The 70,849-nt window shown below is 48.9% G+C and overlaps 2 protein-coding genes and 1 pseudogene across 3 annotated transcripts; 1 reads left to right on the top strand and 2 right to left on the bottom strand.

The window, feature by feature from the left end:
* The first annotated feature begins 12,883 nt into the window (after positions 1–12,883).
* On the top strand, positions 12,884–13,650 carry LOC123369088 (annotated as a pseudogene).
* Positions 13,651–23,638: 9,988 nt separating this feature from the next.
* On the bottom strand, positions 23,639–26,144 carry LOC123370501 (mas-related G-protein coupled receptor member H-like). Its single transcript, XM_045017122.1, has 2 exons — positions 25,983–26,144; positions 23,639–24,674 (listed from the first exon to the last, which is right to left on the bottom strand). The coding sequence occupies exons 1-2, from the start codon at positions 26,142–26,144 to the stop codon at positions 23,664–23,666; spliced, it is 1,173 nt and encodes a 390-aa protein (XP_044873057.1). The 3' UTR covers positions 23,639–23,663.
* A 28,541-nt stretch (positions 26,145–54,685) lies between these two features.
* Positions 54,686–62,599, bottom strand: LOC123369887 (mas-related G-protein coupled receptor member H-like). Of its 2 annotated transcripts, none has more exons than XM_045015932.1 (2): positions 61,978–62,037; positions 54,686–56,173 (listed from the first exon to the last, which is right to left on the bottom strand). In XM_045015932.1, exon 2 carries the CDS (start codon positions 56,165–56,167, stop codon positions 55,163–55,165), a length of 1,005 nt encoding a protein of 334 aa, XP_044871867.1. In that variant the 5' UTR covers positions 56,168–56,173; positions 61,978–62,037; the 3' UTR covers positions 54,686–55,162. The 2 variants fall into 2 exon arrangements, with proteins under 2 accessions (XP_044871867.1, XP_044871866.1); XM_045015931.1 differs by lacking the exon at positions 61,978–62,037 and adding an exon at positions 62,369–62,599 and having other exon boundaries at positions 54,688–56,173.
* Positions 62,600–70,849: the final 8,250 nt, after the last annotated feature.

Raw genomic sequence — 70,849 nt, 5'->3', positions numbered from 1 at the left:
GATGAATGCAAAAAAAGGGGGGAGGGCGGGAAGGGAACATGGGGATCACAAAAATCCTCTGTGACGGAGGAGTGCAAGGGGTTGGTAAGCAGCTCAGAAGCTGCTGCATGCCTTCCCTGTCAGAGCCCTAATGCCTATTTCTGAAAGAAGACCCCGGCTGCCTGTAACTGCTCCTGTCCCTACTGCTTTCCTCATTTTGAGGGAGGTCCTGATTGCTGTCAGGATCTGTCACTTTAAGGGTAACGGACTGAGAACAAGTACAGGAAATCCAATGAGCTCTGCTTTGTGCGGGAAAAAAAAAAAAGAGACGTGGAGACAGGGCCCTCCATGCGAACCCCCAACAGACCCTACCCACCTCTGTCCAATTGTCTCTCTCATGCGGGGGACTGTGCCCCCCCCGCCTTGCTCCTGTGTGCTGCCTACTTTCAGGGGCCACACAAGAATGATGTTTTATAAGTACATGTGTTATTTTGCATTTAAAATAGGTTCACAGTATGAAATGTAAAATAAGTAAATAACACGTGTTTTTATTATGTTTTGATTTTATATACAATACTGTAAACCTTTTTTATATTTTAAATGCAAAATAACACACATACTTATAAAACAATATCATTCTTGTGTTTTTATTTTAAGTACAAAATAAATATGTATTATAAATGTAAAAGTATGTAACTAGTAATTTGATATGGCAGCGGGTGGCGCCTATTTTTATGTGTTCGCTTCCCCTGATGTTAGAACCTGGCTACGCCATTGTGGTCACCCTGGCCCTTGCTAAGTGTACAGCTTCCACTATTGTTAAAGAGCTCTTCTGAAAGCATTTGGTCAGTTCTGCTAATTCATATAAGACATCATTTCACACAGTTAGTGATACGGTAATTATTGTCAGAGAGCATAGTCGGGAAGTACTTTGCTGTCGGGTTATTGTTTTCTGAGGTTTCATGTTCAAGTATCTAAGAAGGGTCTCGTAATTACACATCAAAGCACTTACAGTGAAATATCTCGATAGCCACCTCACTTCATTTAGAGGTTTAAACAATAGTCTCATTTTCTGTGACATTTGCCATTTCCTCAAATTGTCCTCTTCAGACTGAGGATCTGCAGAAGACTGTATAAATGGTCTTCAAAAGTGTCTCTATTGTCTTCATCATTGGTACTTTGTTCCAGGCATTGACTAATCCCAGATCTTCTCGATGGGTTACCTAGGGAGGTGGTGGAATCTCCTTCCTTAGACGTTTTTAAGGTCAGGCTTGACAAAGCCCTGGCTGGGATGATTTAGTTGGGGATTGGTCCTGCTTTGAGCAGGGGGTTGGACTAGATGACCTCCAGGTCCCTTCCCACCCTGATATTCTATGGTTCTGTGACGGAGGAGTGCAAGGGGTTGGTAAGCAGCTCAGAAGCTGCTGCATGCCTTCCCTGTCAGAGCCCTAATGCCTATTTCTGAAAGAAGACCCCGGCTGCCTGTAACTGCTCCTGTCCCTACTGCTTTCCTCATTTTGAGGGAGGTCCTGATTGCTGTCAGGCTCTGTCACTTTAAGGGTAACGGACTGAGAAGAAGTACAGGAAATCCAATGAGCTCTGCTTTGTGAGGGGAAAAAAAAAGAGATGTGGAGACAGGGCCGTCCTTAGAGAAAGCACCCCTCATCAGCTCCCCTAAATTCCCTGTAAGGTATGTGGCTTGACAGCTGCCCAGCAGCAGTTCAGCTGTCCCTCCCGCCACTGCCCTGCTGCTCCTGCCCTGCCCTCTGCCCTGGAGCTGTTCCCGGGAGCTTCCTGCTTGCTGGGGGAGGGGGTGCTGATGTCAGGATGTCCCCCTGCTCCTGCCCCCCAAGCTCTGTACCCCCGCTCCACAAAGCGGAGGAGAGGGACAGAAAGGAGGGAGCTGGCTGGAAGCTGTTGCTTCCTCTCTGAATGGGCGGATCTTCATAAAAGGGGAATATACTTGAAGTGGTGTCAGCGTACTTAAAGGGGCAATGCACATCTCTCTCTCTCTCTCACTCATGCCCGCACCCCCCAGCACTTTGGAAAGGCAGCACCTGTGCAGCCGTGCATGTGCTGTCACGAGGAGGGAGTGGTGCGCTCCAGCTAGATAGTGTGGGCTCATCATCATGTTCAGTTTTTGCAGGGAAGTGTTTGCAGCTACTTCCCTGCATCTATTGTGTTTCCTCCCTTCTGCCTCAGTCCATGATGCCTTGTAGAGTGTGATGCTACATTAACAACAGCGTCTTAACCCTTGAGGGCTCAGCTGAGTGCTAGTTCATCATTTAGCAGCAAAGCATCCCCTGGGAAATATCCCACCCTCTTACTCCACCACCTCAACCAAGCTTCAAAATCATTCATTGCTGTGTACAATATTAAACGGGTTGTTTAAAACTTATACAGTGTATGTATATAATGTCTTTTGTCTGGTGAAAAGAATTTCTCTGGAACATAACCCCCCCACTTACATTAATTCTTATGGGGAAATTGGATTCGCTTAACAACGTTTCGCGTAAGGTCTCATTTTTCAGGAACATAACTACAACATTAAGTGAGGAGTTACTGTACCCTGAAGTTTGTCAGAGATTTATTTGCAGTAAGGGCAAGTCAGCTGCCCTGCTGAATACAACATTAATTATTATGGAATAAATGATGCAGCTCTTCTCTGTTTTACATTTTCTTAATCAGTATTTCTAAGATGATTTTTATATTTTAAATGCACTCTTCAGCCTTCATAAAGTAATCATTCCAGATTTCTATGTATTTAACTCACAGAAATAAAGACATTATTTTAAATGAATCAGTCAGAGGTTTACTGTGTTCATCACAATGTTCATTACTTTTAGAAAAAGGCAACACTAATTTACTTTGTGTAATCTCCATAACAGACATGTTTATGAAATTTACCAACTTTAAAAAATATGTTTCCAAAGATTTTAGGCATAACAAAGGATTTTCTATCTTACGAAGGTACTGATTTTGCTGGAGAGTTCTTTTAAAACTAGTTCATCAAATAGTCAGAAGTAAAGAGACGGAAACTTGTTTGTCCAGCTATCTGGAAGGAAAGGGGTGTTGTCCCTTTAAGGGCTAGCCTCTCTTCAACAGGGGGGTGAAGAAAGAAAGGGATGGACAGAAAGACTTTGGAAACAAGTTTTTTGTACTAAAGTAATTAAAATTAAGATGTGTATTTTAGATAAGAGTTTTTTTGAAGGATTTATTTAAAAAAAAACCTATATGTCTGAAGATCCAAGCATTTAAGGCTAAAGATGAATACTCAGATAGTGGATCTAAAAATCTATGCAAGGATTTTTTAGAGATGTGATTTTATAATCTTCAGCAGGAGTCAGTGCCTATGCCCAGGGGTGCCTAAGGATGGCCCTGCATGGAGACAGTGAGGAAGAAGGCAGGAACCCAAATACATGGCTAGGAATGTCAGGAGCAGAAGAAACCAGCATTTCTAAGGGTTTATGTGATTGAAGCAGAAAGTTATGCAGTAAGGCGTATTCAGGAAGGTTGATTCAGCAAAACACGTCTCTCCCCGAGTCCCTGGACCCTGCAGCCCAACTGGGGCTAGGGGAGAGGCATCTCTCCCTGGCCACTGCAGCCCTGCATGCCCAAACCCCCCGCCCCACCTCACCCCACAGCCCCCCACCTAGCTCTATTCCCCCTCCCACCACCTTACCTTCTTATATGTACATCCTCTCCATGGTCAGGCACCTAATTAGTGGAGCCTCACTTGCATGGCTCCACTAATTAGGTGCACGGCCCTTGATGCCCTCTTGCGTGGCCGCTCAGGCAACACGCCTTAGCGGGAATGCAGCAAGAAAGTCTTGTTTGTGCTGGCTGTGAACCAGCTCCCCAATTCCACCAGTCTCTGGCAACACAAGCACTGCCTTACAGGCTTCCCTGACTCTGCGCAGGTGGTTGATAGGCAGACACCGTCCTCCGAGTGTCCCTCTGCTCAGCCCATGTTCCACTGAACACTCCCAGAATTCTTAGATCTGCTATTTACCAAGGAATAGGCTACACCAGCTTGTCAGATTCAATTCAGGATCCCCACTCAGCATTTAGATATAGTGATATAGTGAAAACAAGAGTAAGTTTATTATCAAAGAACAGAGATTCAAGTGATAGCAAATAAGAATTTTATTAACAAAATCATGACCTGCTTTCTAGAGACTAAATTTAGCTTACAAAAGACATTCCCCAGTCTCCCATAGCTTAATCCACATCCACAGGATGATTTAGTTGGGATTGAATGAATTAGTTGGGGATTGGTCCTGTGTTGAGCAGGGGGTTGGACCAGATGACCTCCTAAGGTCCCTTCCAACTGTGATATTCTATGATTCTCTGATTTTTCCCAGCATTTTCAACCAAGCGGGTTGAGATCCCACTTTCATAATATCAAGCCTGCTGGCAGCTTATCTTCACTGACAGAAGGAAGACAGGGTGTCTCTTTGCCTCTTCAAATGTGCCAGAATAGACCTGTGGTGTTTACCTGAAAATAGGCTTCCCACCCTACTGTTAATTCCTTTCTGAAGTTTCTTCAGTTCTTCATTAGCATTTAACTCAGCATGCTACTACTCTTCTATTGTATGGCACACAATGGTCCACCAGTGAGATAGGTGTCTCCCATCCCCCATCTGGAGAAGTTCTCAAGGTATGTCACCTTTGAGTGACCTGTCTTTAACTACAGACCCAGAGAACATAATTTTGAGTAGATATACGTTACTCCTCACATATTTTCTATACATACATCTCACAATGGTTATGACGACCAATGTGACACAAGCTTTTAGCAGATGATCCCTTTTGGTGAACCAGTGGGATCCCTGTGCCCCATATACCCTCTGCCTGTTGGCATCAAGAGGTCCTTGGGTCACATGGGTGGAGGTGTCACATCCACATGGACTTGCTGTCCAGGTGCAATTTGTTGTTTCCACTCTTTTGTTGGCCCTCCTGAGTTCTCTGGAGACATTTTGTATGTGTGACTCTTCTGTGTCCATGGAATAGCTGCAAACACTGCTGATGGGGCTGACACCATCTCACCCTTTAGGGCAGCTACTAATGCCACATTAGTTAGGAACTTGGCTGTGGTTGCTGGGCATCACCCGAGGAGCAAAAACTCCTTTACACATTTATTGAACACACCCACACATCCCAGGGGATGGGGAAGGGGAGACAATTGAAAGAGTTAAAAATTCAAATATTTAGTAACCCCTCATTTACCCATTTCCCTTGGAGAGAGGCCCTGGGCTGCTAGCCTGTGCAGCAGAGCTATCTGGTCATGCCCAGCCCCTGTAGTATGGTCTTGTGGGCTGAAGTGAAGGCTGTACATTCAGCTCATCTTCTGCATTCTCCTGCAGATGCCCCATCATCTGGATGTGGTTCTTTATGGAATATGGAAGAGGTTCAGCACATGGGGACATTCTGAATGAGGGGCCTTCACTGGAGCAGAGTCACTGGGCAGAGGTCTCTGTTCCCACTGATACTCGTGTGACCTTCTTTTGTCAAGTGATGTTGCAATTATTTTCTCTTTGTTTGAGCCAATTTGCTTTTGTTCTTGTTCAGTTGCAGGGTCCTGTCATGACACCTGTCTATAACTCTTCTGAGCCTTTCATCCTGTTCTCATCTGGAATTCCCTCACACCAGGTTGTCGTCTACGTAACATTCAGCACCTTGGATCATGCTTCAGTACCCTTCAGGAGCTGCACAGATGTCAGAAGGAAATCCGGTGAACCTGTATCTGCCAAATGGTGTGCTGAACATACAGAGTCCAGAACTTTGGTCATCCAGCTGTATTTGCCTAAATCCATTAGTGGCCTCTATGACAGTGAAAGTTGCAGCTTTTGCCAACTTGTTGGTGATTTCATCTCCTCTTGGCAATTGAAAATGTTCCGTTCATATCCCTTTATTCATATTGCTTGGATCCAAGCATATTCTTATTTCATCTCGACCTGGTTTGTCTAAGGTTACTACAGAATTGACCCATTATCCAGTGGCTCTCACTCTTCAGGGCAAGGGGAGGTTTGAAGACTCCAGGACTGCAGGACAAAGGGATGAAAATGATCCTTTCCCAATCCACCTCTATCCATCCATGTAAGCAGCCACAAAAATCATCCCATCTCCTCCACTACCTCCCACCCAACGTAATGGGCGCATATCAAGAGTTTAGCATCCAACACATTCACACCCCAGCCCTGCTAACCCATATCCCAGAGGAAGCCTGGCTGTGATTGGGACCTTGCAATGTGGTGGCACCCACCTTTTGCAAGCACCCCATTGTTCAGGTGTGTGTCTGTGTCTTTCAGTCTGTGGTGACCCCTTCTGGAAGTTTTACTGGCTGTTTCTAGTGACTCAGCTCTCTGGCCAAGTCACAGTCTGTACAGAACTCAAACAGACAGGCATTAGACCAACAGAGTCTTTAGGTGCTCTTGGCCCTAGTAGGAGACTGTGTCCCAGGGCTTCCACCCTGGAGACTCTTCGCTCACTCTGGTCTGTTCGCTCACTCTGGTCTCTTCTATCCGCCTGAGCCTCTTAACAATTCAGATCCCCTTCACTGTCCAATTGCAGGCCACTTCCCCAGTGGCTTATGGAGGGGACCCAGGTCTGCCCACTACTCTGGGTCCCTGCCCAGGGACCCTAAGAATAGCAGCCATGTGCTGCCATGTCCCTTTAACTAAACTGCTTTCAGTTCCCTGTGTCACTTCCCCGTGGCCCCAGCCTTTATCAGTGCTTCACCCTTACCTCAGGGCTCTTCTATGTTCAGTCCCAACAGCCAACCATGAGCTCTTCCTCACTCCTCCATCCCTGCCAGCACTGAGCTGTCCATGGTGCTGCAGACTTCAGTCTGCTAGGAGCACCAGCTTCACTCCTCAGGCCCTGAGCAGCAACTGACTCTGGTCTGCACTGCAGCGCCTTTATACTAGCCTGCAACCCCCTGATTGGCTGCATCCCCCTCAGCCTCTCTATGTAGCTTGGAGGACTCCTCTACTACTCTTTTCCTGGGACGGATGTGGCAGGACACTGAGGCCTCCATCAGGGGGCCTCTGGGCAGAGTCGCCCAGAGGATTCAGGGGGCCTGGAGCAAAGGAATTTCAGGGGCCTCTTCCCTAAAAAAAAGTTGCAATACTAGAGAATACTATATTCTCGTGGGGGCCCCTGTGGAGCCCGGGGCCTGGGGCAAATTGCCCCACTTGATCCCCCTCTGGGCGGCCCTGCCTCTGGGCCTATTCCACCCCATCACAGACCTCCACCACTAATACTTGTCCTACACAAACACCCTCGCACCATTATAATGTTGGCCTCCACCCTCTTGACATTATTACCTCCCTAAAATAAAGTAAACCCTAGATTAGATTAGATCAGAGATTAGTTGGTAGAGCAACAGGGTGGCAAAGAGACTAGAGGTGAGTTTAGAGATTAAATAAAGGAATGAGAGATCCGAGTAGAAATTAGATTAGATTAGATTAGTTATTGAAAAAGAAGGACAGATGGATGGTTTAGACCTAAGGTTGGAAAAACAGGAAGATGGATTAGAGATTGGGATGAAGGGATGGGTGGGGTAGACACTAGGATGTGTAGACAGAAAATAGCTTGATAAGAGAGAGAGAGAGATCGTATGGGGATAGTGTGACATAGGGTACAATCCAGACTAGTGGGGGGCTGGGTGCACTGCAACCTTGGGTGCCTTACAATGCTTCATGGCTAGAAGTGTTGAGTACCCTCAACTCCCAGTGAAGCCAATGGATGCTCAGCACATTTGGAAACAAAACCAGGATCCCCCATCTCAAGAACAGAGAGGGGCAAGGCAGAGGCTGAGGCTCTCAGGACTGATCCCAAATGAAGCCTTCTGTAAGGACTTTCAGTGTTGTCAAATTGGAATGTTCAAAAATCATGAGTCAGTCTTCAAAAACTGATTGGATTGAAAATCATGAGATTTGGGAAAAAATCCCATTGGCGTTTTTAATTTGACTGCTGGTTTGGGATCCTTCCGTGGCTTTGTTTTCCAGATTTTCTCCACAACCACAAGAGCAAGAAACAGGTTACCATGAAGGAAAGTTGAGCTTGTCATGATGTCACAGGACTCCAGGATCTGGGGATTTGGCAAGACTGGAGCTACCCTGTGAGACTTGGCAAGGCTAGGGATTCCCTGTTGGCTGCAGAGTTCAGACCCTTTGAAGGGTCTTTGGGGAAATGCCTGTCAGTCTATGGCTCCACCCCCTCCATTTGAATTTTGGTGGCAGTGGGAGAGAAGCAGTGACAAGAGTTCCCTTCTCCCCACAGAGAGGCAGGCGAGGTAGTGGAGGGGTCCCTCTCTTTGAGTGTGTTTGTGGTGCCAGGCTCCTTGCACGCTCCTCCCACCAGTCTCCCACCATGGTGTTACCAAGACCCCCAGAACAGTGGATCTTAGAGTTAACACCTCATTGAGATGTGTTGGGCATTTCCCCCTCATCACAAAATGACTGTCTCAGGCTCTTTGTCAACCCAGGCAGCCATCCCTGCATCAGTTAATCTCATGGCAGGTCCTGCTCCTTACAGTCTCATGGCTTGTCTACACAGGAATTCTCTGAAAAGTTAATTCAAATTCATTTTGAAAGTGAATTAATTAAACCACATTCAATTCCTGTATGGACACTTTATTCATAATTAAAGTGCCCTTAATTCAGTTTAGTTTAATTCACTTTGGAATTAAGGCAGGCCTCACTGCCTCTTTTAGGCCTGGTCTACACTAGGAATTTATGTCGAATTTAGCAGCGTTAATTCGACTTAACCGTGCACCCGTCCACACCAGGAAGCTAATTAGTTCGACCTAGAGGGCTCTTTAGTTCGAATTCTGTACTCCTCCCCGACGAGGGGAGTAGCGCTAGGCTATGTGTGGACGGAAATCGACCTTAGTTGCTCCGGGAGCTATCCCACAGTGCACCACTCTGTTGATGCTCTGGACAGCAGTCCAAGCTTGGATGTTCTGACCAGCCACACAGGAAATGCCCAGGGAAAATTTGATACGCTCCGGCGCCTTGTGGATGTTCTGCAGGACCGCAGGCAGGAGGACAGAGCCCCCCTGCACTGTATCTGCAACCGCCCTCCCCCGCCACAAAGTCCCAAACCCCCCTCAACCAAAGTAACAAGATGGAGGGGCGACAGAGGCCGTGAAAACTGTCACTGCACCCCTGCAGAGTGCACAAATACAAGAAGGCTCTCATTCCCTAAATGTTGAGAAGTCCTTCCCTTCCTGGCTCACCGAAGCCCCAATCCCAGTTTCATCCCCTAACTGTGTAGTTGATTATTAAAAGTAGTTTGCTGTTAATTACTATTTCCGTCAAGTTTTTCTACAGAAGACTGTCTGTGAAGGGGGAGGGGAAGGGGGTTGTTAATTGCATAGGACAGTCACTTTACCAGGGTACGGACACGGGGGCAGGATCAACAGCAGGTCACACACACAGTGCAGTCAGTAGGCACCCTGGTCGGTCTGGGAGGTGTTTTCCATGTTCTGTGTGGGTGGGGGGTACGTGACTTTGTGGCATGGGAGGGCGGTTACAGAACTTATGCAGCAGTCCTTGTCCCGGACCACAGAGCCACGCAGCAGGGGAATCTGTAACCGTCCTCTCCCGCCACAAAGTCACGTAGCCCCCGCACACAGAGTCCCGAAAAGGAGGGATGGCAGGCTCCGTTGAAACAACCAGTCCGGCACTGCAGACCGCTCTAGGAGCAGGAGCCTATCATTCCTCGAGTGTAGAAGCGGTGTTAACATCACTGCACACCCTACCCACCACAGTCTGCGTCCCTGTTTCAACCCTTTAACGCAAATTCATTAATAAAGAAAATTTTGTTAATTAACAATGTTCCATTAACTTTATTTTTAAACGTGTGTTGGAAGGGGGGAAACGTGGTGAACGGGGTATGTAACCGCAGAAGAAAGTCAACAGTAACTGAAGCAGGGGCAGGTTCAGCTTCTCTGTAAAGAAACTGAACAGTCACAGGTTACCCTGCTCCCTGAGGAACCTAGCTTTCAAAGCGCTTCCCGCTGGGCTCTTCTAATTGCACGGCTGTCTGGCTGAGCGTAATCAGCAGCCAGGCGATTTGCCTCAACCTCCCATCCCGCCATAAAGGTCTCCCCCTCGCTCTCACAGAGATTGTGGAGCACACAGCAAGCTGCAATAACAATGGGGATATTGGTTTCGCTGAGATCCGAGCGAGTCAGTAAGCTTCTCCATCTCCCCATGAGACGTCCGAAAGCACGTTGAATGATGACAGTTACCCAAGATCACCCTTGACACATTTTCCCCCCCAGCATGCATTGTGGGGAAATCCCAGAATTCAAATGGGCAGCGGGGACTGCGGGAACTGTGGGATAGCTTCCCACAGTGCACCGCTTCCAATGTCGACGCTTGCCCCGTTAGTGTGGACTCACAAAGTCGAATTAGTGTCCTTAGTGTGGACACACAAATTCGACTTTGTAAGGTCGATTCCACAAATTCAAATTAAGTTAAATCGAACTAATCTGGTAGTGTAGACATACCCTTACACTGAGGCCACTTGCATTTTCTTGCACGTTTAATTAGGTACCCTAAAATGATGTCTGCAAGCTTGCAAATACTGCAGGAATGTCACATAGTACTTGGATGACAGCCTTGTAATATTTTTGTTAGCAGAAGTACAAATACTCCAACCCAGCCAAGTAAATAGAGATAATAAAGGACTGTCAATACATCCAGCCCATGACTGTCCATATACTCACATCATCCCTTGTGGAGACCCCGAACGTGGCAAGATAGGCACTCTACAAGTGGTCGTACTGTTCCCGGCGTGCCAAGATCCCAGCAGCTTAGCTTGTGCTTAGCCCTGACTGTGGACTAGGGTTCTGTGACTACCATGAATATTCATGAAGATGTCCCCTGTCTATTTCTAAACTTCCTTACGCTGATAATTCCGGGGTTCTCTCTTCTCGTAGGCTAGTATATGAATTATCGTAAGCTTATTAGGATATACATCATTTGGTTACCATGGCACTTCTGTGGTTGAACATCTGCTGATGTTCTTATCCTAAATTATCTACACTAGTGTCAACTGACATTATGCGGTGACCTGTCAGCAGTTTAGTCAGCTTTGTTTATCACAGCATTATATCTTGTGACTTAGGGTCATTTGATTATTTATTTATGGTAAGACCTTATGCTAAGCTTCCTGCATTACAGCTTTATTTTAGACCTATATCCTACCTCATACCTATGTGTTGCCTAGCCAATACCTATACCTGTAGGCTACAGACCTAAGACAAGAATGCTGGCAAAGAGTTTCTTGTCATTATTATGGGAGAAAAGCTGTCATTGGTTCAAGAAGTCCATCAGTGTGTGGAAGCCAGAAAATATTAACAAGGATTTGAAGAGATCTTAATGAATGTTAGTTAGTTAGCATGAGTTAGGCTAGCTGTGACCCTAATGACGTGAGATTTGTAGAAGCAAGATAATGTAAGACAGAGTGAACTGTGTGAAAGTTATTACGACCTTGCAATGTGCAGTCTTGCTTTTTTCTAGTAGTGAGACAAATAAGATAGCAGAAAGACTTATGTATAAACAAATGCAAATGTTTTCTCTTTACTGTCTCCATGATTGCTAGTTATTGTCTGTAATAAAGGTATAAATGCTTGTTGCGATTGTTTACTAATTGAGAGAGACCTGTCCGGGACAAGGGGCAACCCTGTTTCCTAGGACACTCCCTCCCTCTATTGTAATTACTAGAGAAAGAATAAAGTATTTAATTTTGCTGCACCCAAACAGAAAGCGAGAACTGAGTTTTTCTCCGACAATTTGGGGGCTCGTCTGGGATGGCAACGCCCACGGATACACAGACGGCTACTACGGATCGTTCCCCTTCGAACCCCATGGCGCCACAATAGAGGTAAGAGACCTTTTGAAATCTCTATTGGGGTGTTGGAGGAGGACTGTCTGTGGGAACGTCTGTCTCTGTTGGGCTCACGCCATCTTGAACTTATTGACTGTGCAGCAGGATCAAATGCAGAGTGGTATTGGGGAGAGGCCCCAATAAGGTTAGTTTATAGCAGTACTGGGAACTGCTGAGTTGGCCAACAAGGTAATGCATAAGGTAATGCATAAGGTAATGCATAGGTAAATGCATTAGAATGCACCGGTGCTGAGGGGTTTTTACCCCCTCAAGAGGGGTTGTCATACCGCCTCATGGTATTGGTCCAGACCAGGTAAAGATGCATCGTGGTTAAAAAAAAATAAATAAATTAAAAAGAGATAAAAAAGGGTTAAAAAGAGAAAAAGAGGCCTTGGTGTGTGTGTGTGTGTGTGCACCAGTGTGAGTGATCGTTATCGGAAGACGCCCAGAGTACCCTGTGAAGCAGAAGCTCATGATCAGGACTGCTCTAAAGCAAGCCCGGTAACTAGTGGATCTTTAGGAGATCCGACCCACGGTGGGCTGACTCAGCCTGGCATAGTCCGGCGAGGAAGCTGCCTGGGTCTAGGAGTGTGTGAACCCATCTTCCCTCCCCTTTCCCTTCTGTGTGGGCTACTGACAATCTGATCGTCTCACTGGATGCAATTAGAGTAAGCGGCGCCGTCTCCCAGAGACTAGCCGACGCTCTTTGCTGAAGGGAGGTGTAGGAGAGTCGTAGTCTTCCTTGTGAGTCTCTCCTGTGTGAGTACCCTGTAGGGAGAGATCCTTAGATTGTGATCCGCTAGCGCGGACAGGGCACCCCCTCAGTTTGTGTGATTGGAACATGGGGGAGGGACAGTCTAAACTTTCCACCTTACCCCCTAAGGGTACCCCAGCATATTACATGTACGTTCATCCTGCTGGGCCTTTCCAGCTGGCCCATGGTGCAGGCCATGCTCCTGGCTCTGTTCCTTGCTTCCTACCTGGTCACCCACCTGGCAACATGGTGATCATTGGGCTGATCCGTCTCAATTTGCACCTCCACACCCATAAGTACTTCTTCCTCAGCAGCCTCTCCTTCCTGGACATCTGCTATGCCTGGCATGCTGCACAGCCTGATGTCTGGCACAGGGCCATCTCCTACATCGGCTGCAAGGGGCAGATGTACATGGCGTTGTCCTGCGGGATTAATGAGTGCCTCTTGCTGGCTGTCATGGCCTACGATTGCTACATGGTGGTGTGCCTCCCATTGCACTACATGGAGGTCATGAGCCTCCGGGCCTGCATCGCCTTGGTGGCTTGCTCCTGGATGGTTGGCTTGTTGCTCTCCGTCGTGCCTATCTTCAGCCTGTCGGTGCCTTTCTGAGGCCCCAACCAGATAGACCCCTTCTTCTGCGAGATGCTGGCGGTGATGCAGCTGGCCTGTGCCGACACCAGCTACAACGGGACTGTTATCTTCAGTGGGGACGTCTTCACCCTGCTCATCCCCTTCTCCTTCATCCTGGCCACCTACGTGTGCGTCACTGCTGTCCTGAGGATCTGCTCTCTCCAGGGCCAGTGGACGGCCTTCTCCACCTGTGACTCCCATCTGATGGCCATGGCCCTGTTCTACGGGATGGCCATCTTCATGTACATGTGGCCCAGGTCCGCCCACTCCCCAGAGCAGGACAAAATGGTTTCCATATTCTACACAGTGGTGACCCCCATGCTGAATCCCTGATCTACTGCCTGAGGAGCAAGGAGGTCAGGGAACCATGGCTAAGGCCATAATCATGGGGGGTGGTGGTGATTCTGTCCTGGAAGTACATAAGGGTGTTCTCTGTCTATGGCTGGATAGAGGCAAAGCCAGGTCCCACTTCCAAGGGTGGCTGGTATAAATGGGACTTATGACACTTGCATCAGAATTGTCTGCTGTTACTTAACAGTCTGGAAGAGTAGTGTGAAAGCAGGCAGGTAGGATGGGCCTGAGGTTAGGGTGGTGGCCTAGGGCTTTGGGGACCTGGATACAATTTCCTGCTCCACCACAGTCTCCCAGTGTGGTCTTTAGTGAGTCACTTAGCTTTATTGTATCTGAATTCCCCACATGTGAAAAAGTACTTCCTCACCTCATGTGGGGTGTTGGGAGATGCTTAGATACTATGGTGATGAGGACCAGATATGCTACTTATGGTAGATATCTAGAATATCAGGGTTGGAAGGGACCTCAGGAGATCATTTAGTCCAACCTCCTGCTCAAAGCAGGACCAATCCCCTGATAGATTTTTGCCCCAGTTCCCTAAATGGGCCCCTCAATCATTGAACTCACAACCCTGGATTTAGCAAGCCAATGCTCAAACCACTGAGCTATCCCTCCCCCCTATAATAGAGCCCCTCCCAGAACACAGCAGTTGAAGCAAGTATTATAGAGTAAAGTCTCATGCCCCTTCGGAAAAGGTATAGCGAAAAGAGAGATGGGGGAAATGAATGTTTGGCCATGGGGGGGCTCTCAGCCAATGACAGCCCTGCCTTTTTGGAGGACATTTCACTGTGGATGCTGACCGCTCCCCACTCTCTTGGCCACATCAAATGAATGGGGCAAATACCACGATGCCAAGATGGAGTTTGGTGCTCCAGGATTATGATATGGAAGTGATCCATGGGAAAGGGAATGCCAAGGCTGATTGCTGATAAATGCCTGATGCTCTGTCTGGGAAATAAGTCAATGGATTTGTAGCGGGGCAGTAACCCCGCTCCTGTGAAAGGGTTAAACGTCCTTGGAGAGGTCTGGGGTGAAAGCCGAGAAGAAAAGGCTGATTGGGGGAAGTAGCCACAGTTGGGCCACACCCCAATTAGGCCACAGCTGGCCCTATAAAAGGGCTGTGAGCCAAGAGCTGAGAGAAAGATGAGCCTGGCTGCAGGGAGCTGAGCAGGGTACCTAGAGTGCAGCAGGGCTGGGGGAAGGCCAGAGGAGCTGGGGAGCTCCAGCCTGGAAAAACCTGCAGGCCTTGCTAAAGGCCAGGAAAGGTACTGTGGCTATGGAAGTGTAGCCTGGGAGTAGGCAGAGGCAGCTGGTCCAACCCCCCTTGCCGATGATGAGTGGTTCACAGACTGCAGTCTGCCCCAGGGAGCAGGGGCTTGATGGTGACTGGCAGTAGCCACTGAGGTGAGGTGGGGATAGAGGGTTGGGGGCTCCCCTGGGTTGCTGCTGGGGACAGGACCCTGATGTAGGGGGGCACCGGGGTCTGGAAGGGACATGGGAGCCAGCGGCAGGTGAGACACTGGTGTGCAGAGGGCGTTCTGGACTGAAACAGCTAATTCCCAGGATGACCAGCAGGAGGCGCCACATCGGTGAGTCATCACCCCGCCACAGGATTCCACTAGCATGCTGGTGAAGCAGCCTAGTTATGTTCAGTTCTTTAGCGGAGAGATGTGACAGGCAAATTTCCTGCAGTCTCATTGACTAGGTCAGCCTCTCTCTGTCTTGCCTGGGGGTTACCAACAAAATGCTTGCTTAAGTAGCCGATTATTGGGCATTTTTAAAGATAGCTCAAAGATGTCCCTCTCTTCCTCCGTACGCCTTGGGTTGTTTAAGTTGTTGTTGCCATTGCATCAGACTGTTTTACTTTGAATGCATTATGCAGACACATCTATTGATAGCTATTCAGTTTGCGAGGGATTCTGTTCAGTGAGGAGAATGCTTAGCAGGTTGCTCCTAAAGATTTAGAGTTTGGTATTTTTGTTAATTCACATTGGACTTCTGTAATATTGTGTGCCCTGCCCCATAATACTATCCCTCAGTGAATCTCAAAGGTGCCTTACTATGGATGTTGGGAGCATTATCCTCACCCACTTTACAAGTGGGGAAACTGAGGCACGGACAGAGCAAAGTGAAGAAGCACAGAGAAGCCAGGGATAAGAGGCTTTGTGAAGTGGGGTTGAGCCGTGCAACTTTGAGGGTTAAGCATTTGGCCCACAGCCCATAATGGGGGCTGATCTAAGTGGATGCCATGAGTACTGCAATCAGGCTGCTCCGTGATCACCTTTTACATGCAGATATCCCAAAGGGCAGGCACTTAATATCCTGCAGTTCTCCATCCATCCCCTTCCCCCCCTTCTTGCACGTCTATTTTTGACTTGTCCTAGACAAACCAAGGAGTGATTAAGAAGTTGGCCAGCATGATTCATTCATTCCTCCTCATCTTCTCGTCACTCTTGGAGGGGGGTCACAATCCGGGAAGACAGATGGGTGAAGATGATGGGAACAGAGGATGTTGATAGCTGTGGTCTGTGTCAAAATCGTAGCTAGAGCAGGGAAAACATTTTCAATTTTTGTTTCAATTAAAAAAGGCAGATTAATTTCTGATTTCGTATTGAATTTGCCAAACTGTTTTGGTCAAAACATTCCCTCCCTCCCCAACCCAGAAACAAATCAGAACATTTTTGAAAGGAAACATTTTGATTTTTCAATTTGAAACAACTTTGTGTTTCGACTTCTACTTCAATTTTAATTTTTGAAAAGAGTTCTAAAAAAACTCCCCACATGAAACATGTTGTTGGCCGTCAAACACAATGTCTCTTTTGACCTGAAGCTAAGGTTTTTAGACTTTTCTGTTACTTTGAAAAATATTCATTTTGGTTCACCCCAAATGATTTTTCCCCCTTGATTTTTCAATTTGGCCGGTGGTCCAAAAAAATCAGACTGAGTTATTCACACAGCTCAAATCATGGTTTTGTGACATGGTTGTTTTCTCACATTGGTCAAACCCTTGGAGATAGTGCACTCATTATCACACCGAGGCAAAAGGCTTGAATCTCTTCTTCACATAAGGTATTTCATCTGAACAACTGATAAAACAATGAGGCTGGGATTCTAGCATCAGCATCATCATCATTATATAGTCGTAATAATTTGTATGATCGTAGTGCCAAGCCTGCACCAGGACTCCATTGCGCTAGGCACTGTGCAAGCACACAACAAAAACAATCTCTTCCCCAAAGAGCTGACACTCAATTAAGAGACAGCAGGAGAACACAGAGGGATGGTGGACTACAAAAACAGTGAGACTGCACGGTGTATTAATTTCAGAGAAAGGCATAACAAGACCCAGTGGCTGGCAGCTCAAGCCAAACACATTTGAATTAAATGATGGCCCAATTTTTTAACAGTGAGGGTGATTAACCTTGGGACAAACTTCCAAAGGAAGTAGTGGATGCTCCAGCTTGTGAGTGCCTCTCCAGAAGATATGCTCTAGCCAAACCCAAGAGATTCATAGAAGAATCATAGAAGATTAGGGTTGGAAGAGACCTCAGGAGGTCATCTAGTCCAAACCCCATCTCAAAGCAGGACCAGCACCAACTAAATCATCTCAGCAAGGGCTTTGTGATTTAGTTGGGGATTGGTCCTACTTTGAGCAGAGGGTTGGATTAGATGAACTCCTGAGGTCCCTTCCAACCCTGATAGTCTATGATTCTGTGATTTGTCAAGCCGGGCCTTAAAAACCTCTAAGGAAGGTGATTCCACCACCTTCCTAGGCAACGCATTCCAGTGCTTCACCACCCTCCTAGTGAAATAATTTTCCCCTAATATCCAACCTCGACCCCCCCCACTGCAACTTGAGACCATTGCTCCTTGTTCAGTCATCTGCCACCACTGAAAACAGCCAAGCTCCATCCACTTTGGAACCCCCCTTCAGGTAGTTGAAGGCTGCTATCAAATCAAATTCAAAACAAAGCAAAGCAATACAGAAAAGGAATGCTTTTTCACACACGCAGCAATAATAATCTGTGGGACTCACTGCCGCCTGGGGCCCAGCGCTTAGCCAGATTCCAAACAGAACAGGACAGTCGTAGGGACAAGGAGAGAATTGCGAGTGGCAGGGGAGGTTAAGAAACCAAGAGTTTTATTAAGGCTATAAATCCTCATGCTTCAGAGAATGAGCTGACCTCTAACAGGCTGGGGTCTGGAAAGAAACCCTTAGCCTGGAGTCAGGCAGATTATCCCATGACTGCTCACTGCAGAGGTTTAGAGACCTTCTGCTGAAGCAGCTGATGCTGCGGGGAGCCAGGTTACTGGGCTGGATGTGATCTGATTCAGCCTGGCAAGCCCTGTCCCCGTATGACGGCAGGGTGGTAAATGGCCTTGTAGGGGGTGGCACCCCAGAGGTTTAGGCCCATTCTGGTTGAACAGCATTTTTAATGAGCTGCAAAAGGGAGCAAATAGCCTCTCAATGGTGTTCACAGATGCTCTTGCCTTGTAAAGGGCCCCTGACACCAGTAAGAAAAGGGAAATACCACAAAGGCACCCAGGGAGGTTAAACACAGGCAGGAAATACCATTAGGAGCTGTAGCTGCTTAGAGCACATGACATGGAAAGCCACCACCAGGTGCTGCTGTGAACTCAGGGATGAGACTGAGACCATGGCACCGATGCAGGAGGTTAGGATTTGCTCCCTTAAGTCTGAAACATGGTTCCCGATGGGCATCCTGGCTGTGGCAGGGTACGTCTACGCCAGTGGTCCCCAACCTTTTTCGTTTGGCGGGCGCCAGACGACGAGAAACGGAGGACCGTGGCGGCGGACGAGCATCCACCGAAATGCTGCCAAGCGGCAACGTCAATAGGCGTCGCCGCTGACAAGCAGCGTCATCCAGCGGCGTCGCTGCCGAAATGCCGCCGAAAATCGGGCACCGCGTTGGAGACCCCTGGTCTACGCTAAGCCCAGCATCTGACTCAGATTTGAGCCCGAGCCCCCTTTCCCGTCCATACACAAATCAGTCTGACTCATGACCCGGGCCCAGGGTTGCCAACTTTCTACTTGCACAAAACCGAACACCCCCTGCCCTGCCTCTCCTCTGAGGCCCTGCCCTTCTCTGAGCCTTCCCCCCGCCAACTCACTCTGTCGCCCACTCCCCCTGTTGCGCGCTTTCCCCACCCTCACTCACTCACTCATTTTCACTGGGCTGGCTCTGGGGGTTGGGGTGTAGGAAGGGGTGAGGGCTCCATCTTGGGTGTGGGCTCTGGGGTGGGGCCAGGGATGAGGGGTTTGGGGTGAAGGAGGGGGATCTGGGCTGGGGGATGGAGCTGAGGGGTTTGGAGTATGGGATGGGGCTCCAGGCTGAGGCAGGGGGTTGGGGTATGGGAAGGCAGAAGGGCTCTGGACTGGGGCTGTGGGTTCTGGGTTGGGGCCAGAAATGAGGGGTTCAGGGTGAGGGAGGGGGCTCCAGGTTGGGGCAGGGGGCTGGAGTGTAGGGGGGGGATGAGGGCTCAGATTGGGGATGTGGGCTCTGGTGTGGGGCCAGGGATGAGGGGTGCAGGAGGGGCTCTGGGCTGAGAGATTTGGAGTATGGGAGGGGCTCTGGGCTGGGCAAGCCAATGGGAGCTGTGGAACTGGCACTTGGGGCAGGGGCAGCGTGTGGAGCCCCCTGGCTGCCCCTATGCATAGGAGCTGGAGGGGGACATGCTGCTGCTTCCGGGAGCTGCGTGGAGCCAGGGCAGGCAGGAAGCCTGCCTTAGCCCCGCTGTGCTGCCAACCAGACTTTTAACGGCTCGGTCAGCAGTGCTGACTGGAGCCACCAGGGTCCCTTTTCGATCGGGCTTTCTGGCAATTGGGCACTTGGCAACCCTACCCAGGCTCTAGGACCATGCTGGGGAGGTGGAACCGCCCACCCACCCGTGGCCCCTGACCCCGTCCCCAACAGAAAAGCTCCCCCAACAGTGGCCAAGGCCTGACCCCAGCCCTGGCAGAATCCATGGGATGGGGGAAGCTCCCCCTCCCCACCAGCAGCTCCTGACACTGTCCCCGGCAGAAGCCCCTGGGCGGGGGAAGCCCCAGCAACCCCCATGTGTCCCTGGCAGAAGCTGTGGAGCGGCGGGGGAAGCCCCTGGGCCCAACCCCGCTCTCTGGCAGAACAGCCAGGTGGGTGGGGTGGGAGAAGCCCCCGCGCCCCGACCCTGGTCCCCAACAGAAGTGCAGGGGGTAACGGGGGAAGCCCCAGCACCTGGACCCCCGCCCCCCGTGGCCCTGGAACTGGAGATGCTCTCACTCCCTGCTGACAGAGTTTCTGTCCTGGGGCCACAGTTGAGGGGTAGGGGTGGGGGGCAGAAAGGAGCAAAAGGGGTTGAGGGGCTGTAGTGGGGGAGGGGTGGAATGGGCGGAACCCCGGGGGGGAACAGTGGTGGGCTGGAGCCAGGGAAGGAGGCAGATGTCTCTGCCTCGCTGTGGAGCTCCGGATCAGGGATTGAGCTGTGCCGCACCCTGATCCCGAAGGAAACTGACTGCTGTGAGGAATTGCTGGGAGTGCTATCTGCTATCTACCCCGAGGAGACTGAGGACCTATGGAGCCACATCAAGGAAGGGTGGTAGGAAGTAACCCAGGGAACTCAGACATTAATCCCGTTATATTGCTGAGAGATGTTTCAGAAGGATCCCCGCTGACCCAGTGGCGGGATCATCCGCCACTGTTAGGGCCCTGGGCTGGGACCCAGTGGAGGAGGATGGGCTCAGATGCCCCTACCCCTTGCTGCCAACCCCACCCCTGAGGTGGTGGCCTACTCACTAGGCTGGAAGACCTGCACCTTACCTGTGGCTTGCCCCAGCCTGAAGGTAGTGAGCCCTCCATATTGTCTCGTTTGCTGTTGGCCCTAGCCAGGAGGCTTTGGGCTATAGCCTGCTCCCTGCTGTGCCCCACCTGGAGGATCCGAGAGACTGTCCAGGTCATCAGCCCAGCCAGGAGGCCTGGACTAAAGACTATTTATTACGTGGCCCCACCCTGAGGGGCAGAACCCCAGACTGTGGTCACTGCCTGCCCCAGCCAGGAGGCTAGACTGAAGACTGTTTCTGATTCTGTCCCACTCAAAGGGCCTGAGCTATAGACCGTTACTTGTTGTCTGTCTAGCCAGGAGTCTAGGCCAAAGACTCACAAGCCCCTATGACTTGGCTGTTTGATGGAGTGAGGCAGAGCCGGACGGCCATGGACCACTACATTGCCCAATAGAAATGCTACTTGTCCAATGAAAATTCCTCCTTTGTCCATGTACTTGGTGCAAGCATATGATACCTGTACCCATCACCTTCTGGCTTCTCCCATCACCTATACAATATTCCATCTTTCACCTCCAAATCAGAAAGCTTTTACAGTGGTATAGTGAGGGTCCACTACATTCCAGGGTGGCTCTATTTGCAAATTGATTTTTCAGTCACACATTATTCTGACATCAGGGTCCTTTCTTTGGGAAGTTTCTAGTTGCTTTGGCATCCATTTCTGCAACCCCACTTCCATTATTCCAGTGGATGAACAAGAAACTTGTGCAATTCTGAAAATTATTGGATGAGAGGAGGCAACCATCTACTCCCTAGTACACACATCCCTGTGAGCTAACAATTGTTTGCTCTTCTGCTAAGGGAATGTTTGCATTTAGTCTCTCCAACAAGGCCATGTACACAAGGCATCTGCATTGCTATGCTTATGGCCAGGCTTGTGCATGAATGGGAAATCACAGCACTGCAGTTTTCCCAACCACATGGCAAGCTGTTCGTCAGGATTCTTGGATCTAGAGAGCCATTGCAGGGAAGCATGGTCTGTCCTGACCAAAAATTCCTCCCATAGAAATACTGATGAAAATGTTCTCTAGATTTAACCACTGCAGGAGTTTCTTCCATGTGGTGCCCTCTCAGAAGAACTAGACTTTTGCTGAACAAAACCACCATCCTCTCAAATCCTTTGTGCTTGTGCCAATACTGCCCCCAAACCATAAGCACTAGCATCTCTGTCAAATCTGAAAGAGGTGCAGTTGTCATTTAACTTTCACTTGCGTAATAGTCGCTCTCTGTCCCACTGCATCTCTGGGTGAGGCTCCCAGCCTTGTCACCAGTTGTGGTGTCTTTCACTCTTCACACCAGAAATAATAGGAAGTACCAACCGCGCCCAGTTCCTTTCCTTGAACTTTAGCCAAGCATGAGATAAATGGCTAAACATCTGTTGTGTGGGTAGCTCTGTGGTGTCTTGGGCCCAGAAGGGAGACGATGTTATCGATACCTTGGTACACTGTTACAACATTACATAGGTGACTGTGGCCCAGCAGTTTCATTTCAAGTTACTCTTGGCACCTCCCATTAAAACACTTTTTATCCTTCAATTAAAGATACAGAGAAGGTGGCCAAAAGAGAGAAAACATTTGAAATATAAACTTCAGCCATATGCCTGTGGAGTGGGACTGGGACTCCATATCTGTTTCCTTTCTTATAGCCAGGGCCCTACCAAATTCACTGTCAATTTTGGTCAATTTCACAGTCATAGAATTTTAAAAAATCATAAATTTCATGGTTTCAGATACTTAAATTTGAAATTTCATGGTGGTATAACTGTGGGGGTCCCAATGCAAAAGGAGGCTATGGGCGAGGTAACAAAGCGATTGTAGTGGGCTCATGCTCTTGTCACTCTTGCTTCTGCGCTGTTGCTGGTGGTGGCGCTGCCTTCAGAGCTGGGTGGCCAGAGAGCAGCAGCTGCTGTCTGGGCGCTTTCTGTTGGGGAGGAGCAGGGCTGGCCTTATGGATGGGCGACCGCCCAGGGTACTGTGGTTGTGGGGGGGATTTTCCGTAGTTCCCCCCACAGCATCCCAAAGTGCCTTTAACTCCCGAGTGCCGGGGCGCTGTGCTGGAGCCAAGGAGGGGCAGGGCTGGAGGTGCCCTGGCTGAGGGCACCTACCTTACGCCAAGCTCCAGCTGCTGGTTCTGGCCAGCGTGGTGAGGGATGGGACTTCCTCTTCCCTTGCAGGTGCCGCTCCTGTGTCAGACCTACCTTCGGGAACCTCCCCCAGCTGCAGGAAGCTCTGCGGCTGCTGGCTGGGAGTCCAGCTCTGAAGGCAGCACCACTGTCTACAGCAGTCCAGAAATAAGGGTGTCACGATATGGTATTGCCCCAGTTACTTCTGCGCTGCTGCTTAATGTGGCACTGCCTTTAGAGCTAGGCGTCTATCCAGCATCCACTGCTCTCCAGTGCCCGGCTTTGAAAGCAATGCAGAAGTAAAGATGGCACTACTGCGACACCCCCTACAACAGCCTTGCAGCTCCCCAGAACCGCCTTTTGGTTGGGACCCCCAGTTTGAGAAACGCTGGTCTCCCTCATTAAATCTGGATTGGATAGAGTAAAAGTACACAAAAGACCAGATTTCACCATCCATGACGTGTTTTTCACAGCTGTGAATTTGGTAGGGCCCCTATTTATAGCTATTGGGTGATCTCTAGCCATTGCATTTCCCTCACTCACTGCTCTTTTATTTGTGTCCCACTGGACTTATTTAAATTTTCTAATGATCATACTTAATACTGAATTGGGCAATGTGTATGCTGTTTAATTAGATAGAGATTTATATGTATTTCGTGCTTTAGAATAACTTTTGTTCTTTTTAGTTCCTATGCTTTGGGCAAATATAATAAAGTTGCCATCGATGTTAATGTCAATATGTTATTTCCTCTCATGCCCACCCTGTCAAAATGCCTTTTGTCCCCAATCCCTCTTTCTAGTAGATGGGTTTGTAGTCAGAAGCAGAAATCATTTACTGTCACCTTGCATACATATACACTCACTGGAGATATAACTTGCGGGATGTGTAAAATATATCTGATAGGCCCAGAGACTATGCTGACAAGTTTTCCAAGACAGACATAACATCATAACCAAATGCCAAACAAATATGGTATTTGGAAAATTAGAGAAAAATTAAACAAGTAGGAAGCTGCCAATTTTCATACTGATTAATAAAGCTCCACAACCACAATAAGGTCTCTGAGGCTGGGTGCTGTAGGGATTTAATTAGCCATCTCCATTGTGTCTGTCCTGGTGGCTTCTCTGTCTTCTCTGGAATCTGCATGCTCTTCAAAAACCCTCTGGAGTGCGACCTTAACAGAGCCCCTGAACCGCCACTTCCTGTAGCTCCCAACTAAAAAGTAAATAAGTGGGTTAATGCTGCTGTTTAAAGAGGCCAGTGCATTACATATCTCAGAGGGGATATTAACATAATAAAAATACCAGCCAATGCGCTGGATACTGAAGGGAACAGCAAAGACGAGGAAGAAGAGGACGGTGAGCAAGATAACAATGTAGAACCTTCCAGGCTGACGGTGTTGGGAGCTATGTCGGACCTTGATGAACAGGATCAGGTTGGACAGAACCATGATGGGAGCGAAAATCAGGAAATCCAGAGCATACATGGCTATGTGTGACATCCGACAGCGTTCAGTTCCATGAAAAACACAAAAATAAGACATTAGTCCGATTACCAGGCAGGAGAGCGCCCACAGCAGGGCACACACAAGGGCAGACAGGTGCTTGGGGCGGTGGCATCGGAACCAGATGGGGTAGAAGACAGACAGACACCTCTCAACGCTGATGGCCGTCAGGAAGTACAGGCTGGCATTGTGGGTGAACAGAACCAGCAGGAGAAAAACCCCCAGAAATTGCGAAAATTCATAGAAACAGAAGAGAGATTCCACAGTCAAAAGTATGAGGCAAACAAGCAGGCAGAGGAGGAAGCTTAAGTCTGCTACGGCCAGGTTGAGGATGTAGACGGTGAAGGGATTCCTCTTAATGAAGAAGCTGAGGAGCCAGAGTACGACCCCGTTGCCCACCAGCCCGAAGAGACAGATGAGCACAGTGACACCATCAAGGATCACATTAGTTAAACTGTGTATTTTGCAACCAGTCTCATTATACCTATAGTCTGGGCTGGTTTCTGTCAGTAGCAGGGATGTTGTGCTCAGCTCAGTCATCATTAAACCTCTGCTGAGGGATGCCAGTGTCTCCTTGTCTTTCATGCGCACCTGTTAGCAGAGAGCAGAAGTGGGAGTGGAAATCAGTGACTCTGACATTCCCAGCACAAAGTTTCACTGATCATTTCAGCCCCTCCCCAACCTCCTGGCCTGGAACAACCAGATCCCAAGGAATAAGAGTGAGAAATACCCAGGGAGATAATGGCCATGGGGGAAGGTGGGGACAGAGAGAGGCACAGAGAAGGAGGAATGGGTGGGGACCAGCCTCGATAGAGGAAGAGTGAAAGAGACACACACAGAGAGAAGGGGAGATATAGAGAGGGAGATATGGAGATGGAGAGAGTAAGAGAAATTGGTAGGGGCCATCAGTCCTGTCTGGACAGGACTGGCAGAGGAAAGGGTTGTGGATAGTGGGGCAGAGATCAGAAGAGAGATTCCTCGGTATAAAGTATGCCCCATTGGATGAATGCAAAAACCCAAAGAATCTATCCAGCAAACCCTTCTCTTACCCCTCTCAGCACCTGAATGTGTTTAGAAAAGCTGGGCAGGAGCGCGTCTGCTTCAGAATCTCCGTGTCTCAGTCACTGTGATCCTCCCCATAGGATCTTGTGAAAATTTTCTGTGCCACAAGCACTAAGAATTTATCTGACTGTCTCTAGGCAGCATTCGGCATACAATATGTGCCAGGCTATGTCTGGGAAATATCCTTCCACTTTGGGCATGAGGGGGAGGGCGGGAAGGGAACATGGGGATCACAAAACTGCCGGTAAGCATTGAGCACTTTATAACAACTGGTAGCGTTAGCATTCTGCTTCACTGCTGTGATTGTTTTCACTCTCCTAAACATACAGGAAATGGCTCGTCAAAGCTTAAAACTCAAGGGATGGATACCACAAAATGGCCCAGTTATAACTGAAAGGCTCCTTGGGTATTTAGGGTGTAATAGTTACTGTGGTAACTAGTGTGTGAATTGGCCTCAACACACGAGTCTGGTACGTGGTGTATGTTCTACATATCCCTAAAGATAGATTTCCTGGGAGTATATTTTAAAATTGATGTTATGGTAAATAGGTTTGTATTAAGAAGGACAAACTATTTGCTAGGCAGACATGGTCTGGAATCAGGAAATCCACAACCTTAACTCAGTCCCCCATTAATAACTGTGATGTTTTCCAGGGGTACTCATGGTTGTGAGGCACCTTGCTACTGTTATGCTTCTAAGAAGCGCACAGAATCTTTTTAAAGGGGATAAGGCAATATGCTGCGTGTATTGAAAGTACAATTTAAGCATTAAAATCAGCATATGTTTCCATTCACACCCACCCACCAAAAGGTTCTGCAGCTGGATCTTATAGTTACCGGTCCTTCGTGTTGCCTGGTAGGTCCAGTGGCCAGCTGAAACTGCACACGAGGGAGGGGAGCTGGGTCTCTATCGAACGCATTCAAAGCTCTGATGTTGATGCAGAGTGAACCCAAAATCCCACGGCAATACACCCTTCTTTTATAGTAATAAGTTCCCATACAAGTCTATGGACCTTCCTGTGTCACAGTGGAGCTATCAATCATGAGGTATTTAAGGTTGCTCTTAATCAGCGTTACCAGGAGGATCTGCAGCTGTTTCTTATCTCGGCCCTCTGGCTCAACTCCTTATCTTGTCATTGGGGTGTATGCCTTTGCTTTAGGGTCATCAGTTTGCCAGCTGGGTGATTCTGATAATAAAGTTGGGGCCTCTTGACTCCTCCACTCCCCTTTCGACCATCCGGGCTCAATTAGTATTGTGCCTCCTGTCTCTATTCTTTTCATCCTCATAGCATACGTTCTTCACTCACACACAACACAGTAAATGATTTCAAAGGCAAGAATTACAGCCATAAAACTTCTATCCTTCTAAGAACAATCAACACAATCTGCAAAGGATAAACTCAGAACAATTTCTTCTTGCTACTTCAAGGCTAAATTTCTTCTTACTAATTCAAAGCTAGCAAAATGGAGTATAAAGCAAAATAGAGTACAATTTACTCAAGACAATTTTTCCCCATTAGGCTTTTGGCCTGAACTACCACCAGGAGTGGCAGAAGAGCCCTGAAAGTGTGGGGCCCACAGGTGCCTGAACTTGCCTGAACTGTGGCTCCCATCCCCCGCCCCCAAGCCCTCGCCCTCAGGGCCAGCTCCAGACCCCAGCGCGCCAAGCTCGTGCTTGGGGCGGTATTTTGCCGGCAGGGCGGCAGGCGGCTCCGGCGGACCTTCCGCAGTCATGCCTGCGGAGGGTTCGCTGGTCCTGCGGCTCGGGTGGACCTCCCACAGGCACGCCAGCGGATGCTCCACCGGAGCCGCGGGACCAGCGGAACCTCCGCAGGCACGTCTGCAGGAGGTCCCCCGGAGCCGCGAGACTGGCGACCGCCAGAGCGCGCCCCGCAGCGCGCCGCCCTGCTTGGGGCGGCGGGATTCCTAGAGCCGCCCCTGCTCGCCCTCATACCACTTCTTCCCTTGAGGTCCCACTACCACGCTCACCCTTATGGCCGGTAAAAAGTGTGTGTGTGTGTGTGGGGGGGTGCATGGCCCCCTACCCCTCATTCCAGTGTCCCTGGCTACCACTGTCCTCAGCACAAGGGAGCAATGTTCCCTCTAATTTTTTCCATCCACGTGTGGAATTAATTTTATGTGCACCACTAATATTTGGTAATATGCGGATGTGCGCCACCAGTACAAACAAAAAACCTAGATATAATATATTGGTTTTAAAAAGTTCATAGGTATGGAAGAATATTAAAACCAGGGATAATTAACAAGGTGCACTGCTTAAGATGTTTATTTAATATGAAATCAAATAAAAAGAAAATTAACACTGCCAAATTTTCAGTGGCCTTTTAGGAACGTACATGTATCTATTCCATTGAGGCATAAAACAAAATTAGCCATTTTCTTGACATAGGAAACAAAATATTTTATCATTAGTATTGATGCATGAAATAAAATAATTGTTACACTTTCTTTATCCTTGACATTAAAGATTATGTTTCTTGGCTTGACAAATAAAAGCTTTTTATCTAGTTCCTTTATGTAGGATTGTGTACACACACACACACACACACACACACACACACACTCTTGTTGTGACTTGTGACATAAAATTAAACATTTTGTTTTGACACATGAAAGAAATAACTTTATTTATTTTCTTGATTTAGGAGACCACTAATCACTATTACTGGAATGAGACCCTGAGTCAGTAGCTGGCAAGCCAGATGATGGGGCAGATACTTGCCACTGATCATGAACCTTTTCTCTTCTGTCTTGACGCTGTATATAAACACTGGAAGAGTGGTAAAGGTTTACTTCTCCACCACTTGAAGTGTGAAATTTTATCCTCATTAGCATATCCAGGTGATCTTCTTTCAGTCTGTTTCATGATTTAGTTTTGATATTATTCATAAGGTTAAAGCCGCACTCACAATCAGCACTGGAAGCTTGAAAGGTTGCACATATATCCACCAGTTGTGAAACTACACTGGATTGTTCTGGATTTTGTAGACTGAAAGTCACCACTTCCTGGAAATTTGTCATCATCTTTGCTTCATGTTTCTCTGCAATTATGTATTTGTAATCATTGTAATAGTTCACAATGAACTCCTCCTCCTCCATGGTGTTTTGGGCAGATGACTTTACTTGACTAAGGTCCAAAATTTTTCTTTATTTGTCAACTAGCTTGCTAATGTTTTCAGTACCAAATTCATAACTGATTTGTTGTGGTGAAAGTGAGGCAAAGTCAAAAGCTGCCCATTCATCAGGGGTGGCTCCAGGCACCAGCACGCCAAGCGCGTGCCTGCGGCGGTAAGACACGGGGGGCGCTCTGCCGGTCGCTGCGAGGGTGGCAGGCAGGCAGTAATGATATGAAACTTAGAATAGATTCACAGCTGAATTGTTCATCTCTTGTGCTCGATGCAATTAGATTTTTCCACATTGTTGCTCCAAGAGACTGTTTCTCCACGATACTGTCCTCTCATCTTGTGGATCTGGGTCCTAGAGTGACCAGAGGTCCTGATTTTATAGGGACAGTCCTGATTTTTGGAACTTTTTCTTACATAGGCACCTATTACCCCCCACCCCCAGTCCTGATTTTTTGCATTCACTGTCTGGTCACCCAGTAGCGTAGCTAGTGGGGTGCAGGGGAAGCAGCAGCTTCCTCTCAGCACATTTTCAAAAAAGCCCCACCTTAGGTGGGGTTACCATGGCACCAGGGGTGGGGCCCACGCTCCGCTCTGAAGCTTGGCCTGCCCGGCTTCCCCCAGCTTGCTGCATACCCCGCCCCCGCTGATCAGCTGTGTCTCCCAGCAGGAGGGGAGGGGAAGAACTGAGCTCCAGCAAGCTGGGCTCCGGCAGGCAGGCTTTGCTGGCTTCCCCTAGTGTGCTGCATAAACCCTGCCCCCTCCTTGCCTCGCCGATTAGCTGTCTCCCAGCAGGAGGGAGACAGACAGCCAATCAGTGAGGGGAGGGGGAAAGAACTGAGCTCCAGCAAGCTGGGCTCCTGGGGAGGAGGAGAGGCTGGGACCTTGGGGAAGAAGGGGGTCGGTCGGGGCATGCCCCTATAGGGGGCAGGGGCACCCACCCACCAGTCAACAGTTTATGGGGCCCGTGGGGGTCCACAAGCCATCAGCTGTTGGGTGGGGGCGGGGGCAGTAGGGTAGCTAGCTAGGGGAGTGCGAGTGCTCGCTGTTTAGCTGGTTTTTGGCCACCTGCTAATCAGCGAGAGGAACTGCCCCTGGAGCAAGGGGCTGAGCAGCTGAGAGACCCCCACCTCCTTCTCCTCCTGCTTCTTGTGGCACTGTGGCAGGTGTGCTTTCTCTGGCTCTGCAGCAGCAGCTCCTAACCTCTCACCTAACTAAAGGCAGCCAATAGCAGCAGCTGGTAAGTGTATTTCAAAGGGGGGGTCTTTCTTGTGGTGAGGGTGGCTTGGAGGGGGGACTGGAAACCCCCCAGGTGGCTGTGAGAGCCAGCACCTGGCTGCTGGTGGGATGGCCATCTGCATGGTGAGGGGCAGGGGGCTCAGCCAGAGGCATCTCCAAAAACATCCCCTGCACCCAGGCAGCTGGACCAGGACAGGCATTGGTGGGAGGGGAGGCGCATCTCCTGGTCTCCTGTGGGGTGTGGTGTCCCTGCTTGCCCTCCCTGCCCAGGCAGAGACGCCTGCCTCTCAGAGACAGTGGCCATGTAGTGTGCTTGGTTCCCCCTCCCTGGCATCTGGGTGACTGCCTCTTAGGGGGTGAGGGGTGGAAGGGAAGAGGCAGTGGGGAAGGGATAGAGGTGGGGGAGTAGGAGAGGAAAACTGAGACTATCAGGGGAAACGTCATAGCCGCACAATCTCTGCCTTCGGGGTGTGGATAGTGTGGAAGCAAGGAAAGAATTAATAAGGATTTGAAGGGGATTTTAATGCATGTTAGTCAGTTAGCAAGAGTCAGGCCATACTGTGACCCTTATGACGTGAGATTTGTAGAAGCAAGATAATGTAAGACAGAGTGAACTGTGTGAAAGTATTACGACCTTGCAATGTGCAGTCTTGCTTTTTCTAGTAAGATAGCAGAAAAGCTTATGTATAAACAAAATGTATTTGTTGCTTTTTACTGTCTCCATGATTGTCTAAGCTTGTCTGTAACAAAGGTATAAAGGCTTGATGTAATTGTTTACCAGTTGAGAGACCTGTCCAGGACCCTGTGTCCTATGGCACTCTCTCCCTCCATTGTAATTACTGGAGAAATAATAAAGTATTTGATTTTGCTGCACCCAAACAAAAAGCGAGAACTGAGTTTTTCTTCGACAATGGAATCGTCTCCCCAGGGAAGGCTGGAACGAACTATCTGCTGTTGTAGTATGTTTGGTTTAGTCCATGTGCTCTGGCAAACACAAGTCCAGGCACCATGTTGGGGGGCAGGGCGAGGTAGCCTGATTTTCCCTCTCCTATCAGGAGAAACCTGAATTGTCTCCTATGGGAAGGGCTTGTGATCATGTGGGGAGGAGGGGGAGGCATTGCTGAGTCCCAGGGCTGAGTAATTCTCTGGGGATGGTGGTCATTAAGTTACTAATTGCCATTCACTTGCTGCACACAATGGCTGGTGATGGTGGTTTAACATCCACCCAGCCATATGGTCAATGCCTTGTTTCTTGGGAGTTGCCTTCTGTAACTTCTCTAATTTCATCCCGCTCTCCTGTGAGTACAAATTCTGGTTCTAAGGACCTGGTGCCTGGATCCCATATTGCCTTGCACTGGCCTTGGGAATCAGTGCCCTGACATGCAACTCCTCCTATTGTGCCAGTGTAGATCCTGCTGTTAGTACAGCTATTTGCAGGTACCCTTGTGTTTAGCTGAACCTTTGGACTTAGCTTAGTGGGGATGGACTCAGAGACTGAGCTAAACTGACACGACTATCCTGCTGTGTGGATCCCAGTGTGCTTGTGCTGATAGTGCTACTGCCTTGGTGTGATGATGACATTATGCTAAGATGAATTGTGAAAATAGTGTCCTGGTGTGATGGTGGTCACTCTGCTGTTCATGTGAATCTTGCATTTTTGTATGCGGTGTTGGTGTAGCCCTGTTGTTCCCAGGAAATTAGAGCCACAAGGTGGGTTAGGTAATATCTCTTATTGGAGCAACTTTTGTTGGTGAGAGAGAGAGAGAGAGAAGCTTTGAGCTTTCATGGAGTTCTGTCTTCTTCCTGAAGAAGAGTTCTGTGAAAGCTCAAAAGCTTGTCTCTCTCTCCAACAGAAGCTGGTCCAATAAAATATATCCCCCCCGCCATATTACCTCACCCAGCTTTCCAGGAGTGAGTTTTCATGATGACATGGGAAGTGCTCTGACTGGTCCTGACTTCTCTGTATCAGCCCCTCTAGCTTGCACTGCAGCCCAGTACCTGGGGGCTGGGTGCCTGCAGTGCTGAGACTCTGTGAGATCAGGGACTCATAGACCCAGTTGGGAGGGGAAGGGCACCGCCTCCTCCGCCTCTCTCTCTTGCTGCCTCCTTTTCCCGAGTGCCTCATGATGCACAAAGCCAGCATGGCTAGGTGCTGCATAGGAGAGTCTCCCAGTGCAGCTCCCCACCCCCTCTTCCCCATGCGAACCCCCAAAAGACCCTACCCACCTCTGTCCGATTGTCTCTCTCATGCGGGGGACTGTGCCCCCACCCCGCCTTGCTCCTGTGTGCTGCCTGCTTTCAGGGGCCACACAAGAATGATGTTTTATAAGTACATGTGTTATTTTGCATTTAAAATAGGTTTACAGTATGAAATATAAAATAAGTAAATAACACGTGTTTTTATTATGTTTTGATTTTATATACAATACTGTAAACCTTTTTTATATTTTAAATGCAAAATAACACACATACTTATAAAACAATATCATTCTTGTGTTTTTATTTTAAGTACAAAATAAATATGTATAACAAATGTAAAAGTATGTAACTAGTAATTTGATATGGCGGCGGGTGGCGCCTATTTTTATGTGTTCGCTTCCCCTGATGTTAGAACCTGGCTACGCCATTGTGGTCACCCTGGCCCTTGCTAAGTGTACAGCTTCCACTATTGTTAAAGAGCTCTTCTGAAAGCATTTGGTCGGTTCTGCTAATTCATATAAGACATCATTTCACGCAGTTAGTGATACGGTAATTATTGTCAGAGAGCTTATTTGGGCAGTAGTTTGCTATCGGGTTATTGTTTTCTGAGATTTCATGTTCAAGTATCTAAGAAGGCTCTCGTAATTACACATCAAAGCACTTACAGTGAAATGTCTCGATAGCCACCTCACTTCATTTAGAGGTTTAAACAATAGTCTCATTTTCTGTGACATTTGCCATTTCCTCAAATTGTCCTCTTCAGACTGAGGATCTGCAGAAGACTGTATAAATGGTCTTCAAAAGTGTCTCTATTGTCTTCATCATTGGTACTTTGTTCCAGGCATTGACTAATCCCAGATCTTCTCGATGGGTTACCTAGGGAGGTAAGGGCAAGTCAGCTGCCCTGCTGCATACAACATTAATTATTATGGAATACATGATGCAGCTCTTCTCTGTTTTACATTTTCTTAATCAGTATTTCTAAGATGATTTTTATATTTTAAATGCACTCTTCAGCCTTCATAAAGTAATCATTCCAGATTACTACGTATTTAACTCACTGAAATAAAGACATTAATTTTAAATGAATCAGTCACAGAGGTTTACTGTGTTCATCACAATGTTCATTACTTTTAGAAAAAGGCAACACTAATTTACTTTGTGTAATCTCCATAACAGACATGTTTATGAAATTTACCAACTTTAAAAAATATGTTTCCAAAGATTTTAGGCATAACAAAGGATTTTCTATCTTACGAATGTACTGATTTTGCTGGAGAGTTCTCTTAAAACTAGTTCATCAAATAGTCAGAAGTAAAGAGAGGGAAACTTGTTTGTCCAGCTATCTGGAAGGAAAGGGGTGTTGTCCCTTTAAGGGCTAGCCTCTCTTCAACAGGGGGGTGAAGAAAGAAAGGGATGGACAGAAAGACTTTGGAAACAAGTTTTTTGTACTAAAGTAATTAAAATTAAGATGTGTATTTTAGATAAGAGTTATTTGAAGGATTTATTTAAAAAAACCCTATATGTCTGAAGATCCAAGCATTTAAGGCTAAAGATGAATACTCAGATAGTGGATCTAAAAATCTATGCAAGGATTTTTTAGAGATGTGATTTTATAATCTTCAGCAGGAGTCAGTGCCTATGCCCAGGGGTGTCTAAGGATGGCCCTGCATGGAGACAGTGAGGAAGAAGGCAGGAACCCAAATACATGGCTAGGAATGTCAGGAGCAGAAGAAGCCAGCATTTCTAAGGGTTTATGTGATTGAAGCAGAAAGTTATGCAGTAAGGCGTATTCAGGAAGGTTGATTCAGCAAAACACTTCTCTCCCCGAGTCCCTGGACCCTGCAGCCCAACTGGGGCTAGGGGAGAGGCATCTCTCCCTGGCCACCGCAGCCCTGCATGCCCAAACTCCCCGCCCAACCTCACCCCACAGCCCCCCACCTAGCTCTATTCCCCCACCACCACCTTACCTTCTTATATGTACATCCTCTCCATGGTCCAGGCACCTAATTAGTGGAGCCTCACTTGCATGGCTCTACTAATTAGGTGCACGGCCCTTGATACCCTCTTGCGTGGCCGCTCAGGCAACACGCCTTAGAGGGAATGCAGCAAGAAAGTCTTGTTTGTGCTGGCTGTGAACCAGCTCCCCAATTCCACCAGTCTCTGGCAACACAAGCACTGCCTTCCAGGCTTCCCTGACTCTGCGCAGGTGGTTGATAGGCAGACACCGTCCTCCGAGTGTCCCTCTGCTCAGCCCATGTTCCACTGAACACTCCCAGAATTCTTAGATCCGCTATTTACCAAGGAATAGGCTACACCAGCTTGTCAGATTCAATTCAGGATCCCCACTCAGCACTTAGATATAGTGATATAGTGAAAACAAGAGTAAGTTTATTATCAAAGAACAGAGAATCAAGTGATAGCAAATAAGAATTTTGTTAACAAAATCATGACCTGCTTTCTGGAGACTAAATTTAGCTTACAAAAGACATTCCCCAGTCTCCCATAGCTTAATCCACATCCACAGGATGATTTAGTTGGGACTGAATGAATTAGTTGGGGATTGGTCCTGTGTTGAGCAGGGGGTTGGACTAGATGACCTCCTAAGGTCCCTTCCAACTGTGATATTCTATGATTCTCTGATTTTTCCCAGCATTTTCAACCAAGCGGGCTGAGATCCCACTTTCATAATATCAAGCCTGCTGGCAGCTTATCTTCACTGACAGAAGGAAGACAGGGTGTCTCTTTGCCTCTTCAAATGTACCAGAATAGACCTGTGGTGTTTACCTGAAAATAGGCTTTCCACCCTACTGTTAATTCCTTTCTGAAGTTTCTTCAGTTCTTCATTAGCATTTAACTCAGCATGCTACTACTCTTCTATTGTATGGCACACAATGGTCCACCAGTGAGATAGGTGTCTCCCATCCCCCATCTGGAGAAGTTCTCAAGGTATGTCACATTTGAGTGACCTGTCTTTAACTACAGACCCAGAGAACATAATTTTGAGTAGATATACATTACTCCTCACATATTTTCTATACATACATCTCACAATGGTTATGACGACCAATGTGACACAAGCTTTTAGCAGATGATCCCTTTTGGTGAACCAGTGGGATCCCTGTGCCCCATATACCCTCTGCCTGTTGGCATCAAGAGGTCCTTGGGTCACATGGGTAGAGGTGTCACATCCACGTGGACTTGCTGTCCAGGTGCAATTTGTTGTTTCCACTCTTTTGTTGGCCCTCCTGAGTTCTCTGGAGACATTTTGTATGTGTGACTCTTCTGTGCCCATGGAATAGCTGCAAACACTGCTGATGGGGCTGACACCATCTCACCCTTTAGGGCAGCTACTAATGCCACATTAGTTAGGTATTTGGCTGTGGTTGCTGGGCATCACCCGAGGAGCAAAAACTCCTTTACACATTTATTGAACACACCCACACATTCCAGGGGATGGGGAAGGGGAGACATTGAAAGAGTTAAAAATTCAAATATTTAGTAACCCCTCATTTACCCATTTCCCTTGGAGAGAGGCCCTGGGCTGCTAGCCTGTGCAGCAGAGCTATCTGGTCATGCCCAGCCCCTGTAGTATGGTCTTGTGGGCTGAAGTGAAGGCTGTACATTCAGCTCATCTTCTGCATTCTCCTGCAGATGCCCCATCATCTGGATGTGGTTCTTTATGGAATATGGAAGAGGTTCAGCACATGGGGACATTCTGAATGAGGGGCCTTCACTGGAGCAGAGTCACTGGGCAGAGGTCTCTGTTCCCACTGATACTCGTGTGACCTTCTTTTGTCAAGTGATGCCGCAATTATTTTCTCTTTGTTTGAGCCAATTTGCTTTTGTTCTTGTTCAGTTGCAGGGTCCTGTCATGACGCCTGTCTATAACTCTTCTGAGCCTTTCATCCTGTTCTCATCTGAAATTCCCTCACACCAGGTTGTCGTCTACGTAACATTCAGCACCTTGGATCACACTTCAGTACCCTTCAGGAGCTGCACAGATGTCAGAAGGAAATCCGGTGAACCTGTATCTGCCAAATGGTGTGCTGAACATACAGAGTCCAGAACTTTGGTCATCCAGCTGTATTTGCCTAAATCCATTAGTGGCCTCTATGACAGTGAAAGTTGCAGCTTTTGCCAACTTGTTGGTGATTTCATCTCCTCTTGGCAATTGAAAATGTTCCGTTCATATCCCTTTATTCATATTGCTTGGATCCAAGCATATTCTTATTTCATCTCGACCTGGTTTGTCTAAGGTTACTACAGAATTGACCCATTATCCAGTGGCTCTCACTCTTCAGGGCAAGGGGAGGTTTGAAGACTCCAGGACTGCAGGACAAAGGGATGAAAATGATCCTTTCCCAATCCACCTCTATCCACCCATCTAAGCAGCCACAAAAATCATCCCATCTCCTCCACTACCTCCCACCCAACGTAATGGGCGCATATCAAGAGTTTAGCATCCAATGCATGCACACCCCAGTCCTGCTAACCCATATCCCAGAGGAAGCTTGGCTGTGATTGGGACCTTGCAATGTGGTGGCACCCACCTTTTGCAAGCACCCCATTGTTCAGGTGTGTGTCTGTGTCTTTCAGTCTGTGGTGACCCCTTCTGGAAGTTTCTCTGGCTGTTTCTAGTGACTCAGCTCTCTGGCCAAGTCACAGTCTGTACAGAACTCAGACAGGCATTAGACCAACAGAGTCTTTAGGTGCTTCTGGCCTTAGTAGGAGACTGTGTCCCAGGGCTTCCACCCTGGAGACTCTTCGCTCACTCTGGTCTGTTCGCTCACTCTGGTTTGTTCTATCCACTTGGGCCTCTTAACAATTCAGATCTCCTTCACTGTCCAATTGCAGGCCACTTCCCCAGTGGCTTATGGAGGGGACCCAGGTCTGCCCACTACTCTGGGTCCCCACCCAGGGACCCTAAGAATAGCAGCCATGTGCTGCCGTGTCCCTTTAACTAAACTGCTTTCAGTTCCCTGTGTCACTTCCCCTTACCTCAGGGCTCTTCTATGTTCAGTCCCAGCAGCCAACCATGAGCTCTTCCTCACTCCTCCATCCCTGCCAGCTCTGAACTGTCCATGGTGCTGCAGACTTCAGTCTGCTAGGAGCACCAGCTTCACTCCTCAGGCCCTGAGCAGCAACTGACTCTGGTCTACACTGCAGCGCCTTTATACTAGCCTGCAACCCCCTGATTGGCTGCATCCCCCTCAGCCTCTCTATGTAGCTTGGAGGACTCCTCTACTACTCTTTTCCTGGGACGGATGTGGCAGGACACTGAGGCCTCCAGCAGGGGGCCTCTGGGCAGAGCCGCCCAGAGGATTCAGGGGGCCTGGAGCAAAGGAATTTCAGGGGCTCCTTCCATAAAAAAAGTTGCAATACTAGAGAATACTATATTCTTGTGGGGGCCCCTGTGGGGCTTGGGGTCTGGGGCAAATTGCCCCACTTGCCCCCCCTCTGGGCGGCCCTGCCTCTTGGCCTATTCCACCCCATCACAGACCTCCACCACTAATACTTGTCCTACACAAACACCCTCGCACCATTATAATGTTGGCCTCCACCCTCTTGACATTATTACCTCCCTAAAATAAAGTAAACCCTAGATTAGATTAGATCAGAGATTAGTTGGTAGAGCAACAGGGTGGCAGGAGACTAGAGGTGAGTTTAGAGATTAGATAATGGAATGAGAGATTGGAGTAGAAATTAGATTAGATAGATGGATTAGATTAGTTATTCAAAAAGAAGGACAGATGGATGGTTTAGAGCTAAGGATGGAAAAACAGGAAGATGGATTAGAGATTGGGATGAAGGGATGGGTGGGGTAGACACTAGGATGTGTAGACAGAAAATAGCTTGATAAGAGAGAGAGAGACAGATCGTATGGGGATAGTGTGACATAGGGTACAATCCAGACTAATGGGGGGCTGGGTGCACTGCAACCTTGGGTGCCTTACAGTGCTTCATGGCTAGAAGTGTTGAGTACCCTCAACTCCCAGTGAAGCCAATGGATGCTCAGCACATTTGGAAACAAAACCAGGATCCCCCATCTCAAGAACAGAGAGGGGCAAGGCAGAGGCTGAGGCTGTCAGGACGGATTCCAAATGAAGCCTTCTGTAAGGACTTTCAGTGTTGTCAAATTGGAATGTTCAAAAATCATGAGTCAGGCTTCAAAAACTGATTTGATTGAAAATCATGAGATTTGGAAAAAAAACCATTGGGGTTTTTAATTTGATTGCTGGTTTGGGATCCTTCCGTGGCTTTGTTTTCCAGATTTTCTCCACAACCACAAGAGCAAGAAACAGGTTACCGTGAAGGAAGGTTGAGCTTGTCATGATGTCACAGGACTCCAGGATCTGGGGATTTGGCAAGACTGGAGCTACCCAACAGGGAATCCCTAACCTTGCAAGGTTAGGGATTCCCTGTTGGCTGCAGAGTTCAGACATTTTGAAGGGTCTTTGGGGAAATGCCTGTCAGTCTATGGCTCCACCCCCTCGATTTGAATTTTGGTGGCAGTGAGAGAGAAGCAGCAACAAGAGTTCCCTTCTCCCCACAGAAAGGCAGGCGAAGTAGTGGAGGGGTCCCTCTCCTTGAGTGTGTTTGTGGTGCCAGGCTCCTTGCACGCTCCTCCCACCAGTTTCCCACCATGGTGTTACCAAGACCCCCAGAACAGTGGATCTTAGAGTTAACACCTCATTGAGATGTGTTGGGCATTTCCCCCTCATCACAAAATGACTGTCTCAGGCTCTTTCCCAACCCAGGCAGACATCCCTGAATCAGTTAATCTCATGGCAGGTCCTGCTCCTTACAGACTCATGGCTTGTCTACACAGGAATTCTCTGGAAAGTTAATTCAAATTCACTTTGAAAGTGAATTAATTAAACCACATTCAATTCCTGTATGGACACTTTATTCATAATTAAAGTGCCCTTAATTCAGTTTAGTTTAATTCACTTTGGAATTAAGGCAGGCCTCACTGCCTCTTTTATACTGAGGCCACTTGCATTTTCTTGCACGTTTAATCAGGTACCCTAAAATGATGTTTGCAAGCTTACAAATACTGCAGGAATGTCACATAGTACTTGGATGACAGCCTTGTAATATTTTTGTTAGCAAAAGTACAAATACTCCAACCCAGCCAAGTAGATAGAGATAATAAAGGACCGTCAACACATCCAGCCTATGACTGTCCATATACTCACATCATCCCTTGTGGAGACCCCGAACGTGGCAAGATAGGCACTCTACAAGTGGTCGTACTGTTCCCGGCGTGCCAAGATCCCAGCAGCTTAGGTTGTGCTTAGCCCTGACTGTGGACTAGGGTTCTGTGACTACCATGAATATTCATGAAGATGTCCCCTGTCTATTTCTAAACTTCCTTACGCTGATAATTCCGGGGTTCTCTCTTCTCGTAGGCTAGTATATGAATTATCGTAAGCTTATTAGGATATACATCAATTGGTTACCATGGCACATCTGTGGTTGAACATCTGCTGATGTTCTTATCCTAAATTATCTACACTAGTGTCAACTGACATTATGCGGTGACCTGTCAGCAGTTTAGTCAGCTTTGTTTATCACAGCATTATATCTTGTGACTTAGGGTCATTTCATTATTTATTTATGGTAAGACCTTATGCTAAGCTTCCTGCATTACAGCTTTATTTTATACCTATATCCTACCTCATACCTATGTGTTGCTAGCCAATACCTATACCTGTAGGCTACAGAACTAAGACAAGAATGCTTGCAAAGAGTTTCTTGTCATTATTATGGGAGAAAAGCTGTCATTGGTTCAAGAAGTCCATCAGTGCAATTTCACCTTTCTCTTGAGCAGCAAGAAAGTAGTTTATCATCTCTTTGGTGGCAACAATGCCTGTGACTGCCCTGCTCTAAGCAATTTGTCCACTCTCGGTAGCGTCCCGCCAGTGGCCGCATTGTTACAGATGGACTGACAAAAAGTGGTGTGATGCTTCCCCGGGGACAGAGATGATGCATATTGGGGGCATGCAGGGTCATGTGCCCCACCCCCGCAGATCCGCTGCTTGGCTTGTATTGAGCATGCTCATGTGGATGGAGCATGCTCAGTAACACCGCTCAAGCTGCCTTTCCTCACTTTGCCTTCCCACTGTTGGCAAGCACCAGTCGTCTTTGCCTGGGGAAACCAGGCCAGTCAGGCACTTTGCTACTGCCTGCTCTTAGCGTGAGGGAGCCGTATCTGTGCCTGCTGGGGGTTATCCCCCCGACTCCACCGGCCACAGGCAACACACACACTGCCCTCCACGTCTACGCTGGCCCTATTTGTTCTGTATTTGGTTGTCATGGTTTTTGTTCCTATGGCAACTGAGTTAGATTATTAGCGGATAGCCCAGCCAGCTTGAGCTGGTCAGGTGAGCTCCGTGTCTGTAAATAAATGGTAGCTTTGTTAGCTGTCTGCTCTCTGGCCTCAAGTGATTTCTTCCTAAACCGGCTGCCCTCAAGGATATAACAAGTGGCGACGAGGATGGGATTCCGGTGCTGCCCCAGCAACAGAAGGAAGTAGAAGTCAAGATAAAGAACAAACAAACAAACAAACAAAAACTGCTTGTTTGTACTGACTGTGAAAGTGAAACTAAAATCATGGCTACTCTGACCAGGCCACTGGAACCTTTTGATGAAAATATAATGCAGTGGCATGTGTATACTGAGCGTTTTGAACTTTTTGTTATTGCAAATGACATTACAGAAGTGAAGAAGGTGCCAATATTCTTAAGTGTTGTAGGGGCTAAAAGCTACTCCCTGCTACGCAGCTTACTACACCCTGTTAAGCTTGAGACCAAATCTTACAGTGACATTGTGGAAATCCTGGGGTCCCATTTTTCCCCAAAACCACTGGTAATTGCTGAAAGATATAGGTTTCACAAAAGAGACCAAAAAGAAGATGAAACAGTTGTACAATTTGTAGCAATTTTTAAAAAAACTAGCAGAACACTGTGAATTTAAAGAGATGTTAAATGATGCCCTACGTGACAGGTTAGTGTGTGGCCTGTACAGTGAAGCTATATGGAAGCGCCTACTGATAGAGGCTCAGCTTACCTTACAGAAGGCTGTTGATATTGCAGTCTCCATGGAACTGGCTACAAAGGAGGTGCAATACATCGGTGCATCCCCTAGGGTGCAAAAAGTGTCACAAGAACCTACCCACAAATCTGTGCAGAGTCAGGAATGTTACCGCTGTGGTAAGCCGGGTCACCAGGCATCAGAATGCTGGTGTAAGGACCTGGTGTGTCGACACTGTGGCAAAAAGGGACAGATTGAGTGTGCCTGTAAACAAAAGAAAAAGAGGCCTGTGGTCTGGCCAACAAAAAGGGGACCCTGCATACCCTAGAGCAGACCCAGGATGATCAAGGTGACACCTCATCGCAAGAGGAAGTGCCACTGCATGTTTTGTCTTTGGCAGTGGGCTCACATGAATACTGGGTAACCCTGTTGTTGGACGGCAAACCTATACGCATGGAACTGGACACCGGTGCAGCCATCTCGCAGGTCTCCGAGACTGTGTATAAAGAAAAGCTACAGCATCTTCCGCTTAAGGCAACAAAAACTGTTCTGAAGACGTATACGGGAGAAACTGTGTCCATGTTGGGCACTATTGATGTTAAGGTGGAGCTCAATGGACAGGCTGCAAAATTGCCACTGTTTGTGGTGAGAGGTAATTACCCAGCCTTAATGGGTAGGTCTTGGCTTGGGAAGATTCAGCTGAACTGGGCAGAAGTGCACCGAATGACTAAAGAAGAAATCAGTCTAACCCCTATACTAAGTAAACATGCTGCTGTTTTTGGAGAGGATCTGGGAAGTATGATGGGAATCACTGTGATATTGAACATTAAACCTGACAGTCCACCAAAATATCTCAAAGCCCAAACTGTGCCATATGCCATCAGGCCAAAAGTTGAAGCGGACCTGGCGTGCCTGGTGACCAATGGAGTCCTAATACCAGTTACCCATAGCCCATGGGCCACTCCTATCGTTCTAATAGTGAAGAAAGTTGGCTCCCTCCGGATTTGCGGTGATTTTAAAGTCACTGTCAACCCAGTTGTGTGCAGAGCAATATCCGGTTCCCCGCATCGATGACCTCTTCGCAGGCCTGGCTCAGGGACAAAAGTTCAGTAAGATTGATCTGAGTCAGGCATATTTACAGATGCACGTTGATGAAAAGTCCCAAGAGCTGTTGACTATTGTGACTCATAAAAGGCTTTATTGATACTGTTGCCTACCCTTCGGAATAACGTCTGCTCCCGCCCTGTTCCAGAGGGCTATGTACCAGATCTTGTGTGGCTTGTCTCATTCTAGAACCTAGATGGACTGAACTAGTTACTGCCTATCTTACAGAGCAAAAGCTCAGGCCTGGCTGTGATCATCCGTTCAGGAGGCAAGTCAGACTGTCAGCTTGCCCCATCAGTGGAAAAGATCCTGGATGTCTCTCCGTGGTCCCAGTTACACTCCCCAATCCATTGCCTTTATTCATAAACTGGACACCTCCCACTGGCTGTTTTTTTCCTGTGTGCCTCTTTCTTGTCGATTGCACCGTCTCTTGATTAGCGTTTGGCTCAGTCTGTAGACAGGCCTCCATTGTGAAGCAGACATTACACAATGCACACCAAGGAGAGAAAAGTGTCCCTTCCTACCTGTCAGGAGAAGGTTTACCATCTTCTGGTGAATCTGCCTTAACTTAGACCTTGAGAACCTAATTTTCAGCACAGCTACATATTCCGTAAACATTATCCATACAAACAGTCTGCAATTCTTATGATGATCAGTGGAATACTGGCTCTTGGTAGAGACCTCATATGCCACTTAATACCCATACATCTGATCCAGGGAATCCTTGTAAAACTTTACACTGTCTGCCAATTGGCAACAAAATGTCCCTGGCTCATAAGCACGATAGAAGAGCTAGGTTTGATTGGCATGATTATCATGTATAAATATCAAGGAAGGCCAGCTGCAGAGTCAGGCAGGCTTCCCCTGTTTAATAGTGGGAAAATTTCTCTGCAAATACAAAGGCTTGGAGAATGTTTTGTTTCCACTTGGGAGCTCAGATCGTGCAGAGCGAGGTGTGGATTCAGCAGCAGCACAGGGGCCTGAGAGTGTTTCTCTGTCTTTCCCTTTCCTCCACACAGGCAGTGGGCCACTGGCAGCATGAGAAAGGGGAACAAAACACCAGTGACCGAGTTCATCCTGCTGGGCCTTTCCAGCTGGCCCATGGTGCAGGCCATGCTCCTGGCTCTGTTCCTTGCTTCCTACCTGGTCACCAACCTGGCAACATGGTGATCATTGGGCTGATCTGCCTCGATTTGCACCTCCACACCCATAAGTACTTCTTCCTCAGCAGCCTCTCCTTCCTGGACATCTGCTATGCCTGGCATGCTGCACAGCCTGATGTCTGGGCACAGGCAGTGGTGAGCTGGAGCTGGTTCCCACAGGTTCCCAAGAACCGGTTGCTAAAATTAGACCTCCGTGGAGAACTGGTTGTTAAAGGGCCAGGAGGTGGGCAAAGAACTACGGTCTGTGGGCCGGACCATCCTGTTGCTCCCAGGAGTCCCAGCTGGGGAGGCTGAGGCTCCCCCGGCCCTTCCCCTGCTTCCCCCCAGCTGCAGTGTGGCCAGCCGCTGGCACTAGCTGGGCAGCTCAGCTGAGCTCGGGAGTCGTCCTGCTGCCGCTTTTTGAGCGGCCCGGCAAGGTGTGTCTGTGGGGGGAGGGGGGTGTCCTGCTGCAAGCTCCAGGGCTGGCTGGAGGGGAGGGAGCAAGTAGGGCAATTGGCCCAGGCCCTGCAGGGGCCCCTGGCCCCACAAGGATGTCTCCCCCGGGCCCTCCTCCGCTTCCCCCACCCCGAAGAGCCACAGCATGGCCAGCAGCTGGGCAGCTCAGCTGAGCTACTGAGTCGTCCTGCTGCTTTGAGCTGCTGGCAAGGGAAGGGGGGAGGGGGCTGCAAGCTCTAGGGTTGCCAGGGGGGCAAGTGTGGCAATTTGCCCCAGGCCCTGCAGGGGCCCCTGGCCTCATGGGTATGTCTCCCCCCGCCCTGGCCTCTTCCCCGCTCCCCCCCCTTAAATCAGAACTTTTTATAGGGAACCGGTAAAGATTTTGGCAGCTCATCACTGGGCACAGGGCCATCTCCTACATCGGCTGCAAGGGGCAGATGTACATGGCGTTGTCTGCGGGATTAATGAGTGCCTCCTGCTGGGTGTCATGGCCTATGATTGCTACATGGTGGTGTGCCTCCCATTGCACTACATGGAGGTCATGAGCCTCAGGGCCTGCATCGCCTTGGTGGCTTGCTCCTGGATGGTTAGCTTGTTGCTTCAGCCTGTCGGTGCCTTTCTGAGGCCCCAACCAGATAGACCCTTTCTTCTGCGAGATGCTGGCGGTGATGCAGCTGGCCTGTGCCGACACCAGCTACAACGGGACTGTTATCTTCAGTGGGGACGTCTTCACCCTGCTCATCCCCTTCTCCTTCATCGTGGCCACCTACGTGTGCGTCACTGCTGTCCTGAGGCTTTGCTCCCTCCAGGGCCAGTGGACGGCCTTCTCCACCTGTGCCTCCCATCTGATGGCCATGGCCCTGTTCTACGGGATGGTCATCTTCATGTACATGTGGCCCAGGTCCGCCCACTCCCCAGAGCAGGACAAAATGGTTTCCATCTTCTACACAGATGGGTATGCCTCATGGGTATGTCTCCCCCCGCCCTGGCCTCTTCCCCGCTCCCCCCCCCTTAAATCAGAACTTTTTATAGGGAACCGGTAAAGATTTTGGCAGCTCATCACTGGGCACAGGGCCATCTCCTACATCGGCTGCAAGGGGCAGATGTACATGGCGTTGTCCTACGGGATTAATGAGTGCCTCCTGCTGGGTGTCATGGCCTATGATTGCTACATGGTGGTGTGCCTCCCATTGCACTACATGGAGGTCATGAGCCTCAGGGCCTGCATCGCATTGGTGGCTTGCTCCTGGATGGTTAGCTTGTTGCTTCAGCCTGTCGGTGCCTTTCTGAGGCCAGTGGACGGCCTTCTCCACCTGTGCCTCCCATCTGATGGCCATGGCCCTGTTCTACGGGATGGCCATCTTCATGTACATGTGGCCCAGGTCCGCCCACTCCCCAGAGCAGGACAAAATGGTTTCCATCTTCTACACAGATGGGTATGCCTCATGGGTATGTCTCCCCCCGCCCTGGCCTCTTCCCCGCTCCCCCCCCTTAAATCAGAACTTTTTATAGGGAACCGGTAAAGATTTTGGCAGCTGGTGACCCCCATGCTGGTGACCCCCATGCTGGTGACCCCCATGGTGACCCCCATGCTGAATCCCTGATCTACTGCCTGAGGAGCAAGGAAGTCAGGGAACCATGGCTAAGGCCATAATCATGGGGGGTGGTGGTGGAGGAGATTCTGTCCTGGAAGTACATAAGGGTGTTCTCTGTTTATGGCTGGATAGAGGCAAAGCCAGGTCCCACTTCCAAGGGTGGCTGGTATAAATGGGACTTATGACACTTGCATCAGAATTGTCTGCTGTTACATAACAGTCTGGAAGAGTAGTGTGAAAGCAGGCAGGTAGGATGGGCCCGAGGTTAGGGTGGTGGCCTAGGGCTTTGGGGACCTGGATACAATTTCCTGCTCCACCACAGTCTCCCAGTGTGGTCTTTAGTGAGTCACTTAGCTTCATTGTATCTGAATTCCCCACATGTGAAAAAGTACTTCCCCACCTCATGTGGGGTGTTGGGAGATGCTTAGATACTATGGTGATGAGGACCAGATACACTACCTATGGTAGATATCTAGAGATACATAGAATATCAGAGTTGGAAGGGACCTCATTTAGTCCAACCTCCTGCTCAAAGCAGGACCAATCCCCAGATAGATTTTTTTTGCCCCAGCTCCCTAAATGGGCCCCTCAAGTATTGAACTCACAACCCTGGATTTAGCAGGCCAATGCTCAAACCACTGAGCTATCCCTCCCCCCTATAATAGAGCCCCTCCCAGAACACAGCAGTTGAAGCAAGTATTATAGAGTAAAGTCTCATGCCCTTTCGGAAAAGGTATAGCGAAAAGAGAGACGGGGGAAATGAATGTTTGGCCATGGGGGGGCTCTCAGCCAATGACAGCCCTACCTTTTTGGAGGACATTTCACTGTGGATGCTGACCGCTCCCCACTCTCTTGGCCACATCAAATGAATGGGGCGAATACCACGATGCCAAGATGGAGTTTGGTGCTCCAGGATTATGATATGGAAGTGATCCATGGGAAAGGGAATGCCAAGGCTGATTGCTGATAAACGCCTGATGCTCTGTCTGGGAAATAAGTCAATGGATTTGTAGCGGGGCAGTAACCCCGCTCCTGTGAAAGGGTTAAAGGTCCTTGGAGAGGTCTGGGGCTGAAAGCCGAGAAGAAAAGGCTGATTGGGGGAAGCAGCCACAGTTGGGCCACACCCCAATTAGGCCACAGCTGGCCCTATAAAAGGGCTGTGAGCCAAGAGCTGAGAGAAAGATGAGCCTGGCTGCAGGGAGCTGAGCAGGGTACCTAGAGTGCAGCAGGGCTGGGGGAAGGCCAGAGGAGCTGGGGAGCTCCAGCCTGGAAAAACCTGCAGGCCTTGCTAAAGGCCAGGAAAGGTAGTGTGGCTATGGAAGTGTAGCCTGGGAGTAGGCAGAGGCAGCTGGTCCAACCCCCCTTGCCGATGATGAGTGGTTCACAGACTGCAGTCTGCCCCAGGGAGCAGGGGCTTGATGGTGACTGGCAGTAGCCACTGAGGTGAGGTGGGGATAGAGGGTTGGGGGTTCCCCTGGGTTGCTGCTGGGGACAGGACCCTGATGTAGGGGGCACCGGGGTCTGGGAGGGACACGGGAGCCAGCGGCAGGTGAGACACTGGTCTGCAGAGGGCGTTCTGGACTGAAAGAGCTAATTCCCAGGATGACCAGCAGGAGGCGCCACACCGGTGAGTCATCACCCCGCCACAGGATTCCACTAGCATGCCGGTCAAGCAGCCTAGTTATGTTCAGTTCTTTAGCGGAGAGATGTGACAGGCAAATTTCCTGCAGTCTCATTGACTAGGTCAGCCTCTCTGTGTCTTGCCTGGGGGTTACCAACAAAATGCTTGCTTAAGTAGCCGATTATTGGGCATTTTTAAAGATAGCTCAAATATGTCCCTCTCTTCCTCCGTACTCCTTGTTGTAAGTTGTTGTGACCATTGCATCAGAATGTTTGTTTTACTTTGACTGTATTACGCAGATACATCTATTGATAGTATTCAGTTTGTGAGGGATTCTGTTCAGCAAGGAGAATGCTTAGCAGGTTGTTCCTAAAGATTTAGTTTGCTATTTTTGTTAATTCACATTGGACTTCTGTAATGTTGTGTGTCCTGCCCCATAATACTATCCCTCAGGCACCTTTGAGATTCACTTACTATGGATGTTGGGAGCCTTATCCTCACCCACTTTACAAGTGGGGAAACTGAGGCACAGACAGAGCAAAGTGAGGAAGCACAGAGAAGCCAGGGATAAGAGGCTTTGTGAAGTGGGGCTGAGCCGTGCAACTTTGAGGGTTAAGCATTTGGCCCACAGCCCATAATGGGGGCTGATCTAAGTGGATGCCACAAGTACTGCAATCAGGCTGCTCTGTGATCACCTTTTATATGCAGACATCCCAAAGGGCAGACACTTAATATCCTTCAGTTCTCCATCAAACCCCTTCCCCCACACCCCCTTCTTGCACGTCTATTTTTGACTTGTCCTAGACAAACCAAGGAGTGATTAAGAAGTTGGCCAGCAAGATTCATTCATTCCTCATCATCTTCTCGTCACTCTTGGAGGGAGGTCACAATCCGGGAAGACAGATGGGTGAAGATGATGGGAACAGAGGATGTTGATAGCTGTGGGCTGTGTCAAGATAGTAGCTACAGCAGGGAAAACATTTTCAATTTTTGTTTCAATTAAAAAAGGCAGATTAATTTCATGATTTCGTATTGAATTTGCCAAACTGTTTTGGTCAAAACATTCCCTCCCTCCCCAACCCAGAAACAAATCAGAACATTTTTGAAAGGAAACATTTTGATTTTTCAATTTGAAACAACTTTGGGTTTCGACTTCTACTTCAATTTTAATTTTTGAAAAGAGTTTAAAAAAACCTCCCCACGTGAAACATGTTGTTGGCCGTCAAACACGTCTCTTTTGACCTGAAGCTAAGGCTTTTAGACTTTTCTGTTACTCTGAAAAAAATTGAAAAATATTCATTTTGGTTCACCCCAAATGATTTTTCCCCCTTGATTTTTCAATTTGGCCGGTGGTCCAAAAAAATCAGACTGAGTTATTCACACAGCTCAAATCATGGTTTTGTGACATGGTTGTTTTCTCACATTGGTCAAACCCTTGGAGATAGTGCACTCATTATCACACCGAGGCAAAAGGCTTGAATCTCTTCTTCACATAAGGTATTTAATCTGAACAACTGATAAGACAATGAGGCTGGGATTCTAGCATCAGCATCATCATCATTATATAGTCATAATCATTTGTATGATCGTAGTGCCAAGCCTGGACCAGGACTCCATTGCGCTAGGCACTGTGCAAGCACACAACAAAAACAATCTCTTCCCCAAAGAGCTGACACTCAATTAAGAGACAGCAGGAGAACACAGAGGGATGGTGGACTACAAAAACAGTGAGACCGCACGGTGTATTAATTTCAGAGAAAGGCATAACAAGACCCAGTGGCTGGCAGCTCAAGCCAAACACATTTGAATTAAATGATGGCCCAATTTTTTAACAGTGAGGGTGATTAACCTTGGGACAAACTTCCAAGGGAAGTAGTGGATGCTCCAGCTTGTGAGTGCCTCTCCAGAAGATATGCTCTAGCCAAACCCAAGAGATTCAAAGAAGAATCATAGAAGATTAGGGTTGGAAGAGACCTCAGGAGGTCATCTAGTCCAAACCCCGGCTCAAAGCAGGACCAGCCCCAACTAAATCATCTCAGCCAGGGCTTTGTGATTTAGTTGGGGATTGGTCCTACTTTGAGCAGAGGGTTGGATTAGATGAACTCCTGAGGTCCCTTCCAACCCTGATAGTCTATGATTCTGTGATTTGTCAAGCCGGGCCTTAAAAACCTCTAAGGAAGGTGATTCCACCACCTTCCTAGGCAACGCATTCCAGTGCTTCCCCACCCTCCTAGTGAAATAATTTTCCCCTAATATCCAACCTCGACCTCCCCCACTGCAACTTGAGACCATTGCTCCTTGTTCAGTCATCTGCCACCACTGAAAACAGCCAAGCTCCATCCACTTTGGAACCCCCCTTCAGGTAGTTGAAGGCTGCTATCAAATCAAATTCAAAACAAAGCAAAGCAATACAGAAAAGGAATGCTTTTCCACACACGCAGCAATAATAATCTGTGGGACTCACTGCCGCCTGGGACCCAGCGCTTAGCCAGATTCCAAACAGAACAGGACAGTCGTAGGGACAAGAAGAGTATTGCGAGTGGCAGGGGAGGTTAAGAAACCAAGAGTTTTATTAAGGCTATAAATCCTCATGCTTCAGAGAATGAGCTGACCTCTAACAGGCTGGGGTCTGGAAAGAAACCCTTAGCCTGGAGTCAGGCAGATTATCCCATGACTGCTCACTGCAGAGGTTTAGAGACCTTCTGCTGAAGCAGCTGATGCTGCGGGGAGCCAGGTTACTGGGCTGGATGTGATCTGATTCAGCCTGGCAAGCCCTGTCCCTGTATGACGGCAGGGTGGTAAATGGCCTTGTAGGGGGTGGCATCCCAGAGGTTTAGGCCCATTCTGGTTGAACAGCATTTTTAATGAGCTGCAAAAGGGAGCAAATAGCCTCTCAATGGTGTTCACAGATGCTCTTGCCTTGTAAAGGGCCCCTGACACCAGTAAGAAAAGGGAAATACCACAAAGGCACCCGGAGAGGTTAAACACAGGCAGGAAATACCACTAGGAGCTGTAGCTGCTTAGAGCACATGACATGGAAAGCCACAGACATGGAAGCCACCACCAGGTGCTGCTGTGAACTCAGGGATGAGACCGAGACCATGGCACCGATGCAGGAGGTTAGGATTTGCTCCCTTAAGTCTGAAACATGGTTCCTGATGGGCATCCTGGCTCTGGCAGGGTACGTCTACGCCAGTGGTCCCCAACCTTTTTCGTCTGGCGCGTGCCAGACGACGAGAAACGGAGGACCGTGGCAGCAGACGAGCATCCACTGAAATGCTGCCAAGCGGCAACGTCAATAGGCGTCGCCGCCGACAAGCAGCGTCATCCAGAAGCGTCGCTGCCGAAATGCCGCCGAAAATCGGGCACCGCGTTGGAGACCCCTGGTCTACGCTAAGCCCAGCGTCTGACTCAGATTTGAGCCCGAGCCCCCTTTCCTGTCCATACACAAATCAGTCTGACTCAGGACCCGGGCCCAGGGTTGCCAACTTTCTACTTGCACAAAACCAAACACCCCCTGCCCTGCCCCTCCTCTGAGGCCCTGCCCTTCTCTGAGCCTTCCCCCCGCAACTCACTCTGTCGCCCACTCCCCCTGTTTCCCCACCCTCACTCACTCACTCATTTTCACTGGGCTGGCTCTGGGGGTTGGGGTGTAGGAAGGGGTGAGGGCTCCGGCTTGGGGTGTGGGCTCTGGGGTGGGGCCAGGGATGAGGGGTTTGGGGTGAAGGAGGTGGATCTGGGCTGGGGGATGGGGCCGAGGGGTTTGGAGTATGGGATGGGGCTCCAGGCTGAGGCAGGGGGTTGGGGTATGGGAAGGCAGAAGGGCTCTGGACTGGGGGTGTGGGTTCTGGGTTGGGGCCAGAAATGAGGGGTTCAGGGTGAGGGAGGGGGCTCCAGGTTGGGGCAGGGGGCTGGAATGCAGGGGGAGGTGATGGCTCAGACTGGGGATGTGGGCTCTGGTGTGCAGCCAGGGATGAGGGGTGCAGGAGGGGCTCTGTGCTGAGAGATTTGGAGTATGGGAGGGGCTCTGGGCTGGGCAAGCCAATGGGAGCTGTGGAACTGGCACTTGGGGCAGGGGCAGCGTGTGGAGCCCCCTGGCTGCCCCTATGCATAGGAGCTGGACGGGGGACATGCTGCTGCTTCCGGGAGCTGCGTGGAGCCAGGGCAGGCAGGAAGCCTGCCTTAGCCCCGCTGTGCTGCCAACCAGACTTTTAATGGCTTGGTCAGCAGTGCTGACTGGAGCCACCAGGGTCCCTTTTCGACCGGGCTTTCTGGCAACTGGGCACTTGGCAACCCTACCCAGGCTCTAGGACCATGCTGGGGAGGTGGAACCGCCCCCCCACCCGCAGCCCCTGACCCCGTCCCCAACAGAAAAGCTCCCCCAACAGTGGCCCAGGCCTGACCCCAGCCCTGGCAGAATCCATGGGATGGGGGAAGCTCTCCCTCCCCACCAGCAGCTCCTGACACTGTCCCCGGCAGAAGCCCCTGGGCGGGGGAAGCCCCAGCAACCCCCATGTGTCCCTGGCAGAAGCTGTGGAGCGGCGGGGGAAGCCCCTGGGCCCAACCCCGCTCTCTGGCAGAACCGCCAGGCGGGTGGGGTGGGAGAAACCCCAGTACCCCGACCCTGGTCCCCAACAGAAGTACAGGGGGTAGTGGGGGAAGCCCCAGCACCTGGACCCCCACCCCCGGTGGCCCTGGAACTGGAGGTGCTCTCACTCCCTGCTGACAGAGCTTCTGTCCTGGGGCCACAGTTGAGGGGTGGGGGTGGGGGGCAGAAAGGAGCAAAAGGGGTTGAGGGGCTGTAGTGGGGGAGGGATGGAATGGGCAGAGTCCTGGGGGGAACAGTGGTGGGCTGGAGCCAGGGAAGGAGGCAGATGTCTCTGCCTCGCTGTGGACATCCGGATCAGGGATTGAGCTGTGCAGCACCCTGACCCCGAAGGAAACTGACTGCTGTGAGGAATTGCTGGGAGTGCTATCTGCTATCTACCCCGAGGAGACCGAGGACCTATGGAGCCACATCAAGGAAGGGTGGTAGGAAGTAGCCCAGGGAACTCAGACATTAATCCCGTTATATTGCTGAGAGATGTTTCAGAAGGATCCCCACTGACCCAGTGGCGGGATCATCCGCCACCGTTAGGGCCCTGGGCTGGGACCCAGTGGAGTAGGATGGGCTCAGATGCCTCTACCCCTTGCTGCCAACCCCACCCCTGAGGTGGTGGCCTACTCACTAGGCTGGAAGACCTGCACCTTACCTGTGGCTTGCCCCAGCCTGAAGGTAGTGAGCCCTCCATATTGCCTCGTTTGCTGTTGGCCCTAGCCAGGAGGCTTTGGGCTATAGCCTGCTCCCTGCTGTGCCCCACCTGGAGGATCCAAGAGACTGTCCAGGTCATCAGCCCAGCCAGGAGGCCTGGACTAAAGACTATTTATTACGTGGCCCCACCCTGAGGGGCAGAACCCCAGACTGTGGTCACTGCCTGCCCCAGCCGGGAGGCTAGACTGAAGACTGTTTCTGATTCTGTCCCACTCAAAGGGCCTGAGCTATAGACCGTTACTTGTTGTCTGCCAAGCCAGGAGTCTAGGCCAAAGACTCACAAGCCCCTATGACTTGGCTGTTTGATGGAGTGAGGCAGAGCCGGACGGCCATGGACCACTACATTGCCCAATAGAAATGCTACTTGTCCAATGAAAATTCCTCCTTTGTCCATGTACTTGGTGCAACCATATGATACCTGTACCCATCACCTTCTGGCTTCTCCCATCACCTATACAATATTCCATCTTTCACCTCCAAATCAGAAAGCTTTTACAGTGGTATAGTGAGGGTCCACTACATTCCGGGGTGGCTCTATTTGCAAATTGATTTTTCAGTCACACATTATTCTGACATCAGGGTCCTTTCTTTGGGAAGTTTCTAGTTGCTTTGGCATCCATTTCTGCAACCCCACTTCCATTATTCCAGTGGATGAACAAGGAACTTGTGCAATTCTGAAAATTATTGGATGAGAGGAGGCAACCATCTACTCCCTAGTACACACATCCCTGTGAGCTAACAATTGTTTGCTCTTCTGCTAAGGGAATGTTTGCATTTAGTCTCTCCAACAAGGCCATCTACACAAGGCATCTGCATTGCTATGCTTATGGCCAGGCTTGTGCGTGAATGGGAAATCACAGCACTGCAGTTTTCCCAACCACATGGCAAGCTGTTCGTCAGGATTCCTGAATCTAAAGAGCCATTGCAGGGAAGCATGGTCTGTCCTGACCAAAAATTCCTCCCATAGAAATACTGATGAAAATGTTCTCTAGATTTAACCACTGCAGGAGTTTCTTCCATGTGGTGCCCTCTCAGAAGAACTAGACGTTTGCTGAACAAAACCACCATCCTCTCAAATCCTTTGTGCTTGTGCCAATAGTGCCCCCAAACCATAAGCACTAGCATCTCTGTCAAATCTGAAAGAGGTGCAGTTGTCATTTAACTTTCACTTGCCTAACAGTCGCTCTCTGTGCCACCGCATCTCTGGGTGAGGATCCCAGCCTTGTCACCAGTTGTGGTGTCTTTCACTCTTCACACCAGAAATAATAGGAAGTACCAACCGCGCCCAGTTCCTTTCCTTGAACTTTAGCCAAGCATGAGATAAATGGCTAAACATCTGTTGTGTGGGTAACTCTGTGGTGTCTTGGGCCCAGAAGAGAGTCGATGTTATCGATACCTTTGTACACTGTTACAACATTACGTAGGTGACTGTGGCCCAGCAGTTTCATTTCAAGTTACTGTTGGCACCTCCCATTAAAACACTTTTTATCCTTCAATTAAAGATACAGAGAAGGTGGCCAAAAGAGAGAAAACATTTGAAATATAAACTTCAGCCATATGCCTGTGGAGTGGGACTGGGACTCCATATCTGTTTCCTTTCTTATAGCCAGGGCCCTACCAAATTCACTGTCAATTTTGGTCAATTTCACAGTCATAGAATTTTAAAAAATCATAAATTTCATGGTTTCAGATACTTAAATTTGAAATTTCATGGTGGTGTAACTGTGGGGGTCCCAATGCAAAAGGAGGCTATGGGGGAGGTAACAAAGCGATTGTAGTGGGCTCATGCTCTTGTCACTCTTGCTTCTGCGCTGTTGCTGGTGGTGGCGCTGCCTTCAGAGCTGGGTGGCCAGAGAGCAGCAGCTGCTGGCTGGGCGCAATCTGTTGGGGAGGAGCAGGGCTGGCCTTATGGATGGGCAACCGCCCAGGGTACTGTGGTTGTGGGGGGGATTTTCCATAGTTCCCCCCACACCATCCCAAAGTGCTTTAACTCCCGAGTGCCGGGGCGCTGGGCTGGAGCCGAGGAGGGGCAGGGCTGGAGGTGCCCTGGCCGAGGGCTCCTACCTTATGCCAAGTTCCAGCTGCTGGGTTCTGGCCAGCGTGGTGAGGGATGGGACTTCCTCTTTCCTTGCAGGTGCCGGTCCCGTGTCAGACCCACCTTCAGGAACCTCCCCCAGCTGCAGGAAGCTCTGCGGCTGCTGGCTGGGAGTCCAGCTCTGAAGGCAGCACCACTGTCTGCAGCAGTCCAGAAATAAGGGTGTCACGATATGGTATTGCCCCAGTTACTTCTGTGCTGCTACTTAATGTGGCACTGCCTTCAGAGCTAGGCGTCCATCCAGCATCCACTGCTCTCCAGTGCCCGGCTTTGAAAGCAATGCAGAAATAAAGATGGCACTACTGCGACCCCCCCTACAACAGCCTTGCAACTCCCCAGAACCGCCTTTTGGTTTGGGACCCCCAGTTTGAGAAACGCTGGACTCCCCCATGAAATCTGGATTGGATAGAGTAAAAGTACACCAAAGACCAGATTTCACCATCCGTGACGTGTTTTTCACAGCTGTGAATTTGGTAGGGCCCTATTTATAACTATTGGGTGATCTCTAGCCATTGCATTTCCCTCACTCACTGGTCTTTTATTTGTGTCCCACTGGACTTATTTAAATCTTCTAATGATCATACTTAATACTGAATTGGGCAATGTGTATGCTGTTTAATTAGATAGATATTTATATGTATTTCGTGCTTTAGAATAACTTTTGTTCTTTTTAGTTCTTATGCTTTGGGCAGATATAATAAAGTTGCCATCGATGTTAATGTCAGTATGTTATTTCCTCTCATGCCCACCCTGTCAAAATGCCTTTTTTCCCCAATCCCTCTTTCTAGTAGATGGGTTTCTAGTCAGAAGCAGAAATCATGTACTGTCACCTTGCATACATATACACCCACTGGAGATATAACTTGGGAGATGTGTAAAATATATATGATGGGCCCAGAGACCATGCTGACGAGTTTTCCAAGACAGACATAACATCATAACCAAGTGCCACACAAATATGGTATTTGGAAAATTAGAGAAAAATTAAACAAGTAGGAAGCTGCTAATTTTCATACTGATTAATAAAGCTCCACATCCACAATAAGGTCTCTGAGGCTGGGTGCAGTAGGGATTTAATTGGCCATCTCCATTGTGTCTGTCCTGGTGGCTTCTATGTCTTCTCTGGAATCTGCATGCTCTTCAAAAACCCTCTGGAGTGCGACCTTAACAGAGCCCCGGAACCGCCACTTCCTGTAGCTCCCAACTAAAAAGTAAATAAGTGGGTTAATGCTGCTGTTTAAAGAGGCCAGTGCATTACATATCTCAATGGGGATATACACATAATTAAAATACAGGCCAAAGCGCTGGATACTGAAGGGAACAGCAAAGACGAGGAAGAAGAGGACGGTGAGCAAGATAACAATGTAGAGCCTTCCAGGCTGACGTTGTCGGGAGCTATGGCGGACCTTGATGAACAGGATCAGGTTGGACAGAACCATGATGGGAGCGAAAATCAGGAAATCCAGAGCATACATGGCTATGTTTGACATCGGACAGTGTTCAGTTGCATCAAAAAAACAAAAATAAGACATTAGTCCGGTTACAAGGCAGGAGAGCGCCCACAGCAGGGCACACAGAAGGGCAGACAGGTGCTTGGGGCGGTGGCATCGACACCAGATGGGGTAGAAGACAGACAGACACCTCTCAACGCTGATGGCCGTCAGGAAGTACAGGCCAGCATTGTGGGCGACCAGATACAGCAGTTGTAAAAACCTCAGAAAGTGCCCAAATTCATAGAAACAGAAGAGAGATTGCACAGTAAAAAGTATGAGGTAAACAAGCAGGCAGAGGAGGAAGCTTAAGTCTGCTACGGCCAGGTTGAGGATGTAGATGGTGAAGGGATTCCTCTTAATGAAGAAGCTGAGGAGCCAGAGGACGACCCCGTTGCCCACCAGCCCGAAGAGACAGATGAGCACAGTGACACCATCAAGGATCACATCAGTTAAACTGTGTATTAGGCAACCAGTCTCATTATCCCTATAGTCTGGGCTGGTTTCTGTCGGAAGCAGGGACGTTGTGCTCAGCTCAGTCATCATTAAACCTCTGCTGAGGGATGCCAGTGTCTCCTTGTCTTTCATGCGCACCTGTTAGCAGAGAGCAGAAGGGGGAATGGAAATCAGTGACTCTGACATTCCCAGCACAAAGTTTCACTGATCATTTCAGCCCCTCCCCAACCTCCTGGCCTGGAACAACCAGATCCCAAGGAATAAGAGTGAGAAATACCCAGGGAGATAATGGCCATGGGGGAAGGTGGGGACAGAGAGAGGCACAGAGAAGGAGGAATGGGTGGGGACCAGCCTCGACAGAGACACACACAGAGACACACATAGAGACACACACAGAGAGAAGGGGAGATACAGAGAGGGAGATATGGAGAGGGAGAGAGTAAGAGAAATTGGTAGGGGCCATCAGTCCTGTCTGGACAGGACTGGCAGAGGAAAGGGTTGTGGATAGTGGGTTGTGACATTAAAGATTATGTTTCTTGGCTTGACAAAAAAAAGCTTTTTATCTAGTGCCTTTGTGTAGGATCATGTGTACACACACACACACACTTTTGTTGTGACTTGTGACATAAAATTAAACATTTTGTTTTGACACATGAAAGAAATGACTTTATTTATTTTCTTGATTTAGGAGACCACTAATCACTATCACTGGAATGAGACCCTGAGTCAGTAGTTGGCAGGCTAGATGATGGGGCAGATACTTGCCACTGATCATGAACCTTTTCTCTTCTGTCTTGACACTATATAAACACTGGAAGAGTGGTAAAGGTTTACTTCTTCACCACTTGAAGTGTGAAATTTGATCCTCATTAGCATATCCAGGTGATCTTCTTTCAGTCTGTTTCATGATTTAGTTTTGATATTATTCATAAAGTTAAAGCCACACTCACAATCAGCACTGGAAGCTTGAAAGGTTGCACATATATCCACCAGTTGTGAAACTACACTGTATTGTTCTGGATTTTGTAGACTGAAAGTCACCGCTTCCTGGAAATTTGTCATCATCTTTGCTTCATGTTTCTCTGCAATTATGTATTTGTAATCGTTGTAATAGTTCACAATGAACTCCTCCTCCTCCATGGTGTTTTGGGCAGATGACTTCACTTGACTGGGGTCCACAATTTTTCTGTATTTGTCAACTAGCTTGCTAATGTTTTCAGTACCAAATTCATAACTGATTTGTTGTGGTGAAAGTGAGGCAAAGTCAAAAGCTGCCCATTCATCACGGGCAGCTCCAGGCACCAGCAGGCCAAGCGCGTGCCTGGGGCGGCAAGCCATGGGGGGCGCTCTGCCAGTCGCCGCGAGGGTGGCAGGCAGGCTGCCTTCGGTGGCATGCCTGCGGAGGATCCGCTGGTCCCGCGGCTTTCGTGCTGCTGAATCCGCGGGACCGGGGACCTCCCGCAGGCAAGCCGCCGAAGGCAGCCTGCCTGCCGTGCGTGGGCCGGCAATATACCTAGAGCCGCCCCTGTCATTCATAGAGTTGCTTTTCCGGAAAATTTTCATTCAGATGATCGCACAGTAATGATATGAAACTTAGAATAGATTCACAGCTGAATTGTTCATCTCTTGCCCTTGATGCAATTAGATTTTTCCACATTGTTGCTCCAAGAGACTGTTTCTCCACAATACTGTCCTCTCATCTTGTGGATCTGGGCCCTAGGGTGACCAGATGTCCTGATTTTATAGGGACAGTCCTGACTTTTGGAGCTTTTTCTTACATAGGCACCTATTACCCCCCACCCCCAGTCCTGATTTTTCTCATTCGCTGTCTGGTCACCCAGTAGCGTAGCTAGTGGGGTGCAGGGGAAGCAGCTGCTTCCCCTCAGCACATTTTCAAAAAAGTCCCGCCTTAGGTGGGGTTACCATGGCACCAGGGGCGGGGCCCAGGCTCCGCTCTGAAGCTTGGCCTGCCCGGCTTCCCCCAGCTTGCTGCATACCCCGCCCCCGCTGATCAGCTGTGTCTCCCAGCAGGAGGGGAGGGGAAGAACTGAGCTCCAGCAAGCTGGGCTCCGGCAGGCAGGCTTTGCTGGCTTCCCCTAGTGTGCTGCATAAACCCTGCCACCTCCCTGCCTCGCCGATTAGCTGTCTCCCAGCAGGAGGGAGACAGACAGCCAATCAGTGAGGGGAGGGGGAAAGAACTGAACTCCAGCAAGCTGGGCTCCTGGGGAGAAGGAGAGGCTGGGACCTTGGGGAAGAAGGGGGTCGGTTGGGGCATGCCCCTATAGGGGGCAGGGGCAGCCACCCAACAGTCAACAGTTTATGGGGCCCGTGGGGGTCCACAAGCCATCAGCTGTTGGGTGGGGGCGGGGGCAGTAGGGTAGCTAGCTAGGGGAGTGCGAGTGCTCGCTGTTTAGCTGGTTTTTGGCCACCTGCTAATCAGCGAGAGGGACTGCTCCTGGAGCAAGGGGCTGAGCAGCTGAGAGACCCCACCTCCTTCTCCTCCTGTTTCTTGTGGCACTGTGGCAGGTGTGCTTTCTCTGGCCCTGCAGCAGCAGCTCCTAACCTCTCACCCAACTAAAGGCAGCCAGTAGCAGCAGCTGGTAAGTGTATTTCAAAGGGGGGTCTTTCTTGTGGTGAGGGTGGCTTGGAGGGGGGACTGGAAACCCCCCAGGTGGCTGTGAGAGCCAGCACCTGGCTGCCGGTGGGATGGCCGTCTGCATGGTGAGGGGCAGGGGGTTCAGCCAGAGGCATCTCCAAAAACATCCCCTGCACCCAGGCAGCTGGACCAGGACAGGCATTGGTGGGAGGGGAGGTGCATCTCCTGGTCTCCTGTGGGGTGTGGTGTCCTTGCTTGCCCTCCCTGCCCAGGCAGAGACGCCTGCCTCTCAGAGACAGTGCCCATGTAGTGTGCTTGGTTCCCCCTCCCTGGCATCTGGGTGACTGCCTCTTAGGGGGTGAGGGGTGGAAGGGAAGAGGCAGTGGGGAAGGGATAGAGGTGGGGGAGTAGGAGAGGAAAACTGAGACTATCAGGGGAAACGTCATAGCCGCACAATCTCTGCCTTGGGGGTGTGGATGGAATTGTCTCCCAAGGGAAGGCTGGAACGAACTATCTGCTGTTGTAATATGTTTAGTTTAGTCCATGTGCTCTGGCAAACACAAGTCCAGGCACCATGTTGGGAGGCAGGGCGAGGTAGCCTGATTTTCCCTCTCCTATCAGGAGAAACCTAAATTGTCTCCTATGGGAAGGGCCTGTGATCATGTTGGGAGGAGAGGGAGGCATTGCTGTGTCCCAGGGTTGAATATTTCTCTGGGGATGGTGGTCATTAAGTTACTAATTGTCATTCACTTGCTGCACACAATGGCTGGTGATGGTGGTTTAACATCCACCCAGCCATTTGGTCAATGCCTTGTTTCTTGGGAGTTGCCTTCTGTAACTTCTCTAATTTCATCCTGCTCTCCTGTGAGTACAAATTCTGGTTCTAAGGACCTGGTGCCTGGATCCCATATTGCCTTGCACTGGGCTTGGGAATCAGTGCCCTGACATGCAACTCCTCCTATTGTGCCAATGTAGATCCTGCTGTTAGTACAGCTCTTTGCAGGTACCCTTGTGTTTAGCTGAACCTTTGGACTTAGCTTAGTGGGGATGGACTCAGAGACTGAGCTAAACTGACACGACTATCCTGCTGTGTGGATCCCAGTGTGCTTGTGCTGATAGTGCTACTGCCTTGGTGTGATGATGACATTATGCTGAGATGAATTGTGAAAATAGTGTCCTGGTGTGATGGTGGTCACTCTGCTGTTCATGTGAATCTTGCATTTTTGTAGGCTGTGTTGGTGTAGCCCTGTTGTTCCCAGGAAATTAGAGCCACAAGGTGGGTGAGGTAATATCTCTTATTGGAGCAACTTTTGTTGGTGAGAGAGAGAGACAAGCTTTTGAGCTTTCACGGAGTTCAGTCTTCTTCCTGAAGAAGAGTTCTGTGAAAGCTCAAAAGCTTGTCTCTCTCTCCAACAGAAGATGGTCCAATAAAATATATTACCTCACCCACCTTGATATATATTTCCCCCCCCCCCATATTACCTAACCCAGCTTTCCAGGAGTGATGACACGGGAAGTGCTCTGACTGGTCCTGACTTCTCTGTATCAGTCCCTCTAGCTTGCACTGCAGCCCAGTATCTGGGGGCTGGGTGCCTGCAGTGACGAGACTCTGCGAGAGCAGGGACTCACAGACCCAGTTGGGAGGGGAAGGGCACCTCCTCCTCGGCCTCTCTCTCTTGCTGCCTCCTTTTTCCCGAGTGGCCTCATGATGCACAGAGCCAGCGTGGCTAGGTGCTGCATAGGAGAGTCTCCCAGTGCAGCCCCCCACCCCCTCTTCCCCATGCGAACCCCCAACAGACCCTGCCCACCTCTGTCCGATTGTCTCCCTCATGCGGGGGACTGTGCCCCCCCCGCCTTGCTCCTGTGTGCTGCCTGCTTTCAGGGGCCACACAAGAATGATGTTTTATAAGTACGTGTGTTATTTTGCATTTAAAATAGGTTTACAGTAGAAAATAAGTAAATAACATGTGTTTTTATTGTTTTGATTTTATATACAATACTGTAAACCTTTTATTATATTTTAAATGCAAAATAACACACATACTTATAAAACAATATCATTCTTGTGCTTTTATTTTAAGTACAAAATAAATATGTATAACAAATGTAAAAGTATGTAACTAGTAATTTGATATGGCGGCGGGTGGCGCCTTTTTTTATGTGTTCGCTTCCCCTGATGTTAGAACCTGGCTACGCCATTGTGGTCACCCTGGCCCTTGCTAAGTGTACAGCTTCCACTATTGTTAAAGAGCTCTTCTGAAAGCATTTGGTTGGTTCTGCTAATTCATATAAGACATCATTTCATGCAGTTAGCGTGATACAGTAATTACTGTCAGAGAGCTTATTCAGGCAATACTTTGCTATCGAGTCATTGTTTTCTGAGATTTCATGTTCAAGTATCTAAGAAGGGTCTCGTAATTACATATCAAAGCACTTACAGTGAAATGTCTCGATAGCCACCTCACTTCATTTAGAGGTTTAAACAATACAGTCTCATTTTCTGTGACATTTGCCATTTCCTCAAATTGTCCTCTTCAGACTGAGGATCTGCAGAAGACTGTATAAATGGTCTTCAAAAGTGTCTCTATTGTCTTCATCTTTGTTCCAGGCATTGACTAATCCCAGATCTTCTCGATGGGTTACCTAGGGAGGTGGTGGAATCTCCTTCCTTAAAGATTTTTAAGGTCAGGCTTGACATAGTCCTGGCTGGGATGATTTAGTTGGGGATTGGTCCTGCTTTGAGCAGGGGGTTGGACTAAATGACCTCCAGGTCCCTTCCAAACCTGATATTCTATGGTTCTGTGACGGAGGAGTGCAAGGGGTTGGTAAGCAGCTCAGAAGCTGCTGCATGCCTTCCCTGTCAGAGCCCTAATGCCTATTTCTGAAAGAAGACCCTGGCTGCCTGTAACTGCTCCTGTCCCTACTGCTTTCCTCATTTTGAGGGAGGTCCTGATTGCTGTCAGGCTCTGTCACTTTAAGGGTAATGGACCTAGAAGAAGTACAGGAAATCCAATGAGCTCTGCTTTGTGAGGAAAAAAAAAAGAGGCGTGGAGACAGGGCCGTCCTTAGGATTTATGGGGCCCTACGCAGTATTATTAAACTGGTGCCTCTATGCCCGACGGCAGCCTGGGCTCGCAGCCCAGGATGGGAGGGACGAGGCAGCAAAGGATATCGAGCCATCCGGCACACCTCACAGTGGCGGAGAGTCACAGTTTCCCGCAGAGACCCCCGTGCCCTCTCCCTCACACAGAATGCATAGCACCGGCGCATTCGGCTCTGTGAATGTGGCCCCTGCCTAAGGACACTGCAGCGCGCGCTGGGTGTGCGGGAGCCGATCTGCTCTTACCTGCGGTCATGGGTGGTGGAAGAAGCAGCCGCTTGGTGAGGCTGGCTCCCCTACCCAACTCTTCTGCCTGTGGCCCCGCCCATACTCCACCCCTGCTCTGCCCCAGGCCCCGCCCCCACTCTGCCCCAGACCCTGCCCCACTGTCTCCCTCCTCTCTTCCCTCCCCCTCCCTGCTCACCCCCTTCCAGCCAAATCCCAGAACCCAAATGAAGCAAATGACAGAAAGAAATTGCAGAAGAGTGGGTTTTTTCAAGGAAAATGGAGCACGTTTTCCACTGCATGCCAGAAGGTGACGACTGGACATAGAGAAGGTACCTAATTAAAAGCACTAAATTTAGGAATAAAAAATGTTAGTCACAGGTATTTTGATATACAGTAACTCCTCACTTACCGTTGTCCCGGATAACGTTGTTCCGTTGCTGATCTATTAGGAAGAAGCTCGTTTAAAGTTGCACAATGCTCCCTTATAGCATCGTTTGGCAGTTGCCTGCTTTGTCCTCTGCTTGCAGGATTCTCTGGAAGAGCAGCCCCTCCTTGTGGGGATTAGAACCAGGGGGGGCCAGCAGCCCCTCTCATCAGCTCCCCTAAATTCCCTGTAAGGTATGTGGCTTGACAGCTGCCCAGCAGCAGTTCAGCTGTCCCTCCCCCCACTGCCCTGCTGCTCCTGCCCTGCCCTCTGCCCTGGAGCTGTTCCTGGGAGCTTCCTGCTTGCTGGGGAAGGGGGTGCTGATGTCAGGATGCCCCCCTGCTCCTGCCCCCCAAGCTCTGTACCCCCGCTCCACAAAGCGGAGGAGAGGGACAGAAAGGAGGGAGCTGGCTGGAAGCTGTTGCTTCCTCTCTGAATGGGCTGATCTTCTTAAAAGGGCAATGTACTTGAAGTGGTGTCAGCGTACTTAAAAGGGCAATGCACATCTCTCTCACTCATGCCTGCACCCCCCAGCACTTTGGAAAGTCAGCACCTGTGCAGCCGTGCATGTGCTGTCAGGAGGAGGGAGTGGTGCGCTCCAGCTGGATAGCGTGGGCTCATCATCATGTTCAGTTTTTGCAGGGAAGTGTTTGCAGCTACTGCCCTGCATCTATTGTGTTTCCTCCCTTCTGCCTCAGTCCATGATGCCTTGTAGAGTGTGATGCTACATTAACAACAGCGTCTTAACCCTTGAGGGCTCAGCTGAGTGCTAGTTCATCATTTAGCAGCAAAGCATCCCCTGGGAAATATCCCACCCTGTTACTCCACCTCCTCAACCAAGCTTCAAAATCATTCATTGCTGTGTACAATATTAAACTGTTTGTTTAAAACTTATACAGTGTATGTATATAATGTCTTTTGTCTGGTGAAAAGAATTTCCCTGGAACCTAACCCCCGCTCTTTACATTAATTCTTATGGGGAAATTGGATTAGCTTAACATCGTTTCGTATAAGGTCTCATTTTTCAGGAACATAACTACAACATTAAGTGAGGAGTTACTGTACCCTGAAGTTTGTCAGAGATTTAATTGCAGTAAGGGCAAGTCAGCTGCCCTGCTGAATACAACATTAATTATTATGGAATACATGATGCAGCTCTTCTCTGTTTTACATTTTCTTAATCAGTATTTCTAAGATGATTTTTATATTTTAAATGCACTCTTCAGCCTTCATAAAGTAATCATTCCAGATTACTATGTATTTAACTCACTGAAATAAAGACATTATTTTAAATGAATCAGTCAGAGGTTTACTGTGTTCATCACAATGTTCATTACTTTTAGAAAAAGGCAACACTAATTTACTTTGTGTAATCTCCATAACAGACATGTTTATGAAATTTACCAACTTTAAAAAATATGTTTACAAAGATTTTAGGCATAACAAAGGATTTTCTATCTTACGAAGGTACTGATTTTCCTGGAGAGTTCTCTTAAAACTAGTTCATCAAATAGTCAGAAGTAAAGAGAGGGAAACTTGTTTGTCCAGCTATCTGGAAGGAAAGGGGTATTGTCCCTTTAAGGGCTAGCCTCTCTTCAACAGGGGGGTGAAGGAAGAAAGGGATGGACAGAAAGACTTTGGAAACAAGTTTTTTGTACTATAGTAATTAAAATTAAGATGTGTATTTTAGATAAGAGTGGTTTTTTGAAGGATTTATTTAAAAAAAAAACTGTCTGAAGATCCAAGCATTTAAGGCTAAAGATGAATACTCAGATAGTGGATCTAAAAATCTATGCAAGGATTTTTTAGAGATGTGATTTTATAATCTTCAGCAGGAGTCAGTGCCTATGCCCAGGGGTGCCTAAGGATGGCCCTGCATGGAGACAGTGAGGAAGAAGGCAGGAACCCAAATACATGGCTAGGAATGTCAGGAGCAGAAGAAGCCAGCATTTCTAAGGGTTTATGTGATTGAAGCAGAAAGTTATGCAGTAAGGCTTATTCAGGAAGGTTGATTCAGCAAAGCACTTCTCTCCCTGAGTCCCTGGACCCTGCAGCCCAACTGGGGCTAGGCATCTCTCCCTGGCCACCGCAGCCCTGCATGCCCAAACTCCCCACCCCACAGCCCCCCACCTAGCTCTATTCCCCCACCACCACCTCACCTTCTTATATGTACATCCTCTCCATGGTCCAGGCACCTAATTAGTGGAGCCACACCTGCCTGGCTCCACTAATTAGGTGCACGGCCCTTGATGCCCTCTTGCAGGGCCGCTCAGGCAACACACCTTAGAGGGAATGGAGCAAGAAAGTCTTGTTTGTGCTGGCTTTGAACCAGCTCCCCAATTCCACCAGTCTCTGGCAACACAAGCACTGCCTTCCAGGCTTCCCTGACTCTGCGCAAGTGGTTGATAGACAGACACCGTCCTCCGAGTGTCCCTCTGCTCAGCCCATGTTCCACTGAACACTCCCAGAATTCTTAGATCCGCTATTTACCAAGGAATAGGCTACACTAGCTTGTCAGATTCAATTCAGGATCCCCACTCAGCACTTAGATATAGTGATATAGTGAAAACAAGAGTAAGTTTATTATCAAAGAATAGAGATTCAAGTGATAGCAAATAAGAATTTTGTTAACAAAATCATGACCTGCTTTCTAGAGACTAAATTTAGCTTACAAAAGACATTCCCCAGTCTCCCATAGCTTAATCCACATCCACAGGATGATTTAGTTGGGGATTGAATGAATTAGTTGGGGATTGGTCCTGTGTTGAGCAGGGGGTTGGACTAGATGACCTCCTAAGGTCCCTTCCAACTGTGATATTCTATGATTCTCTGATTTTTCCCAGCATTTTCAACCAAGCGGGCTGAGATCCCACTTTCATAATATCAAGCCTGCTGGCAGCTTATCTTCACTGACAGAAGGAAGACAGGGTGTCTCTTTGCCTCTTCAAATGTACCAGAATAGACCTGTGGTGTTTACCTGAAAATAGGCTTCCCACCCTACTGTTAATTCCTTTCTGAAGTTTCTTCAGTTCTTCATTAGCATTTAACTCAGCATGCTACTACAATTCTATTGTATGGCACACAATGGTCCACCAGTGAGATAGGCGTCTCCCATCCCCCGTCTGGAGAAGTTTGTCTCAAGGTATGTCACCTTTGAGTGACCTGTCTTTAACTACAGACCCAGAGAACATAATTTTGAGTAGATATACGTTACTCCTCACATATTTTCTATACATACATCTCACAATGGTTATGACGACCAATGTGACACAAGCTTTTAGCAGATGATCCCTTTTGGTGAACCAGTGGGATCCCTGTGCCCCATATACCCTCTGCCTGTTGGCATCAAGAGGTCCTTGGGTCACATGGGTGGACTTGCTCTCCAGGTGCAATTTGTTGTTTCCACTCTTTTGTTGGCCCTCCTGAGTTCTCTGGAGACATTTTGTATGTGTGACTCTTCTGTGTCCATGGAATAGCTCCAAACACTGCTGATGGGGCTGACACCATCTCACCCTTTAGGGCAGCTACTAATGCCACATTAGTTAGGAACTTGGCTGTGGTTGCTGGGCATCACCAGAGGAGCAAAAAAACCCAAACCTCCTTTACACAGGGGATGGGGAAGAGGAGACAATTGAAAGAGTTAAAAATTCAAATATTTAGTAACCCCTCATTTACCCATTTCCCTTGGAGAGAGGCCCTAGGCTGCTAGCCCGTGCAGCAGAGCTATCTGGTCATGCCCCAGCCCCTGTAGTATGATCTTGTGGGCTGAAGTGAAGGCTGTACATTCAGCTCAACTTCTGCATTCTCCTGCAGATGCCCCATCATCTGGATGTGGTTCTTTATGGAATATGGAAGAGGTTCAGCACATGGGGACATTCTGAATGAGGGGCCTTCACCGGAGCAGAGTCACTGGGCAGAGATCTCTGTTCCCACTGATACTCGTGTGACCTTCTTTTGTCAAGTGATGCCGCAATTATTTTCTCTTTGTTTGAGCCAATTTGCATTTGTTCTTGTTCAGTTGCCCGGTCCTGTCATGACACCTGTCTATAACTCTTCTGAGCCTTTCATCCTGTTCTCATCTGGAATTCCCTCACACCAGGTTGTCGTCTACGTAACATTCAGCACCTTGGATCACGCTTCAGTACCCTTCAGGAGCTGCACAGATGTCAGAAGGAAATCCGGTGAACCTGTATCTGCCAAATGGTGTGCTGAACATACAGAGTCCAGAACTTTGGTCATCCAGCTGTATTTGCCTAAATCCATTAGTGGCCTCTATGACAGTGAAAGTTGCAGCTTTTGCCAACTTGTTGGTGATTTCATCTCCTCTTGGCAATTGAAAATGTTCCGTTCATATCCCTTTATTCATATTGCTTGGATCCAAGCATATTCTTATTTCATCTCGACCTGGTTTGTCTAAGGTTACTACAGAATTGACCCATTATCCAGTGGCTCTCACCCTTCAGGGCATGGGGAGGTTGGAAGACTCCAGGACTGCAGGACATAGGGATGAAAAGGCTCCTTTCCCAATCCACCTCTATCCACCTACTTAAGCAGCCACAAAAATCATCTCATCGCCTCCACTACTCCACTACCTCCCACCCAACGTAATGGGCACATGTCAAGAGTTTAGCATCCAACGCATTCACACCCCAGCCCTGCTAACCCATATCCCAGAGGAAGCCTGGCTGTGATTGGGACCTTGCAATGTGGTGGCACCCACCTTTTGCAAGCACCCCATTGTTCAGGTGTGTGTCTGTGTCTTTCACTCTGTGGTGACCCCTTCTGGAAGTTTCTCTGGCCGTTTCTAGTGACTCAGCTCTCTGGCCAAGTCTGTACAAAACTCAAACAGACAGGCATTAGACCAACAGAGTCTTTAGGTGCTCCTGGCCCTAGTAGGAGACTGTGTCCCAGGGCTTCCACCCTGGAGACTCTTCGCTCACTCTGGTCTGTTCGCTCACTCTGGTCTGTTCTATCCACCTGAGCCTCTTAACAATTCAGATCCCCTTCACTGTCCAGTTGCAGGCCACTTCCCCAGTGGCTTATGGAGGGGACCCAGGTCTGCCCACTACTCTGGGTCCCCACCCAGGGACCCTAAGAATAGCAGCCATGTGCTGCCGTGTCCCTTTAACTAAACTGCTTTCAGTTCCCTGTGTCACTTCCCCGTGGCCCCAGCCTTTATCAGTGCTTCACCCTTACCTCAGGGCTCTTCTATGTTCAGTCCCAGCAGCCAACCATGAGCTCTTCCTCACTCCTCCATCCCTGCCAGCACTGAGCTGTCCATGGTGCTGCAGACTTCAGTCTGCTAGGAGCACCAGCTTCACTCCTCAGGCCCTGAGCAGCAACTGACTCTGGTCTGCACTGCAGCGCCTTTATACTAGCCTGCAACCCCCTGATTGGCTGCATCCCCCTCAGCCTCTCTATGTAGCTTGGAGGACTCCTCTACTACTCTTTTCCTGGGACGGATGTGGCAGGACACTGAGGCCTCCATCAGGGGGCCTCTGGGCAGAGCCACCCAGAGGATTCAGGGGGCCTGGAGCAAAGGAATTTCAGGGCCCCCTTCCCTAAAAAAAAGTTGCAATATTAGAGAATACTATATTCTCGTGGGGGCCCCTGTGGGGCCCGGGGCCTGGGGCAAATTGCCCCACTTGATCCCCCTCTGGGCGGCCCTGCCTCTGGGCCTATTCCACCCCATCACAGACCTCCTCCACTAATACTTGTCCTACACAAACACCCTCACACCATTATAAGGTTGGCCTCCACCCTCTTGACATTATTACCTCCCTAAAATAAAGTAAACCCTAGATTAGATTAGATCAGAGATTAGTTGGTAGAGCAGCAGGATGGCAAGGAGTCTAGAGGTGAGTTTAGAGATTAGATAAAGGAATGAGAGATTGGAGTAGAAATTAGATTAGATGGATGGATTAGATTAGTTATTCAAAAAGAAGGACAGATGGATGGTTTAGACCTAAGGTTGGAAAAACAGGAAGATGGATTGGAGATTGGGATGAAGGGATGGGTGGGGTAGACACTAGGATGTGTAGACAGAAAATAGCTTGATGAGAGAGAGAGAGAGAGAGAGAGATCGATCATATGGGGATAGTGTGACATAGGGTACAATCCAGACTAGTGGGGGGCTGGGTGCACTGCAACCTTGGGTGCCTTACAATGCTTCATGGCTAGAAGTGTTGAGTACCCTCAACTCCCAGTGAAGCCAATGGATGCTCAGCACATTTGGAAACAAAACCAGGATCCTCCATCTCAAGAACAGAGAGGGGCAAGGCAGAGGCTGAGGCTCTCAGGACGGATTCCAAATGAAGCCTTCTGTAAGGACTTTCAGTGTTGTCAAATTGGAATGTTCAAAAATCATGAGTCAGTCTTCAAAAACTGATTGGATTGAAAATCATGAGATTTGGGAAAAAAACCCATTGGGGTTTTTAATTTGACTGCTGGTTTGGGATCCTTCCGTGGCTTTGTTTTCCAGATTTTCTCCACAACCACAAGAGCAAGAAACAGGTTACCGTGAAGGAAAGTTGAGCTTGTCATGATGTCACAGGACTCCAGGATCTGGGGATTTGGCAAGACTGGAGCTACCCTGTGAGACTTGGCAAGGCTAGGGATTCCCTGTTGGCTGCAGAGTTCAGACCCTTTGAAGGGTCTTTGGGGAAATGCCTGTCAGTCTCCACCCCCTCCATTTGAATTTTGGTGGCAGTGGGAGAGAAGCAGTGACAAGAGTTCCCTTCTCCCCACAGAGAGGCAGGTGAGGTAGTGGAGGGGTCCCTCTCTTTGAGTGTGTTTGTGGTGCCAGGCTCCTTGCACGCTCCTCCCACCAGTCTCCCACCATGGTGTTACCAAGACCCCCAGAACAGTGGATCTTAGAGTTAACACCTCATTGAGATGTGTTGGGCATTTCCCCCTCATCACAAAATGACTGTCTCAGGCTCTTTGTCAACCCAGGCAGCCATCCCTGCATCAGTTAATCTCATGGCAGGTCCTGCTCCTTACAGTCTCATGGCTTGTCTACACAGGAATTCTCTGAAAAGTTAATTCAAATTCACTTTGAAAGTGAATTAATTAAACCACATTCAATTCCTGTATGGACACTTTATTCATAATTAAAGTGCCCTTAATTCAGTTTAGTTTAATTCACTTTGGAATTAAGGCAGGCCTCACTGCCTCTTTTAGGCCTGGTCTACACTAGGAGTTTATGTCAAATTTAGCAGCGTTAATTCAACTTAACCGTGCACCCGTCCACACCAGGAAGCTAATTAATTCGACCTAGAGGGCTCTTTAGTTCGAATTCTGTACTCCTCCCCGACGAGGGGAGTAGCGCTAGGCTATGTGTGGACGGAAATCGACCTTAGTAGCTCCGGGAGCTATCCCACAGTGCACCACTCTGTTGATGCTCTGGACAGCAGTCCAAGCTTGGATGTTCTGACCAGCCACACAGGAAATGCCCACGGAAAATTTGACATGCTCCGGCGCCTTGTGGATGTTCTGCAGGACCGCAGGCAGGAGGACAGAGCCCCCCTGCACTGTATCTGCAACCGCCCTCCCCCGCCACAAAGTCCCAAACCCCCCTCACCCAAAGTAACAAGAAGGAGGGGTGACAGAGGCCGTGAAAACTGTCAATGCACCCCTGCAGAGTGCACAAATACAAGAAGGCTCTCATTCCCTAAATGTTGAGAAGTCCTTCCCTTCCTGGCTCACCGAAGCCCCAATCCCAGTTTCATCCCCTAACTGTGTAGTTGAGTATTAAAAGTAGTTTGCTGTTAATTACTATTTCCGTCAAGTTTTTCTACAGAAGACTGTCTGTGAAGGGGGGGGGGGGAGAAGGGCGTTGTTAATTGCATAGGACAGTCACTTTACCAGGGTACGGACACGGGGGCAGGATCAACAGCAGGTCACACACACAGTGCAGTCAGTAGGCACCCTGGTTGGTCTGGGAGGTGTTTTCCATGTTCTGTGTGGGTGGGGGGTACGTGACTTTGTGGCTTGGGAGGGCGGTTACAGAACTTATGCAGCAGTCCTTGTCCCGGACCACAGAGCCACGCAGCAGGGGAATCTGTAACCGTCCTCCCCCGCCACAAGGTCACGTAGCCCCCGCACACAGAGTCCCGAAAAGGAGGGATGGCAGGCTCCGTTGAAACAACCAGTCCGGCACTGCAGACCGCTCTAGGAGCAGGAGCCTATCATTCCTCGAGTGTAGAAGCGGTGTTAACATCACTGCACACCCTACCCACCACAGTCTGCATCCCTGTTTCAACCCTTTAACGCAAATTCATTAATAAAGAAAATGTTGTTAATTAACAATGTTCCATTAACTTTATTTTTAAACGTGTGTTGGAAGGGGGGAAACGGGGTGAACGGGGTATGTAACCGCAGAAGAAAGTCAACAGTAACTGAAACAGGGGCAGGTTCAGCTTCTCTGTAAAGAAACTGAACAGTCACAGGTTACCCTGCTCCCTG

This window comes from Mauremys mutica, chromosome 4 (assembly GCF_020497125.1).
Source record: "Mauremys mutica isolate MM-2020 ecotype Southern chromosome 4, ASM2049712v1, whole genome shotgun sequence".
Lineage (NCBI taxonomy): Eukaryota > Metazoa > Chordata > Testudines > Geoemydidae > Mauremys > Mauremys mutica.
This window is presented reverse-complemented; position numbering and strand designations above follow the sequence as displayed.

What these genes read in the sequence shown, in the direction of transcription:
- LOC123370501 (XM_045017122.1), bottom strand. Translation starts at nt 26,144, where the DNA reads ATGGGAACTTATTACTATAAAAGAAGGGTGTATTGCCGTGGGATTTTG. An exon ending in CCAGGCAACACGAAGGACCG is followed by an intron (nt 24,675 to 25,982) that starts GTAACTATAAGA and finishes CTCTGCTAACAG; the next exon opens with GTGCGCATGAAAGACAAGGA.
- LOC123369887 (XM_045015931.1), bottom strand. Translation starts at nt 56,167, where the DNA reads ATGAAAGACAAGGAGACACTGGCATCCCTCAGCAGAGGTTTAATGATG.